We start from the raw sequence: 71,552 nt of genomic DNA, 5'->3' as shown, positions 1-71,552 counted from the left end.
TTGGATATTCCTATTCGATTATGACCCAGGATGGTTGATGTAGAGAGCTCTATCCTCAAAGTGTGTGACCTCAAAGTGTGATGATGTTCGAGTCCGACGTATGTTTGGGGACCAGTTAGCGAAGAGGATCCTAGCCATTCTCGTGCCTCGGAGAGGAGGACCTGATAGTAGGATCCGGAGTTTGACTTGCAGATCTAGGGTGAGCAAATGGGGTTCGTGTCTCCAGCCCACTTGTGATTGGTGCAGGGAGGAGGAGGAGACCATCGAGCACGTATTGTTCAGCTATCTAAGAGCGACCTAGGTGTGGCAGGTGGCAACTAGAGGTTCTCACAGACTTTAACCTTGGTGGTATCCTTTCTTGATTATCTAGAGGGATCCATCAGCAGATCGGTCACGATTTTTTGGGGGCGTTATTGCCGCCTATGCTACATATCACACATGGCTTGACAGAAACGCTAGAACCTTTAAGGGACAGAGGCAGAGCTTGAGGACCATGGCAGCTAGGGCGGTTATGTTGGCATAGGAGTTCATTCAGACACAGGCTATCAGAGGTTCTGGAACAGTTAGGGACATCAGGGCCCCCACTCAGCTCTTGGAGCTACTTGGACGATTCTCCGCTTTTGGGAGCCCTCATCCTCGAGCTTCCACATGGTGAACTTCGACGGAAGTATATATGAAGAGGAGGGTCGAGGAGATGCTAGTTTTGTGATCAGTGACACTGACTGTAGACTGATCGTAGCTGGGGTGAGCCGACTCTATGATAATTCTATTTTAGGAGCCAAGCTTAGAGCTGCTTGGAAAGAAAACGCCTATGTGTGGGTTAGGTTGGAGGCCGAGCACATCTATTTGGAAGGTGATTCAGCTACTGTGATCAAGTGGATTCAGAGCTGTGTAAGAGTAGGGGATGAGTACTCACTACTACAGGACATCAGAGACCTCCTAAGGGACTATGTGGCCTTCCAGGTTTTTTATGCTTATCGTGAGGCAAACAGTGCAGCTAATTGGGTTACCTCGTTCATTGCACAGCACTTCGACGGCTGGATTTGTGAGAGCTACGAGAGTGCTCCACCTTCTTTTCATTATCTTTTTTTTCTGACTTTCTTCGATGTATTCATGTTAGAAGGGTATGATATATCCGACTTACCAAAAAAAAACACCATTTATACTTACATCCAATAATATGAAAAACTAGACTTATCTTCTCTTGATTTATTTTTATCAAATATTTTGACTCATAATTTAACAAAATATTAATCAAATCATTAATTTTTAAAAAAATCCAAATGCAACATTAAAAAAAATCTTTTAAAATGACTAAAATAATTTTATTTAATATAACAGCCATCAAAGGACATCAAAAAAAAAAAAAGTATGTATCCTTTTTATTTAAAGGTACTTTTGATTTTTTAAATAAAATAAATAGATTCACTAATGCTTTTAATTTAGGCAAAGTAAGTGTGTAGGTTTTATAAATTACTGCATATAAGTATAATAACCATAAATTTGGTAGGATTTCATAATTTACTCTAAATAATAATAGCCAATCATAATCTAAAGCATCTCAGGAAAGCACGAATAATATTTTCAATCATACTAGTCGTTAGCATATTACGTGAGTCTACACCATACCGAGATGCTACCCTCCATAGTCTCCATGAGGGTCTCTCTCTCTCTCTCTCTCCGTGGTGCAGTCAGCAGCACCTTCATTCTTTCCATTGACCAATAGTACTTATTTTACCCGGGAGAGCAATTCCGCCAAGGAGACCAGTGTACATTTCGGTGGTTCACCCACAGTGGCACATCATTTACCTACTATGGATGTAATGCTCTTCCTCGCAGCAGTTTCAAATAAAAAGCCATTCCGGTTCAGTGCTTTGTTTGCGGACACTGTGCTTCCCAAGGCCGTCCTGCCTCCCGGTACTAATGGCTCCGAATCATGGTTCTTTGTCAAAGCAAAAAAAAAAAAATCATGGTTCTTTTCTACGATACTTAACGGAAATTACTAAACTTTTATTTTTACAAAGGATTTGTATCACTAAGAAAGTTCTCTGACGAGGTTACGAGCAACAAAAACAAAAGAAAAGTATAGATGCTAATACTAGTACTAGTATTAGCAGTAGTAGGTTGGTAGGGACTGCAAAAGATATAATGGAGGCTCTCTGCGGCCAGCCGTACCCTGGGCCTGGGTCTAGAGATAGAGAGAGCGGCTGTGGTGACCCCCCCACGCGAAATGAACAGTCACGTCGCTGTCGCCACCGCCATTTTGGTGCTTACGGCCTTCGCCTCCCTGCGCCTTTCCCGTTTCGGCAATTCCCCATCCCTCTTCCTTATCCCCCCGCTCTCCTCCTCGTTGAGTTGAGAATGTAGAACACTCCAATGCTACTTCTCTCTCTGTGATCTCTGGTGTTGTCTTGAGCTTGGAATGGCAATGGAAGAGAGGAGGAAGGAGATGCTACGTTTGTTGGTTTCAATGGCGTTTCTGTTGGCCTTCTTCCCGGCCGTTTCCTCGTTCTCAGATGAAGGTCTTCGTTAGTTCTCTCTTTCGCTTTTTTTTTTTGTTGGAAAAAAAAATCTTAACGGCTAGTTTTGGTGGTGGCTTCAGGGAGGGCTTTGATGGCGCTGAAGGCGTCGTTCAGCAACGTGGTCAACGTGCTGCTGGACTGGAACCCCGTCGCAGCCGGCGGCGACGCCAACCGCAGCAGCGACGACCACTGCGCCTGGAGAGGCGTCGTCTGCGACAGCCTCACCTCCGCCGTCGTTTCCCTGTATCCCCCCCCGTCCTTCTCTTCCTCATATTCTTCGCGTTGCGTTAATTCCCTTCTATTGTCCTTTTTTATTAATACTTTTTTGTTGGGTGTGTGTGTGTGTGTGTGTTCTGGGGTGAAGGAACTTATCGAATCTAAACCTGGGAGGGGAGATCTCGCCCGCGGTCGGGGAGCTGAAGAGCTTGCAATCCATGTATGTCTTCTTTTATTCACTTTAAACGCCCTGCCTACTATTTTAATATTACCGGACCCCTTCGCTTCCCCACTTCTTGAACCGAGTTTCTTCATTAATATGTACCTAAATCTTACTTTATTTGTTGGTGGGGTGCAGAGATTTGAAGGGGAACAAGCTTACAGGTCAAATCCCGGACGAGATTGGGGATTGCGTGTCTCTAAAACACCTGTACTACTAGAAACTAGTCCTTTCATTTGGTGTTCTTAGCTTACCCATCGTTTGTAAATATTGTGTGGCAAATTTGTAGGGATTTATCTGGGAATGCACTCTATGGGGATATTCCCTTTTCGATATCCAAGCTGAAGCAGCTCGAGGAATTGTAAGCTGACCGCTGCGAATAATTTTATCTATATTTGCTGTTTTTTTTGAAGAAAATAAGAGTCCTTTGTTTAGCTAATGGATATTTCAATGCAGGAACCTGAAGAACAACCAGCTGACAGGCCCCATTCCTTCAACATTATCCCAAATTCCAAACCTCAAAACTCTGTGAGTATTTTTGTTTTGTTTTGTTTTGCTGTTTTTCTTTTGTTCTTTTGCTGCTCTTTAGACTGTCTTGGTGATTCCATTTTCTTCTCTTTTTTATTTTTTTTGGGTGTATGGTTTATATCTTCTGTTTCTTTGACATAATCTTTAGACATTAAGTGAAGTTTTTGGACTTGGTGTTGCCAATCTGGACAGGGACTTAGCCCAGAACCAGCTTACTGGAGACATACCTCGGCTTATTTACTGGAATGAAGTGCTGCAGTACCTGTGAGCACTTAACAGTCCTTTGTAGCTAAACGGTTTTCATCAGAAACCATTTTCTGCTGCTAATTGAGATGCTGGTGTTTCTTTTCAGAGGCTTACGGGGTAATTCGCTCTCTGGAACTTTGTCGCCGGACATGTGCCAATTGACCGGCCTGTGGTATTTGTATGTGATTGCTGCCTTTGATGCATTTGTTCGTGTTGCTGATTTTGATTCCTCAATTTGTTGACCTTCTGGTCATATTAATTCATGTTTGTATCCTTAATGCAGTGATGTAAGGGGCAATAACCTCACAGGAACCATTCCAGATAGCATAGGCAACTGTACCAGTTTTGAGATCTTGTATGCTAATTCTGCTGTAAGTTTGCTTCTTCTTATAGAAGAATGGAATTGGTTATTTAATCTTGTTCCTGAATAACAGGGATATATCATACAATCAAATCACGGGAGAGATTCCTTACAATATTGGTTTCCTGCAAGTAGCTACACTGTAAGTATATTCCTACCTTTTTGGATGTACTTTTATGAGTTGGATAAAAAAGAGAACTGGTTGTTCCTTGGTGGCATTTTCATTTTAAAGAATAAGCTTTAAATGCTCATTTAGTGCACTGGTTCTGTTCACGTGAAAGGTGTTATAGGATTAATATATGACTTCTTGCATAGAAATTCGTGTCAATAGCTGCTAAAGCTGTGGATGTTCACTTCTCCCATCTATTGAGTGCACAATTGTGTATAATAAATTGTGTTATTTATCTGCACCTCGTGCCTTTTCTTTGCACAATTTCTTAGATTGCAATGGATGGGAAAGTTTGCTGAAAACAGATCTCTGATTAATTTGTTCTCTTATCTGCAGTCACAAGTGCAGTTTTTGGGAGCAATTTGGCTGAAAACAAAGATCCAAAATTCTTAAATATCCTGAGAAGTCTGGATAGAAATTGGATATATAATACATTAATACTAGAAGTATTAACAGAACTAAAGAATGTCATACTGTTTAGGTATCTGTATTTTTATTCATCTGAAAACAAGGATGGAAGTGATATGGATGGTGAGCTGTAAACATAGTAAATACACCACGATCATTGGCAGCACAGAACACCATTGGCTTGCAATTTTTGAGTGATTCTTGAAATATTTGTGAATGAATAATTAATAAATAAAAATAAAAAAGTTGAAAAAATTTGAGAATTTTCAATGATTCAGAGTCTATCATTACTGTACTCATTTTTTCATGTATTGTGATAATTTTGGGACTAATCACTCGTCCATTCATTGTCTATATTCTGATTGTAGGTCCCTTCAAGGAAATAGACTCACAGGGAAGATTCCGGAGGTGATTGGCCTCATGCAAGCTCTTGCAGTATTGTAAGCAGACATTACTTTTTCTTTCCTAATTCATTTTCCATATTATATTTCTTTTGCTGCCTTAACGAGTCTTTTTGGACCATATTGCTTGGGACATTACTGACTAACATATCTCCAAATCCTCCTGCACATTGCCAAAATGTTAACAATGAATCACTATAACATTTTTCTTTCTAATTAACTGGAGCTTAAATTTAATGTACCCACAAAATTATATATAATGTAGGTATGACTTGGGCACTACTAACTATTGAATATTCATATAAACAGTAAGTTGGCATTCACACATGCGAGAAAGCCTAACCTGTAAGAAAAGAATCTCAACTAGTTGTCTGTTAAAGTGTATCAGCAGATACATGTTAGCTGGAAGCTGTTATATTTGTTGCTCTTGTAGAATAGAATCAGTTACATTCTAATCAATGAACAACAGTTTGGTTCTGCTTGGTATGTTACCAAGTGCTTGTCATGCTACAAGTTCCAGACTTGCTCTGTTCCCCTGTTCTTTACAAGATTTCAAGTACTTAATCTTTTTTGAACTTGCAAGTTATGAGCTATATTAAGGTCATTCATCATATTTAGCAACCTAATGGTTGCTGATATGCTTCATATGTAAAGTCAGTGTTGCAGATTGGTTTTTGAGTGTAGTCACCATGACATGTGCGATCTGCTTTTATTTTCAGGGATTTAAGTGAAAATGAACTGGTTGGAACCATTCCACCAATACTTGGCAATCTGTCCTACACGGGCAAGCTGTGAGTTTTGATCAGTTACTCTTGCTTTATGTATGCAAAGCTTACTGTGCTGTTTTATAAACTCCTTTTCATGACGTCTGTCTCCCAGGTACTTACATGGAAACAAGCTTACCGGACCAATCCCTCCTGAGTTGGGAAACATGACAAAACTTAGCTATCTGTGAGGGCCTTTTCCTGTGTTACAGTCAGTTCTTCATTAACTTTGTGTATACTTGCTAATCTTATCAATTGTACAGGCAACTAAATGACAACAAGCTAGTAGGTACTATTCCAGCTGAGCTTGGAAAACTTGAAGAGCTGTTTGAATTGTGAGAATTTGTGGCATTATAGCTCATTTAAAATCCTTGAAATGCTTTTGGAAACAATATCTGTACATGGTCAGGTATTTACCAATTTCAGTATCTCTGTAACAGGAATCTTGCCAATAACAACCTTGAGGGTCCAATTCCTCAGAATATCAGCTCCTGTACTGCGTTGAATAAATTGTGAGGTTTCTTTGTGGCATGAATTATTGTTTTTGTAATGTTGGAGTATTGGATATTTGTGGCTTGAATTATTTTTTTGGATATCTGTAATGCTGGATATTTGTGGTGTTTTTCAGTAATGTGCATGGTAATAGGTTGAATGGTTCGATCCCATTGCAGTTTCAGAAGTTAGAGAGCCTGACCTATTTGTAAGTTCCATCTATGAAACTTCCCCATTAAATAAAAATACTATTTACACTTAATCAGAATGAACACTAATAGAGATACTGTTTCTACAATAAGCTCAAACACAAGCATTTGGTATTAGCAAGGTCCACCGTCTCGGTATCGGACCCCGTATCAGTGCCACACTAGTACTGTGTCGATATGATATGGTACGAAATCTTTTCGGCGTACCAAGTGTCAGTACGTCTCCCATATCAAGTATGATACAGTATGGCCCATACCGTCTGGTTCGGATCGGTACGACCAATCATGGGTATTAGTATATTTGAGCTAATATCTTGAGCTGATTTGTGAGCCACTCTGTACAGCCCACCACCCCCTTTACGAAGCTTCAAATGCTTATGATCTTCATTCTGTCAAAATTGCAGGAACTTCTCATCAAACAACTTTAAGGGCAAAGTTCCCTGGGAATTAGGCCGAATTATCAATCTTGATACCCTGTAAGAGATTACTGCTTTTCTGATGTCTGAAGTGTTTGTTAAAATTAGCCATCTTAAGTGTGTTCTGTCACGCCCCGGGTCCATTATTCTCACATGTTCATCCCCCCCCCCTCTTTCCTCATCTTCTTACTATAGGGATCTATCCAACAATCATTTTTCCGGTCCCATTCCTGATTCTATTGGTGATCTGGAGCACCTTCTTGAGCTGTAAGTCAGAGACTAGACTGTTTCTTTAAGTTGTAAGATGTTTTGTATGTGGTTTCAGATTTTAGCTTAATAGTGTTCTTGACAGAGTCCATGCTGCACTCAGTCTCATTCTTATTATTGCTACCTCAAAATTGCAGGAACCTAAGTAGAAATAATCTCGGTGGGCCCCTCCCAGCTGAATTTGGAAATCTGCGTAGTGTTCAAACCATGTAAGTATGAAGTCATGTCTTCGCACAGTTATTATTGATTATCTTCTAATCATGCTTTAACAGCAGTAGGTACGAAATGTTGTTTTTTAGTTGCTTAAATGAATTCAAACTTCTGTAGTGATATATCTTGCAACAAGCTGTCTGGTCCAATTCCTGAAGAACTGGGACAGTTGCAGAACATCGATACTTTGTAAGTCCAAATCCATTTTTGTCTTTTTTATTTTTGTATTCATGTGAAGAACTTGTTCTCCTCCAGTCAAATGTTTATACCCTGTCGAGTTGCCTTCAGGATTCTAAACAACAACGATCTATATGGAGAGATACCGGTTCAGTTGACCAATTGCTTCAGCCTATCTTCCTTGTAAGTTTATCATTCTTGTTCTCTTTGCTTCAAAGACTATGAAAAGTATTTACTTGCATGATTGGGCATTTGATCTGTATTCAGGAACCTTTCATTTAATAACTTCTCGGGAGATGTTCCTCTCTCCAAGAACTTTTCAAGGTTTCCTCGAGAAAGGTATCTAAATAATTTAGTGCTCTCTCTCTCTATAACAAAGAAAAAGAGAAAAAGAAAATCCGACTTCTTTCTTCTCATCACAGTTATGATTTTCCAGAATATTAATATTATCTGCCTTCAGTTTCCTAGGAAATCCAATGTTGTGCGGAAACTGGTTGGGATCCTCTTGTGGACAAGATCTTCATGGATCCAAAGGTATTCTCGACTCCAAACTATGATTATCATATTTTGCATCATCTCCCATTGATTATTTAACTCGATGGTTTTCTGCAGTCACCATTTCTCGAGCTGCTGTTGTCTGCATTACGCTAGGCTGTGTTACACTGCTATCAATGATGTTAGTGGCAATATACAAGTCTAGTCAACCAAAGCAGTTCATTAAAGGATCAAACCGAACTGTGCAAGGCATGTATCTTCCATCTCTCTTTAGTTTGTCAGCATACACTGTTATCCTTTGTGCAATGTTCGTAATTTACCATAGCATTCTCTGTTCAGGTGCTCCAAAACTTGTAGTTCTCAGAATGGACATGGCAATTCATACATATGAAGATATCATGAGGATCACAGAAAACTTGAGTGAGAAATATATTATTGGCTATGGTGCTTCAAGCACGGTCTATAAATGTGTACTCAAGAATTCTAAGCCTATTGCTATTAAGCGGCTTTACAGTCAGTATCCTCATAATCTTCGTGAATTTGAGACTGAACTGGAAACCATTGGAAGCATCAGACATAGAAATCTCGTCAGCTTACATGGCTACTCACTTTCCCCACATGGAAACCTTCTGTTCTATGATTACATGGAAAATGGCTCACTATGGGATCTTCTCCATGGTTTGGACATCTAGTTTCCTTATTATTCTCATCTGCTTTCATGATTTATACATCATTAATTACTTCTATTTATTTCAGGCCCATCAAAAAAAGTGAAGCTTGACTGGGACACGCGCCTTAAAATAGCAGTCGGTGCTGCCCAGGGCCTAACCTATCTTCACCATGATTGTAACCCCAGAATCATTCATCGGGATGTGAAGTCCTCCAACATCCTTCTTGATGAGAACTTTGAGGCACATCTCTCAGATTTTGGCATAGCCAAATGCATCCCATCTGCCAAAACTCATGCATCAACATATGTGCTGGGCACAATTGGCTACATTGATCCGGAGTATGCTCGCACCTCCAGGCTGAATGAGAAATCTGATGTTTATAGCTTTGGCATTGTTCTTTTGGAGCTACTCACTGGGAAGAAGGCTGTCGACAATGATTCTAACTTGCACCAACTGGTCAGTTATCCAGATTTGCACCTTCTGAACCATCTATCTTCATGTTGTTTTAATTCGATAACGGTGCCATCGTTCTAATTAGCTACTCGTTTATTTGCTGTTCTTAACATTCAGATACTCTCAAAGGCAGATGACAACACGGTAATGGAGGCGGTGGACTCGGAAGTGTCGGTCACCTGCATGGATATGAGGCTTGTCAGAAAGGCATTCCAGCTCGCATTGCTGTGCACAAAGAGGCATCCATCCGATAGGCCTACCATGCATGAGGTCGCTCGAGTGCTGGTTTCTTTGCTGCCTGCACCGAGCCTGAAGCCCGGCCTGGTGCCACCAAAGGCAGTGGACTACAAACACTATCTGGATGCTGGTCCAGATGTAAAGATTAAAGGGAGCCACGGCGACAGCTCATCAGATGGGCAGTGGTTTGTGAGATTTGGCGAAGTCATTTCAATGAATACTCTGTGACAGTGGATGAAAGTTTTTGTCCTGCTGAAAGTAAAAAGATGGTCTCAGTGTATTTTTGATGTTTTGATGGTAACTGTGGGAACACACATGCATCCTTCATGAGGATGGGGGTTTTGAACTTTAAGCTTGTTAAGATCTCAGATGGATAGCCTTGGAAACTTAAAGCACTTATTTGGCATCTGTTTGTGTTATGTTAGGTGTACACTGTTTGAATGTGCATGTACAATCTCGTGAATCCCTTCAATACCCCATGAATCCCCCATTTAAAGCAGTTGAGCAGTGAAGACTCTCCCCATGCCTCCAGTGAAATGGCTTCCTGTGGGTCCACTTGGCTCTGCAGGGTGGTCCTGAGGGCAACATTTATGCGAGTGTTGTGGAATGGATGGGATGGGGATGGCAAATTGCTTGGATAAATGGAGAACTGCTATATGTGAAGTTGGGTACAGTGCAGAAGACAAGGAAGAGTTGGAGTAGCAGCTGGAGTTAATGTGGTGGTTCTTAGCAGGATCTAGTATTAATCGGAGACTGAGTTACGAATTCACCATATTTGCTTTTGTATAAAATAAACTCGCCGAAACTCTTCTGCAGACTGCAACTGGATTATGCAGTGAGTTTGAAGTCAAAGGAGACCCTTGCTTAAATATCAATGAGCATTTCTCTGCGATTGGCTATATAATAATTGCCAACAAGAAGCCTCTCATCGCTCAAGCTAAGCTCTATGCCAATGAAGACAAACTACTAGTTTTCAGGATACTTCTAGTGCAATTTTACTGGAGTCTACATATTTAGCATTGATTGAATGCAGTCTGGTTGTCATACAAGGTAATACAAATAACTTCGAACACAACATATATTTGCATCATTTCACACCATGTTACCACATATTTCTTAAGTGAGTGCTGCCTCCTCAACCTCTTCAGCTAGGGGTTGTCATTCTGCATTCATTGACTCCATGACTTTGGTTTTTTCACCCACTTCTGACCTTTGTCAAGGAGCATACTGTAGACAATGTAGCAATGCAAAATAATCTCCCTACTTGGTTGCATCTAGCCTCTTGACTATCACCTAATCTTATGCGATCTAACCTAAACCTTGCTACACAATCTTACTCAATCATGCCTGATCATATCTGATCTGCCTTGATCCTACCTAATCCAACCATTGCTAATCCTACTCAATCCAACCAAAGCCTAGATACCCTATCCTACCCAATATTACCTGATCATACCTGATTCAATTTGATCTTACCTGATCCTATTCCTATCTTCCAGACCCTAGCCTAATCCAAGTCCAAATAGCCTAACCCCAAGGCCAAATACAATACATGTGGTGCGGACACGAGCACTGGACCGCCTGTTACGTGGAGCCATGGTCATCACAGGAAGATAGTCCAGCCAATTTCGTTGTGGCTGAATTAATTTTATGTTATTTTATTTTATTTATTTTATGTTGACCGGGCTTGTTTGTATATTGTCATTTTATGGTCTTTTTGGATTGTTTTCTTTGTAGGGGTCTTTTTATTATTTCTTGATCCTATATATATGGGTTCATGCACTTGTCTAGGGTTAACGAATGATTGAATGAAATTAGCCTCTTTTTCTCTGAAACTCTGGTGCGAAGCTATGGCCAGAGCCAGGTGAGAAGCCTAGTTCTTCTTCCTTCGCTTCTCTTCTCTTCTTCTTCCTTTTTCCTTCACCCCCTGCAGTTGTCCCGCATCAACATGAACATAAAAGACCTAAAAACCTACATTTGCATCTAAATTGGATTCAACATAATATAGCCTTAGGCTAAAACTAATTTTCATAGCTACACCAAAATCACCCTTGATATCCTCACCCCCCTTTTTACCATAGGTGCACAACATAAAGATATTCCAGCACATGGGGTATTCATCTTGCCATAACCACCCTTTTAGCCTTCATCAACACCTCTCTTAGGATCACTTGTCTTTAAATGTGTCAAGTGACACCCTAGTTCCCTCCACCCCATTTTTTGTCACATTATTCGATGACTAACTTGATCCCTCACTGTCTTTCTATAAGCCACATGTCCAATGAAGGAACACTCCCCTGTACAACTATTCTTGCACTAGATCCCAACTTCAAATAAGGCTAATGGAGATATCTTCTCTGTTACAAACCCTTCCTTCCTATATACCAAATCCATGGCATGCATTAATTTGATGTTTATGTCTTTGTTTTACCCTCACACCTTTCCTGAATAACCAATTTAACCTTTAAGGCTCTCCTTAGATCTAGTCTAAATCATATTTATGCCACTTCATCCTCATCCACTAGATCTCTTTTTTCTCCTCATAAAATCCTATTTCTCCATGCCTCCTCCATGTTATGACTCCAAGAGGAAGGAATTAACCTAACCCCTTCTTACATTTAACACTCCTTTTCATCCTTCAACTCAACTCTTTATCCTTTCGATCCCTTCGTCCCAACCATCCAAAGAAACATAATCTAGGAAATATATCCTCTTTAAATCCTAGCCTACACTTTCTCAATCCCCTTTTATCCTGTTAGTTGATGAAAACCCCGCACCTCATACGGATCTTAACTACTAGATTTAAATAGCTTTAATCTGAGATTTTAAACCAAGATCTTCTTATCATAGCCTTTGAACTGTTGGCAGTAGAGCTTTTAAAAGTAAAATTGTTGGAAGTAGAGCTTTCTAAAGTAGAGTTTTTATAAAAAGTTGTTTGCTATTTGGTAACTATATATATTTCTAAAGTGCTGTGACACTTTAACAGTATTTGGTAAACAAATTGAGAAAGTACTTCTGTATAACAAAATTACCATAAAAGACATTGTATTGTATTATATAACAGAGCATAAAAAAAATATAACATATATTAATACATAAATATATGATATACTATAATATTACTGTAATGTAATATAATATTATTATAATATAGTAATATAATATTATATACTATAGCATAATAATTTAATATAATACTAAATTATTTAGCATAACATATCAATGTATTATGATATAACATAATATAATATTATATTTATTGTATAATACAATAATAAAGGTATAAAATATTATAATTATTAGCGTACATTAATTTTTCATAATATAACATAATATTAAATTATTTAACATAACATATTAATGTATTATGATATAATGTAATATAATATTATATTTATAGTATAATACAATAACAGAAAACAAGAATACCTTTTCTTGCACGGAAGGGAGTCTGATCCACGGCTAGGATTCTTTATTAGGGCTCCACAGAATTTTTAGGTTTATAAAGGGACAAAGTATGTAATTATTATATTTTATTATGGGTATTTTGGTCAAAAAAATAGCTTCCGACAAAGTTCAAAACAGGTTTTTCGGAAAGTTCCAAAATGGAGCTTCTTCCAAAAAGCTATTTTTAGCTTTTTGGAAAAGCTAAAATAGCTTTCCAAAATTTTTACCAAATACTCTTTTTCATCTAAAAGTACTTTTGGAGGGTCAGAATGAAAAATCCCACATCAACTATACTCGTTTCAGAGCTTGGGCATATCAGGCAGGTGTCTCCAAATTCTGTAAATACGTTTTGGGTGGAAAACAAAATCGGGAAGGAGTCTGAGCGGCACGTGTGCGGGCCCCGGAACCAAATAATATTTGGCAGGGGAGCCTCGTGTTCTCCTATCATGTGCCTCCCACGTGGGCACTGGGTGTCTCACGTGCCCTGCGCAAGCAGAGGCGTGACATTTGGTATCAGAGCTGAGGACGGTTCTAGTCCGAGGATGGGTGAATGAAAGATCCCACATCGACTAGACTCATTTAAAAGCCTAGGCATATGAGGCGGGTGTCTCCAAATCCTATAGATACGTTTTGGGTGGAAAACAAAATTGGAAAGGGGTCTGAGCGGTACGTGTGCGCACGTGCGGGCCCTGGAACCGGACAATATCTGATAGGGGAGTCCCGTGTTCCCCCTCATGTGGCCCCTATATGGGCACTGGGTGCCTCACGTGCCCGGTACAGACAAGGGCGTGACACAAAAAGTGTTTTTTAGCTCTCCAAAAGCTCTTCCAAATAGGGCATAAACCATACAAATAAGAATATGAGCAAGTTATTACTCCACTTAAATATAAAAACAATAGTTCCTTTAAGAATAACAATAGATTCACAAGGCCATTATAAGCCATTTTCAGTAAGAGAGAAAGAGAGACAGTTAAGATTACGGAGAAGAAAGGAGATCGTAGGTGGAGGCCACGGGTTGAAGGCACCGTGGAGATCTCGACGGAGAAAGGGGCTCCTCGCAGCAGCAGCGCGGGAGAATAGCGGGAGAGATGACGGCTAGGGAAGGGGGCTAGGGTTTTCAACCACGGTCCAAAATAACGGCCGTTGCAACGATATTTTCTAACCGCTTTTTTCTTTTCTTTTTTCAATATTTGGATTGTTGACTCAATAAAATATACTTTCCCACTACGAATTTTATGGCAAGTATAAATAATAATATTTTATTTGGTCAATAGTGAAAAATACTTTATGTTATTAATAATGATTTAGGTAAATGATGATATTATTATTATTATTATTATTATTATTATTATTATTATTATTATTATTTTGATACTGCCATTATTTTTAGTATAATAGTAATAGCAATAAGCTTTTTAAATAATTATTATTTTAAATTGAAAAAAATTCAATCTTTATATCTTTAAAAGAATAATGGTGTTATTGAAAATCTCTGTTTTGATTCAAGAGTTGATCCTCTTTGGTTTTGTGAGTAATTCAGTATGATCTAGGTATGGCTTTGCTTGGTCTGATCAGTTTGCTCCGCTTGTTCTCCTGAGTTCATGAGTTCATGTTAAATATTTAATCTGTTCAACAAAAAATAGAGATTCTAGCAGGAACATAAGAGCTATTTAGGAAAAAAGGAGAGACTACTCGTGTTAATATCTATATCAATCAATAGAAGAGATGCATAAGCTTAAATCCTTATTTTCTAAACTTGACTGATTTCTTTCTTAATTTTTTAGTTTTAGCTCTTATTATTTCCTAGATTCTTTCATTGTAGAAGCCAGGATATCTTCCCAAGCCTTATGTTGTTTGAAATTTACCAACATTTCTTTCTTGCATCCTTGGACTAACTAAATATATCTTTAACACAATAGAAAAATCCCTATGGACATTTAATAACCACTAGATCATTAGACTAAATTCGGTAAGACAACATGGCTCCATTTAGCATTACTTTGAGCAGGTCAAAAAGCATTTCTTGGAGGGACACAAGCTTTTTTGGGTGATTGAGATGTTTGATAAAAATTTAGAAATAATTTTCTACTACCTCCAAAAATTGGAAAAATCTCCTAGAGAAAAGCTCAAATTTGGAACTTTTAAGACAAAACCTTTACTTGAGATACTGGATTTTGAGTCCTCGCAATTGAAGTTTTCTTTAAAATTAATTTAAAATACTTTTTATTACTATAATCGATTAAGTTGATATCTTTCTATTGCTATAATTATATAATTAAGGATCTTGAATTTCAACTTTAGGATGATGGTGAGGAGTTACTCTCTGCTCATCGTTCTATGATTGATGAAGCACAGAAGAAAAGAGTGCGGAACAAAGTCAAACATTGAATAACCTTGTGATCGTATTAGGACTATTCTTGTGTATCAATAATTTATTTATTTAAGGTATTATGCTGATAACATAGATATTGAGAAATGTTAGTAAATATTTATGTTGCTATTATGATTGTAAATCTATAAACAATTTTATCGTCATTTTGTATTTGGATGAGCAAAATGAAATATTTTTGTTGCTATTAGATTCAAGAACTACTCAATTTGCTATCGTAATATTCCAGGTAACTTGATAATTGTCCAAAAAATAATCATGTTATTTATTATATTATTTAGATTAAAATATAGAACTAATTTATATATTAGTAATGCTTTACAATAACAATTTTTGATAGTATAATAATAATAATAACAACATAATATGGTAGTAAAATATAATTATATTATACTATATTTCAGTAAAATTATATTATTATATCTCAATAATATGTTATAATAATATTATTATAACATAATAATATTATAAAACTGTTATTATACTTTATAATAATTATAAAAAATTATTAATTATTATGTTATGTAGACTAAAATATCACAATAAATAATTTATAAATTAAGAATATTTTATAATAACAATGTTTGATATTAAAGGTAATTAAATAATTAAAAGCACTATGTGATATTTTTTTATTATTTTTTGATACTAAAAAGATTATTTTTAGTTAGATTACCAAACATATGTTAAGTTCCATATCATCTCAAAAATACAGTAACCAAACAACAAAAAGAAAATTATAAAAAATCAACTAGCAAAAGCTCTACTATCCAAAGTTGTGCCAACAAAAACTATACTACCTCCAACATTACCAAACAAGGCCTGTATTGGATATCAATAATAGGCCAAGCTCCAATTGTAACCTGTCATGCTCATTATGAGTTGGGGGTCACTTGATAAGCAACCAAACATTCTAGATTCAAGCCTTGTAAGCTACATCCCCAAGTATTGGGATATAGGTATCTTCCTCTCTCTTGGGCAAAAGAAAGAAAAAAAAAGAAGTCATGATTATAGATATAGTGTAGACATGCTAGAATTCATGGAATTGCTCCAGGACTGGATTAGGTCATACATTAAGCCAGAACTTCAAGCCATCAAAAGAGTTAAGATCAGGCTGGCATTAGCTGCTTTTGCTAGCCGGTTCACAACCCTTACAAACAGCAGATCAATGATACATTATAAGCTAGAGCGCCAACCAGATCCCACGCGCCAAACATCAAATGGCCCCATCACATAGATCAAACTCACCAACTGCTAAAAGAAACCAACTTATGTTACTGTGATGAAACTAATGCCAGAATGCAGAGTAAATTTTTTTTTTTGGGCATTAGATGCTTTAAATATTCCAAAAAGAACTCAATAATACAGATCCTTTTTATTTGAATTAGGATTGGAATCACCTTGAATATTGTGGATGCCTCATATTAAAAAAAAGAAAACATTTCTGAGCCACATGCTTTCCTACAATTCAGGAAACATCATCTGTTTCCACAGTTTTCAACCACCCTTTCTTCACAATAGAATTTGCAAGCTTTGAACATTTCCGAGCCAACTCTAGTTCACGACTCTTCAAATAATGATCTATAAACAGCACAAAAGTGTGCACATCAGACCATTCACCCTTCTGGTCAGCCTTTTCCTGGAGCAGTTTGGCTTCATCCACCATACCCTTTCTTAAGTATGCTTCTATGACTGTGTTCACCAGCCTTATATCATAGTTCACACAGCCAGATTCCCACTCCTCAAAGCATCGCTTCAGTCCATCCATATCATCTAGTTTTCTAAGAGCCTGAAGCATGATGAGATAGTTCGTGTTAGTAGGCCTTGGAACCCTAGCTTTAAACGAATTCCAGACCCTGCTGACCTCTGATAGATTACCAGCGGCAGCATATGAGCTTATAAGCAAACGGAATGGTGACAACTCGTGGCTGCCCAAGACTAATTCAGCCTTCTTGAGGGCAGTCTCAGCTTTCTCAAAAAGGCCAACTGAATTATAGAGTGAAGCCAGATGACAATATGTAAGACAATCTGAGGCACCTCGACTTTCCTCCATTTCCTGTGTAACTCTCTCAACAGAGACCATGTCACTCACTGAGGCATAGCTTTTCATTATGATCCTATATGTGCAACTATCTGGCAGGACATTACTCGCCTTCATTTCTTGGAATAAGATTGGGACCATTTCCAGCTGGCCTAACTTCATATAAAGACTCATTAGGTTGTTATAGATGAGAACATTAGAAGCAAACTTCAGTTCCTTCATTTTCTCCAAGAGGGCAACGGCCCTGTCCGTCATTTTTCCTGAACAGTAACAGTTGAAAAGAGCTCCATAGGTTCGCTGGTTCTTGGCAGGTTCTGGGAGATTTGAAAAATACTCCTCTGCAGATCTTACTCCCTTGACTTTTGATATAAGATCTAAGCGTACTGCATGGTAGCCATTTGGCATTTCCATACTTCTCTTTTCCATCCAATGCATCATCTATCAAGAAGTCGGTCAGAAATAAAAATGTGACCTTAAGAATCATGAAAAATTAAAATAAAAGATGAAAAACTAAAGAAAAAAGGATGGATAGCAATGACAAATCGATACAGGATAGCAATGACAAATCGGAACTAGTTAGCAATGACAAATCGGTACTAGTTTCAATGATAAATATATAGATATATAGATATATAGATATAAGAAATATACTATTTTCAAACAATTTAATATACATGTAGTAGTGGTGGTTCAAAAATTGTTTTGACATTAGAAAAAGGAGCACCTATAAATAAATACGACAACAACATTCTTAAAAAAACAGATAATCAATGATAAAAGAATACTTCCTTGTCAACTTCCCTGAAATCCAAGATTCCTAAAATGGAACAGCAACAGAAGTTGCATAGAACGGGAATCTGTTGATCTTCCCATAAATTTCTTTTTTTTTGTAATATTTGTTTCTAGAAGAAATTATACAAAGCTTGCCCTGCCCAATATGGATTGCATTGCACTCAAAAGATCCTAAAACAATATGGTGATCTTGCATGTCCCAAATATGTGATTTGGCAACTGCAAGTTGTCTATAATTACATTCATATTTCCTTTCACAGCCTAACAAACAAATAGGCAACAAGAAAAGGTTAGATGACAGGCATATGTTAAAAATGTCTCAAAACATAAAAATCACATAAAGATGGGACAACACATAGAACGATAAAAGGCATGTCTCAAGAAACACATATAATGTACTGTCCCAAATGGATTTTACTAATTAAGTGAACAAATCAAGTGAAGAGTAAACTAAGGCAAATTTAAATTCATTCAAAGCGCAGACACCTAAAGCCAACAGGAGTTGGAACAAAGATACATGCAATGGAATGTGAAGTAACATCTAAATTAATTGGAAAATATGTTGTGAGGGGAAAAAAATATATGATGTGCTTAGAAAGCCAACGGATTAAAAATGAAATGCCCTAAGATACTTGGTCCTGGAAGCTAGAGGCCTAAGAGGCAGTCAACAAAATGAAGGCTGAATACAAGAAATTGAAAATCTATAAAAGAGTAAGAAGTAAAAGATTTTCAAAGAGTGAACGAATATAAAGGATGAAGAATGTGGTGTTTGGTGCAGATGATAATACATATGCGAGCCAACAGACATAGCAATGGGGAAAATAAATCACATCAATGCCATGCATGAGGAATGCTTTTTTTGAGAATAATAATAAAACCATGGACAGATGGAGCATATGATAAGGCTCATGCAATGGGGCTAGAAAGGAGGCATACAAAAGGGATGACGGAGGTAGAGACCGTATAAGAGGTTTATTAACCATACAATCACATAGAAGAGTCCTAGCAAGAAAGGAATGCGGCTGCGGAACCAGATGGTATACAAATTGAAGTATGAGGGCTGGTGGAGTCAACCAGGTTGGCTTTACTGATGCTTTTAGAGAGAGAACGAGAGAGAGGTAAAAGTTTGTCTGGAGAATCAGAAAAATCAGAAATGTACCAACTAATAGAACAGAGATATATGAAACATCCATACTTGTAATTATCAGCTGCTGTATAGAGCTACATGAGGGTATCAATCATAGTCTAATTTATTTATTTGTTTACTACTTCACACTATCTACAAAAGGGTAGATTAGTAAAGAGAACATTTTTTGTTTCCATGGCAACTAATGCTTAGCAAGGAAAATATCTTGAGCTTCAACTTCTTGTATATCTGTTCTTCAGATATAAGTAGTTTAGCTTTTGCTTTACTCCCAGAAGTATAGAGTGCTAAGTGAATCATGTTTTACTCTCAGGGAGAGAAGCCACGGTTACCACTTCATATATGATAGCAAAAGTAGCATCCATGAAGCAATCAGGGAATTTTATTCAATACAAAATGACATCTAAAGGGACATGGTTATATTACCATCCTTCTAGTAATTATTAAGTATGTAATCATAATTACAAGTAACAAAATAAACTATTTTACAATTGTTTTAATTTGATAAGCAAGCTAACTTTGACTCACTTCATCCACATTTAAGCAGTAACTTCTTAAACATACAATCCACTTATAAACTACCCACAAATACAGGTTACAAACTCTAAATATGGGATCATCACACTGAAAACTAAATAAGCATGATACAAAAGCACAAACACTTGACTCGGTTCATTATATTGAAGTGATAATGGCCACAGAAATATATGATCTCAGACCTCAAAAAGAACCTTCTTTTAGCCGCCCCAATTCTGAGAGTTATCGAAACAAACTCCAACCAAATGAAAGATAGCTAGAAATTAAAATACTGATGTAGATCATATCGCACTTGTAATCTAACCAAAAATTATCAATACAATTTCGAGCATGCAACACCTATCAAGGTTAAGTTCAAGAATACAAGACGATCTGAGACCAAAAAAGAAGCTTTTTAATCGGATTAAACGATGAAATAATATGGCTGGGAGATGGGGAAGGAGAGAGAGAAGATTTGGCCTCACCTCGAGGGCGTGCTCGTGGCGGCGGTACTTGCGGAGTTCGCGGATGTGCTTCATAAGCTGGAGTGCCGTCATCCTCCACCCTTCCATCTCCCACTGATCCAGCGTCGCCGTCACTCTCCCCTCTGGGGCGCCGCCTAGTGCCGACAGCCGGCGGTACAGCGGCTTCCATTCCGCCTCCTCCCTAGCCGCCTGCGCCTTCATCTCCGACGCCGATGCGGTGGTGAGTCTTCTGAGCACCGCCGGCCACCATGGCGGCGCACGGATCGGGTTCTTCGCCATGGTCCTTGGAGCGAGGTAGGGTTTCTGGGTCGGTCCGGGAGGAGGACGAGGTCGAGAAACCGTACCTCTGGGTCGTTTCGGGAAGGTTGGAAAGGGGGGAGAGAGAGAGGAGCAGGATTTTATTGGAGAGCACTCGCCGGCGTTTGGATTGGCGCTTCGCCGCCCGACTACGGCGAGGATGATAGAAGGGGACCGAGCGGGATTGCTCCAAGATAAATGGACCGGTGGTATCGTGTCAGCCGGAGCTGTCGGACCGGGCCGAGGGTGGGTCGGATCACAGCTTGATCTTATCGTGCGTTGGTTCGGGTCGAGCCAGTTTAGACCAGAGACGTTACCAGATGATCTACCACACTAATGCTTTGCCTTTTTTTTTTTTAAAAAAAAAATCAGATTTATTATACCAATCTATTATACATACATCCACAAAAATTAAAAAATAAAATATTCAAAAAATTAGAGAAAATATCTATCATAGTATTCCATGATGTAGCCCCATGAGATTGGTCATATATGATATCACCTAATCTGCAACACTATTAACTTCATTATAAACATATGTCACCTTGTCAAATATAGATTTGCTTTCGTTCTCCAACAATTCTGTATTAAGGAATGAGAAATGAGATCTATCATGGTGCTTTGCCTTTTCGGATCACCGTCCAAGCCTTTTTTGCTGCAAAGAAAACCAAAGGCAGCTTCTCCTTCTTCTATAGCTTGAAAAGGTTAACCAGATTTGATTCAAACTAGTAAAATGCCCATGCCATGCACATGGACAAACTATCTAAATTATGCTTACTTAGCAAATGCCACATGCAATGCACATGAAAACCCTTTTTCTATAATGATTATAATAAAATTTATATGTTCAAAATTGGTACACAACAATTCTTGATGCTCATCTTATTATGATACAATGTGAAGAATGATTTTGCAAAACACAAAATATTACTTACCAAGGGATCCTTAATATGGGGTATACTAAACAAATCACATCGCTTAAAATTGCTAATCATGAGTTGGTAATATGCAGTGTTTACTTGTGTGGTAAGATACTAAAGAGGTCCCAAAATCATAAAATTGAAGATTTCTATCCTGAGAAAAAAAAATTAAATTCATTTTTTCCTCTCTTTGATACTTTCAGATTTTGCATTTTGAACTTTCAATTGTTAATAGTCAAAGACTTGCTCAAAAATCTCAGATTTTAAAATATAATTTTTTTTAACTTCATGAAGAAAATGAAATAATAACTTTTAAATCTGAAAATCTCCAAATGCAACCTTGGCATTTTCCAGAAGAAAAAGAATTTAACCGTTTGCAACCTTGGCATTTTCCAGAAGAAAAGAATTTAACCGTTTTCTTCTCAAAACAGGCTGCAAAAAGCTGTTTGCCGATACAGGGGATGCTTTTCTTGCAAAAAGCAAAACAGACATGCTAGGGATATTTGTAAAGTTATTGCATTACTAAATGGTGGCTTTTTCAATAGAAAGTTATTTCTTCTGCCAGTGATGTTAGCCTTTTTTTGAATTCTTCTTTCTGAATATAAGGCTGAAAATGGGTAGAATACAGATATATCAATATTCATATCAATATATCAATATTTATATCAATATATCCATATTCATATCAATATAAATGCATATATGAATATTAAACAGATACCCAAATTATTATCCATGTTTGTTCTAAAAGGATAGCGATACAAATCAGATGTTAAACATATTCATATGGATGCAAGTTGAATATAAATTGATCCATATTTTCTCTATCCAAATGCAAATATAAATTCGTTATTGTTCAAATATAAAATGAACTTTAAGCATAATTAATATAAAAGATGTAAACAGAATCTACCATCGAGATCATATGTGATGCACAACAAACAAGTAACAACCTAAAGTGTAGTTATTAAACTTGCACGGAAATCGATTTGGCCAAGGATCTCGATCATTAATTTGGCATAAATTTTGTATTTAAAATATATTAAAACTATAAATTATTTAAACAAAATATACTATAGAAGTATTAAAAATTTATACATATGATACCACTACTACTCTTTAACTACAACAAAAATAAAAAATCTTGAATTATCTATTTTTTAAAAAACATGTAAGGAAAATATTATACGCAAATATAAGAATATATTGATATTTTTATATATTTTAAACAAAAAGGTTTCAATTCCTCTACATGTGGTATATAAATGGTTTTTAGGTGTTTTTTACTGGATATCTAGATATGGATGTGGAAAAATTTAAAATCTAGCCCTGTATCCAGCAAAATTTTTAAGCATGTAACCAACAAAATTTTTAAGCATGTAATTGGATCAGATACCTAGTACAATTGATAGATAGCTAATTATTAAGATTGTGTAATTATAATTACAATACTATAGATATAGCTAGTATTACTCTTTGTGTACAATTCTTATTTATGCGAGCTGCTTGGGTATAATTCTTATTCATATGAGCTAATTAATTCAATAAGAGTATAAGATTTTGATCAAATTAGGGAGGATAGTTTAGACATTTCCACAAGTACGATCAAAATCAGAACTTGTTTTTTTAAGTACTAAAGATTTAAATCCTAATTATAGTGAATCTCTCTAGAAAAATGGGACACTTGACAATGAATCTCTCTAAGAAAAAATGGACACTTATCAAATGCCTGCTCATAGTTTCTCATGCCATCTAGTACTAACTCAATAATCAACCATCTTACATTAATATATATAGCACATAGTTGCGAGAGCCTCGTATACTAGGATAGATATATATATATATATATATATATATATATATATATATATATATATATATATATATATATATATATATATGTATGTATGTATGTATGCGCTATTTTTGTATTTCAAATCTTTGACGCTCAGTATCACAATGAAGCAATTGCACCAAGGCCCGCCCTCTATGAGTCATCTAACATGTATCACACTAATTTTTAGGTTAGACCAATAATCATGCAACATATAGAATATCTTGTATGTGCAAAGTAGGCGTCCCCTAGCATTTATCCAGGTACTGAAGCTCTTCGTCGTACTGAGTACCTTCATCCAACTTGCATGCGATGACATGAGGAACAAATTGCGCACAGGGGAATGGGGATGCTTCAATGTAATCTTTTGCACAACAAGGTAATTTGGCATGCTCCAAATCCAAGCATCTAAATTTTTAACTCCATAAGTCATGGACAGGACTGCAATTTAGCGTCAACTTAGTGCAGTTCGGATGTTATTAGCACTGTACACAACAGCTTACGTAAGATTCAATGAAGTACAAAGCCAAAGATCTTTGAAATTTTAATTATTTTTAGTTAATCTTATTTGAACATTACTCTCCCATAACATCTGTAAAATGCTGTCACCCTGTCATAACAAGGTATGACTGCTTATCACAGCAATAACTTTTAAAGAACACTACACAACATTTTTTTCATCTAAGCATTATTATCTAGAAATTGTAATAAAAAAATAGAGGTGGTGGAAAAACTTGAAATATTGCAAACGTCAGATAGTTATTGTTCCATCACTATTAAGTGCCACTCTGACAGTGATTGCTAAGATATATTTTATGCAACATTCCAAACGCTTGGAGTATAATAGACCAAAACCTACCATTATATCCAATGTGCACAAAGAATTGGATGATTTCAGTGATCCCATTTTTTCTACAGATGACATGCTGTGCGACTAAACAATAGCACAGAACGATGCGAATCGACCAATGCGTCTGTCAACTGATTGGTCACAGATGAGTCGGATTTTCCTCTTCACCCAAACCAAATGACCAAATTATCCAACTTCTGAGAATGATGTTCACCTTAACCAGAGATGCAAGCAAGTGCAGATTGATCTTACAAAATAACAAATAATCTAATAAGGTTAAGGTTTCAACCGTCTGGAAGAATGGTATCCAAAATTAGCCATCCCTTTCCCATTCAGCTCAAGATGATGAACCTATATGAGATCTTGGTGTTAGTTAGAAACGTGACAGGTTCTGGTACTCGATCAGAAAGCAATGCAACATATTGGTGCAAGTCAAGGTGAAAGTCAACAACATCTACCTCAAAACAGGCCAAAAAAGATGTTCAAAGCTCAGCAGAGGCAGTGCATTTAAAGATTAAAAGATCTTTTAAAAACAAATCCATAAAATAAGTAGAAGCAAATCATACAAATTTCATTGATCTTCTCACTGCTCTTTCTTCAGAGTCTTAGAAGTATAGTTCTGCACTGAAAGGATCTTCAACACATTGACCAATGCCCGCAGCCTGTCCCATATATTCAAGTCATAAAGAGCTTCAACAAGTGATTCCTGAAACTCGAAGCTGTTCTCCGCAACAGGGTACTGTCAAACAAGTTAGAAGTGCATTAGTAAAATGCACACCATGCCTAGTTTGCGGCAAGTTTTCTAATTGCATACCTGGATGGGCTTTGGGATCTTTGTTTTAATGTATGGCCACCATCTATCCTCAACTACTGACTTGACAAGACAGCAAGCTCGCAAACCTTCCACACCTGCAAATCTTCCAAATCCACTGTGCTTTACACCACCGAAGGGCAGAGACTGCATTGAAGAGGGGAAAAAAAAGTAATCAGCCAGTGGTGTTGACTGCTAGATCGTATGAGGGTAATGGAGGGAAATTAAACTCGATTTTACAGCCATGTAAGATCATTAACTGGCCTAGACCTATGGGTAAAGGACAATATCTCACTTCCACACAAACTATGGACCAAACACTCATTCAGGGGAAACCAAATATGATACTCTTAACACTGTTACTAAGGCCAAATCATTTTGCTGATTCATCAACCACTTGCCACTGACATATTTATAGGGGAAATTTTAGTATGCAATGTATCTATAGAGCTTTCATGGAAACCCATATAAAGAGACTCATGGTTAAATCGGATGTCCTACAAATGCATTTTCTGAGGCCAACAGCGCACATCTACATGAACAACCCAGGATTGCCACAGCCATAGGCCACCAACCTACTGATTATGCATGAACAGTTCATGCAACTTGATAAAATATATACAATGTAGACAGCAGAAATAATATAATACTTATTTGCTCCAGGTTGGTTCAAAAAATCTGATGGAAGTTGAAATTCCCTGTATCCAAGCAATGGCATATACAGAATAACAAACATTAAACCAAACATGATCAATACTACTACCTTCTGATAACACAAGATATTTAAAGTAAGAGCGGAAAAACAACATTTATAATGGGTTCTTACCTTGCAAAATTACTGATTCTTAAAAGAAATATTTGAATTGAGCAATATTCTGCAGAATAATATAAGCTAAACTACAATACCATGTACATAACATTAATTTGTTCTGTTTTGCACAATTTTTTAACTTTTTGATAAACCACAACTTATATTACTAAAAATTTAATAGCAGAAAGACAAGGACAGCCACATTAAATGGAGCAAAAGCATGCAAAGAAGCTCATTCCACAAAAAAATAAAAAAAGAAAAAGCAACACATCAGAGGTGATACTTAATAGAAATAATTGGTGAATAAGAGGACCGCATTGCTGACCCCAGACAGTGATGACAAGCCTTAATTTATTAGAAGAAAATTTTACCATGCTTACTTATAGGTGAATATAGCTGTGAATGGATCACTAGATTTCAGGTTTGAATCTAGCTCAGGAAACAAGAGCAAACATAACAGACTGCATCTTTCAATTACCTGACACATATATGTTGATGCAAAATCATTGATTGCTGCAACTCCACAATGCAGCTGGGAAGCTATTTCAATGGCACGTTTCTGGTTGCCAGAAAACACAGCACAACCAAGTCCATATTTCGAGTCGTTTGCAAGTCTAATAGCCTCTTCATCAGAACTGAATTTCATAACTGGGATGATTGGTCCAAAAGCCTACAGATCAATCAAATATGATTATACAAAGAACATCACATGGAAAAAGTAATTTTTAAAAGCTTGAAAATTTTCCAGCTACCTCCTCTTGCATCAATTGCATGGAGTGATCAACATTCACCAGAACAGTTGGAGGAAAGAACTGATAAACTGCATCTTCTCCCAAATTGCCAAATCTTCCCCTACCGACAATTTCAGCTCCTTTCTCCAGCGCATCATTCACGAGATTTTGAAGTTTTTCAGCATGTTCTTGCATACATATTGCACCCATATCATATTTGCCAGCTAGTGGTGGACCCTACACACACAAGATGGTCATTTAAAAATGAGATTCAATTTTATTTTAGATTCAGCATTTCATTTGACAAACAAGCACAGCTTAATTCAACCAGCCACAGATATAACACGGTCTAGAAATGTGTAGAGACACAGAAGACATTACACGGAAAAGCATTGGCTCATTTAAGTATTTATCCCAGGAACCTTATGTGCTTATCGTAAATGAAGGCAGGTAAATCCAACAAATCCCATTTTGAAGCCACAAAAAAATGGTTACAATCTTGTTGTCACATGAATATGACATAAAGTTACTTGGTGACAATTTATGCATTTGCAACTCATTATCTACCAGTATGAAGATCTGCAAAAAGAGGAAAATAAAAGAACATAAAGCTAATTCAAATTGAAATTCACTGAAATCAATTAAAATCAGTCAAGTAGCTGGAAACAAGCTTTCAATCCCCTCATATCATTAACTTCTTCAACAACCACTCCACAACCAAACCAATGTACAATATTTTTGTGGTAAAGTACTGTTGTATGAAGGTGGGTGTTATTAGAACGCATGAACAAGCACATAGACTGCCTAACAGTCATCTGTCTCAAGAATATTGTGAATAAATATATTGATGTCTTCAATTATTGACTTACATTTCATATTAGTATAAGTGCTTTGACTTGCAGTACTACAGGACATATTTAGAACTTATGATGTAGTACATTTTAACATCAGCTAAGCTAAATGGATCTACTTACAACAGAAATCGATTTTACAAGTTTGACTATTTGAGCAACAAAAGTAGAATAGATGTCTGTGTGGACATAGAATCTTTCAGCACCAGCACAGTTCTGTCCACTGGATTGAAGAGCACCTCTAATTGCAACTTGCACCACCTGCAAATGGAGAAAAAATATTCAAGCAACAGATCAGTGGCACTCGTCAAAGGATGCTTCACATAACAAAATGTAATACAGTTTTTATTTTAAAAGAGAAGAAATCCAATAGAATACACCCGATATAAAACAGTACAATTAATACAAGAAAGAAACATCAATACATGAGGCACATCTACATCCTCGCACACAATGAATGCATCTTTTCCTCCAAGCTCCAAGGTAACAGGTATCAAGGTCTCTGCAGCCTTTTGCATGATCTGTAATATATGAAAAAACAAATATGAAAATCCAGCAAATAAAGACATAATAGGAAAAGTACAGTAAACAAATCGACAGTACATAATCATGACCACTCATGCTGTTCCACAGCCCTTAACCTATTGAGCCCAAACCACTATATATAGGTTACATAATGAGATTTACACCTTTTTTTAAAAAAAAAAAAAATCCTACATTTTTTGTTGTTAAAATATCTTATAACCCTTCTACAAGGGATCCTTAAACAAGAGATACTACCAAAACAAGGTTTTGTACCCTTGAAATTCTTCTCCTCTTTTATCCAGCCCAGAACTGGATAAGTTCGCTGGTTCTGAAACTAAGGGGAAAAGAAAGGGAATCAAATACTTGTAAAGATGTAGTCTGATACCCTCAACTTAAAACTCCACTGTTTGTCAATTAGCATAACTTGTAAATGTTTGGCTACAGAAAATAGAACTCTGAAGTCAGTTATTATTGAGAACTGCAACAGAATGTGAGAATGGCATTTCCTTATTATCAGAAAATACTGATCACAACTGAACATATAAAAACTGTGGGCGCCCCAAAATAAACTTTAAGGAAGCTTTGGCTAACTCAATAACTCAGAAAACATCAGATAATTTAAAAACATTAACAACCAGGCAACTAGCTAGGATATCATGTAGGCAATACCATCTTGCCCACTCCAGGTGACCCAACAAAAATGATCTTGTCAACTGAAGATACAAGAGCCTGTCCTGTTTCTGCAAATCTGCCAAGGAAAAACTAAATTATCAAAAACAATTTCCTAAAAAATCGATTGCAGCACAAACATGAATTCTGAAAGTCCATGTATACCCTGTTAATATGTGAACCAAATTATCTGGTGCTCCTACAGCAGCAAGAGCTGCTTGGATAATTCGAAAATAAAAGCATCCAGACCAACTTGCATGCTCTGAAACCTATTAAAAGAATGCCATTCAGTCAGATAAGAGGTCATGAACAAAAATTACTAAGGAATGATACTTAGGGGTGATAGAACTCCAACTAGGTATATCATTATATTTCTGCAACAGAGACCATCAATGATGGTGGTATTAGCGTTCCAGATTCGAATGCCTACTTTTTGGGATATGCATCAAACAAATGAAATTTATGATAAACATATTTTAGATCTCCGCTTCAATATGGTCATTGAAATAGAGACAATAAAACTAACAATGAATATGCCATCTGCATTTAAATTTCTGCATGAGCAGGGACTGGACTTGATTTGGAACATTCGCAATTCTGAAATATGCTATCAGGTTTCTGACTCAAAGATAAAACAGCAGTAACAAACCTAGGCATGCAGAAACTGAAATTAAACACAAATTTGTCTATATCCAATACAAAGATCAACCAGAGCACTGAAGGTAGGGTCTTTTTCCTAACTCAAGGTCATCAAAGGAAGAAGCATGTTGCAAAAGCCTGGCCAAACTAATCTTTTAATCTGAGAAAAAAGCCCCAAGCCAAGCCAATTTTCTCTGCTTTGTGTATATTATTAGCTGTCCAAGGTGCAGCATGATGACACCTACTCTCAATTATCTCAGATGCTCCAGCACTGTATTTAAATATGGTATATTTCCCATTAAAAAAATGGTACTGTACAATGTACACCTTTGGTGCTTGCTTCTTAAATTTAGAATTCATAGATAGGTTATTTTTAACACATATTCCTGTGACATGGTCCAGGATTTCAGATAAACTGGTTTCTGAACTTCCATATGCCACATGCTCCTTCAAGAACAAATCAATCAGAGATCTTGCATAGCACATTTCATTTCATGAGTCCAGCAGCAGAATAATAGTTAAAAACAGATAAAGTAGGCTAATTTCCCAAGGTAAAGCATGCTTCCAGCATAAGTGCAAAATGAGAAACAAAAGATAATACCTAGAAATTTCCTTTATTATGCAGAAGTTCCATGAGTAACTAACTTAAATCAGGGGGAAAACCAAATCCTAATTGAAGTAAGATACCTTTATAACTGCAGCATTTCCTGAAAAGACTGCAGCTAGCATTGGGTTGAAAACATTGTGGAAGGGATAATTCCAGGAAACAATTGCCCCGATCACTCCTAGAGGGTAAAATTCCACCTTTGCTCTCTTGTGTAACATCGATCTTCCAGAAGATCTGCACGGCACAGAAGTTTGAAATAAAACTTAAAAATTTCCTAAATTCAAATACATTTACTTATTCTGCTAATTCAAGAACCCATTTTGCTTCTTAGAATGGAGAAAACAACTATCGTTATCTTGGCATCTAGAATCTTATCTTCATGATGCCACCCTCGATGAACTGTTGTGACACTCCATACAAGCAACAAAGAAAAGGTGGATATGCATGTGCATGTGCAGATGTGGATACAAAACATAAGCAAATGTACTTTTTCCTTTCTTTCATTTGCCTGTGTATATTCGCCCATGTCATTGCACAGATCTAGCATTTCCCAAGAAGCCAAGCAGAAACTAGGCGAAAATAGAAGCACAAACTCAAAGATGACGAATTACACGTATATTTTTAGCACATTATGCAATGTATAATCTTTCCTGTAGGTGGTACTGCAAGAAAATGCACACTTACTTTGAGTACAGGGGTTGAAGATTAACATCCAAAATCAAAGCTGCGAAATTATTTTCTTATTCAGACATTAACTGCCATCAGGAGTAGTACATGGCTGTAACACTAAAAGTTTAGAAAAGGGCTTTGCTACTTGTATTGGAGATGGCATCTATATTATATAAATCTAGTATCAGCCCCAATATGTATCAGCAACAGATGCAGTCCTAGTGGTGGATAGGAAGAACCACTGTTAGCACTAGTGTATCTATATCAAATATATCGTAGAAATCCACAATAGTTAGCTGGACATGCCATTATCACACATACTGCCATCTTTTTTCTTTTCATTTTCCCAGAAAACATATATATGGTAGTAAAGAATGTGCAATCTCTACTCCACCTGAAGGTTTACACAATTGTAAAGAAATGCACTAGTGCCATGTTAATTTTTGAGGCAACACAAATATTTCTCCATTTGAATGAAACTTCAAGGAAAAGTGAGTGTTTATCTGGTATATGTCTATGTCTGTACATGCATAGATTTAGTTAATGTAAGCACTAAACTTAGGTTTCCTTCTAGTGCAACAATAGCTTGTTATATGTAGGGACAAGGCTAGGTCACCCCATCAATTCTTGAATACCTAAATCCTTCCTTTCCTTTTTTATTCGACCTTTGTCTTTTACCAGCAAAGTCATCTCATCTACTGTGAAGCATGGTGGACTGTTTGGGGAGAGAGAAACAGCAGAATCTTAGAGATGTAGAAAATAAGGGAAGCCATCTTAGAAGATTCAAGCAGAATCGTGGTTTTATAGTCTTCTCATCAGGAGATTGGGCATTTCTCAAGTAAGTTCACAACAGATAGATAAGTATGCTTTCAGTCCCCTCCATTCAATCTTGTTAAAAGATCAATCTGCAGTCCATTCTTTAGTATTCTCTGAGCAAATCTTCATGATGCCAAACAGAAAGATTATACGGATTAGGCCGTATTCATTTGGTTTTTATTCTCCAAGAATTTTAAAGTGTTGTGTTGGCTTTAGCCTATAGCCACTTTGAAAAATTACTCAACATGGTGACATATGGATCATAATTTAATTTCAAGCCAGTAATTTTGTGGAAAAGAAGAAAAAGCGCAACTATGAAGTCACAAGACAGGTTTTTAGAACTTAAAGAATAAAGAGAAATTACTTAATGCAAAATTGAATTTGATGATGTTAATTGTCACATGAACTGATGCAGATAATGCATCAAGTTAGTAAGGATTGAAGCAGATAACTACCAACAAAAATTCTAAATAAGCACTTTGAATTGTAACCATATTTTACACTGAACCTGTATTCAGGCTTTAGCCACTTCTCGCCCTCTGCTAAAAGCCAAGTAATCTTCTCACATGTTGTCATAATCTCTCCCAATGAAGCATCAACCATTGTTTTTCCTGTATCCCGAGAAGATATCCTATATAACATAAAGAATCAGATTTCTGCATCTTTGATATAAGATTCCTTGGCATGGGCATAAAACACACACGAGAGAGAGAGAGAGAGAGAGAGAGAGAGAGAAATAAAGGTTTAATGTATTAATTTGCAAGCTAAAGATGGCATTCATAATCCAGATTGAATATCCAAGAAGGCTATGGTATTGAGAAGAGAACAGTTGGCATAGAGATCCAATAGAATTGTTGGAGCGCATGCAGAAAAAAAGGAAAAATCTTCCTGCAGTCTCAATTATTTTGGAAACAATCAAGTGTTGAAATCCTTGAAAACATCTATACTTCTCTTTAAAGAAGACTACTGCTACCTTAAGGCTGGATATACCATCTGTCACAGCCCATGCATTTGATCTACACATTCAAAATCAAACCACAACAAAAAGAGTTCTGCAGGTAGCTATAGTCCTTACTCGCATATAAGCTCCTGGTGCTCAATGATGTATTTCAGAAGGATTCGCAGAAACTGACGTCTTTGCTTGAAGCTACTCTTTGCCCATATCTTTTGTGCTGCTCTAGCTTGTGCCACATGCTCCTTAACCTAATCAAACAGATTTCAACCACACTTGGCACTTTTGAACAATAAAAGTTGAGCAAAATATTCAAGAATCAAGGAAAAGGGTGACTGCAAATCCAAAAGAAATAATATTTTAAGGAAACAGCAAGAGAACTGGGTACGATATTCAGTAGATACATAGCAGATATTAGCTACGTATATTTCAATGACTATTCCAGTTGCAATCATTAGGCTCATCCATTTTCACATCAGAATAACGCACTACATATTGGATGATTGATCGCATATCCATGATATATATGTTATTGGTATCATCATATCAGGCCAATGGACATTTCCTTAACACCTTCAATGAAAAACATATAGTTGTTCAAAACATAAGATTTACTAAAAGAAGCATCCCAAAAAATTGTCAGCAAAAGAAAGTGCTAATACTGAAAGTTTGAGCTAATGTGGCTGGAGAAATAGAGTGATAACCATCACAATGCAACTCCAGTTTGGTGGGTTGTACCTATGCCGAAGATAGTACTGCTTGAATAATGGTTAGCTCTTAACCAATTTACTAATGTGTCTACACTATATACAACCTTGATTATCGTCAATCCAAAATGCTTTCTCTGATGGAGAATAAACAGAAATGATAAGCCTCTAATCCCATCTTATATGATGGGCATATTAAAGTAAAAGGTCTCAATAACATAGCTGCAGAACTGCAAAAGAATTCCAGTAATCATTAGTTCCCTTATTCGATATAACCCCCACCCAGGGAAACATGTTCCAAGTCATCCTTATGTAATTAGATGACCTTAACAAGGTCAAATTCTAATAGACATAAAAAATCTTCTCATCCTATGTATCCTGCTGCAACACTAATATAATTTCTCTTCCCCCTTTATCAGTTACAGTACCATGGCAATCAAACATTTGATAAGAATAGTTACACAAAATCTGTGCCATAGTGTGCTTTTTGATTCATGAAAAACCATGAAATTGATAAACGACAATCTGATTTGCCACCTAAAAGAGAATATAAAAATAGCGAAAACCCAATACACGACCCAAGATAGTGGAATGCTTATAGGTGAAGAAGGTAACAGTGCATTTTATTCTCAATTGAGAATTTTTACAAGATAAAACAGAACACAATTCCAAATGAGAAATGAAGAAAAAAAAAGAATTGGTTTTGGAAAAAAAGGTTGGGTTCAATCCAAGCAACATACAGGCAACTTTTCCCTTCCATGGATTAATTATGTCCTACAGTGGATTGAAATGAAGAAATCAAATCTATCTATGAGCTTAAATGAGGATTAATTCCATGATATAGTTGATTTTCTTGTGATGGAGATTTTGCAAAGTCTTTCTGATTCTCTTTCCAAATGTCCATTCAAATTACAAGTATGGCGTAGAAAGTAAAGCTCATTAAATCAAGTTATGAATATCAATTAATGAAAAAATCACCATCACGAACCTCATCAAGTGTCAGTGCCGGAAAATACCCCAGGTACTTCATTGTTGCCGGCTCATAGCATTGAACCTTGTCAGTCTGTGCCATTTTCCCCTTCCGTGGTATCTACAACAAATCAAATAAAAAATATAAAAAAAAAATTGACACTCAGTTAACCCACCGACAGGCAGGGAGAATAATGAAACAAGAAGAAAGAGAAAACAACAAGAGCACACAATATTTATGTGGTTCAATCTATTGACCTATGTCCACAAGCAGAGACGATACAAAAATTTCACTATAGATAACTAAAGATTACAAAGTACAAGATTTCCTCACAAATTCTAGCCCCCAATACACCTGATTTCTAGAACACTCAATTGCTCTCTTCTTTTAGGGTTACAAAATAGATATATAATATGTGGAGTCGAATGGGTGTCCTGCAATAATCAAGTTAGTCCGGCCTGCAGAGCCATAATCAACACGATGCATCACCACTTTCCAAATAGAGAACACAACAATACAACCAAGGAACATTAGGAGACCAAACACATGAAATTTACAAGAAACAATAGATTCACATACTTAGAAACTGTTAAATTCCAGTAATATCAAAGCGATCAAAATCCTAAACATGCAAAGGGAATCAACCCCAGTCAACAACAATCTTATACTCCCGATCATAATTTTCTGGCAAAGAACCAGCTAATAGCCACATTGTCACCTTTTCTAGTTTAATCTCGTTTCCTCCTTCGGTGAGAGCCCAAATCAGTTCAGATCCTCATCTATTTACAATCCGATGTTTCCATTTTTAGTCAAAGAGCACAGAAACTTCGAAACTACAAGAATGCTATAAGAACAGCCAAATCAACCAAACAGAGATGCGATCAAAGCAAGAAACCCTGGAAACAAAACAATCAAGCAGCACCAGGGGCTACTCACATAAATGTAGCTGTTATCCTTGGTCTGGCTCCTATCTTCCAACACTGCCACGAATTCGAGCTCGTTAACCCTCAAAAATTCCCCAAAAAGGACCAAGAAATCAACAAAAAGACACAAAAAGAGCAGAGCAGCGACAAGATCAGTTTCGGAGTACCATCGGAGGCGTCGACTTCGATGGAGGGGACGCTGGGGGGGATGAGCATGAGCAAGAACCTGCAGACTGCGAAGACAAACCCGAGGACGAGTAATGGCCACCAGAACCCCATCGCCGGAGCTCGGAGGAGAGCAGCGGAGCTCGGGAATCTGGATAGAAGTTTTTTTTATAAAAAAAGGCTTGGCTTTGAGGGGTTGCCGGGAAATCGAGGAAAGAATATTAAAAAGAGGAGCATTGGAAAAGCGATCCACGCGTCGTTGTCCTCGTTTGTTCTTGTCTTATTCTAGTCTCCTGCTTCGAAGGCTACTCGAATAGATTTTATTAAAAAGATTGAAGACACCCGACAGTCCAATAGGTGGGGGCATCTAGAAGATTTCCATCTTAACACATTAGCAACCCGTTAAATCCACGTTACCAATTTTCTTTTTTTTAATTTTTTGAAAAAAAAACATTCTGTTATTTTAGCTATGATCCTATTTTTTATTTCTTTTTAGAAAGAAAATTATTTTATTATTTTTTTCTATTTTATCGTCAATGCCCAGTTATTATGAGTGGCAATTCGATTGGGGCAGGTCAGATACGAATAGGGTTGGATGTAGATCAAAACAAAAATTCGTAAACTCGAACTCGACTTATTTTTTAAACAGGTCCAAATTTTAGATCTAAATTTATCTTGTTTATTAAACAAATAATCCGACATAACCTACATAACTCATTTATTAAACAGGTCAAGTATAGTTAAATAGGTTAAATAGATTTTTAATGGATTAAATAGTTTTAAATAGGTTAAATAGGTTAAGTGAATCAGGTTAAATATGTTAGAAATAGATTAAGCAGGTTTCAAACAGGTTAAATATATTTTAAGCAGGTTAAATGAATCGAGTTATAACTAGACTCAATTATTAAATAGGTCAAAATAGATTAAATAGATCAAAGGTCTAAACCTAAACCAAACTTGTTTAATAAAGAGGTTTAAATGTATTGACCGTTTATGACCAAACCTGTTTATGCCAAATCCAATCCTACTTAAAGCAAATCGTTCACGTGTTGGATTGAAGGGTCTGGTTATAAATTGCCACCCTTACATGCTGTGCTCCCAAAGGTATAAATAATGGGTGGCAGTAGTGGTAGTGCTAGAGAGGGAGGCAAGGAAGAAGAAAAGATGGTAGTACTAGAGAGGGAGGATAGGAGAAAGTGGAAGTGGCCGAGGAGGACACAGGTGTGGAGGACCCACTTGTGCATTAAGAGGCTGAGGACTGAGAGGTCTTTGAAACACGAGTCCATTGTATCGAATCCCGCTCTTCTATTGAATCTTGGTTAGGGCATGAAAGAGGAGGGTGAGCTTGGTGATGGCAGGTTGGGGCGACATCTCCTCCTCTCCAGCAAACAGATCTAATAGCAAATCTTGGTGAGGGCTTCCTCCTCGCCCGCCTCCTCCTCCGTCACCTCTACTCCCTCCTGCCCTCTCTCTCGAGCACCCTCGTCTCTTCCTCCTCCTCACTTGCCTCCTCCTTGCCCTTTCTCTTCGACACCACTATCGTTGTCACGGCCCACTGCCTACACCTTGGGAGATATGCTCCTCCTTGCATGGCCCTCCTCTTTCTCCTCCTGCTTGTGCGGCCCTCAACCAAGATTGTGGGGGAGCATGGGCATTTGAAAAAAGGCCCTAAAATTTGAGATAATTACTGGACCTGCCATCTAGTTCAATAGGAAAACAACCCTGACATTTGATATATTTACCATACCAACCATGTGTATAATCAGCTAGAACCAGCTACTAGTGGACAAATCCAAGTCGTTCATATTGAATTGGATGGCCAAAGATAGGGCATCGATAAAAGAACTAAAATGCCTTTTAGAGTACCATAGAAAAACCCTAATTTTAGACAACTTGAGAAAGGACTAAGAAAGAACTAGAAGCAGTGGCATAAATGGTAAATTGGAAAAGAATATGGGCAATTTCAATTACCTACTAAGGTTTTTGTTTTTTTCCTATTTATTCCAGTAGCGGAGGACTATAAGCAAGAGAAATCCAGAGAAAGGAGGGAATCATATTTACTTCTCTTTTCTTTACTTTTTTTTTTTGGGTAGAAACAGGCAAATAAGTAGACCATATTTTTTGTTGAATTACTGAAGTACCCTTCGGGCTTGCGGTTTTGTTAGTACAAGACTTGCTAGTTAGAGTGCAGGAATAGACTTGCTCAACGGGTGGGCTGGGTCGGGTTCAGGCTGAGCTCGGCCCAATGTACCACATCATTCGGGCAGCCTCGGGCTTGACCCGGCCTTTAGGCCTATTCCCAGTCCTGAGCCCATTAATTATCAGGCTTCGGGTTTCCGAACTGGACAGTCGGGCCCTGGTTTTTCTGGATCATTGGCTTGGCCTCAACCAGCAAGGGGGAGTCGATGGAAAAGGAGACGCGGATGATGCGGTCGGCCTTGCCGTCGGTGGCGGTGGCGGTGGCGGTGGCGAGCAAGAACTAGGGGAGGAGGGCATTAGCGTGGAGAGGCGGGGGAACATTGCGTGGGGAGTGGCGGCGAAAGCCCAGGCTTGAGCCATGGGGTGTTTTTTTTTGGGTAATTGCCTGGGGGGAGGGCTTGGAGGGGATGGCGTTGGGATCGAATGGGAGGTGGTCAGCGAGGGATTGGGACTCGAGGTTGGAGGAGGAGGATGAGGGGTTCGGCGGGGGATTGAGATAAGAGGGGTCGAAGGGGAGGAGGGGCGGGGGGGGGGGGGGCGTGATGGGACTCGGGGGAGGAGGAGGAAGAGGAGAGGGAGGTGGGTGGAGGAGGGGAGGAAGAGGGGAGGGGGTCGGGATTGTCGTCGGCATCAAAGCTCTCGAAGTCGATGTTAGTATGGGTTGAGTGGTGCGGGAGCTCGTGGGAGGGAGAGGATGGAGAGAGGGGCGAGGAGAGAATGGAATAATTTTATACATATATCATATATATATATATATATATATATAATATAAAATTGCTGCGCTGATGAGAATCTGAGCCTGGTTCATTTAATAGATGGGCTCAAATTTCAAGCCCGATCTAGCTCTCTACGTTTAAAAACTAGGTTCAGGCTCGCCTAAAACAGTTTGGGCTCGAGCAGACCATCCGGTATTTGAGCGAAAGACAGCCTGATGCAAGAGCACGCGAAACAAGATCCCAACCGCACGGCTCTCCCGGTTTGCCGGTCGGTTCACCAGGCATGAGAATCAACCGGTCTGGGCCGGATGCCGGCAGGACCGCATCTGAATGCAAATCCCAAATCCGATCCAAGAAAGAAAAAGCCAGGCTCTCGGAGCTTTCAGGCCCCGATGATTGAACAGTTCCACAGGCCTCCAGAAGCATCCACCGCTCGACGGCAGCGGAGGCGGCGGCGGCTGGCTCGCGCTCCTTTTAGAACTCTATTCCAGTTTCTCACTTCTTGCTTTGGTTTCCTTCCCAAATCCTAAAGTTCTAAAACCCCTCTCTCTTTCTGCTAAACAAGCACTCTTTTCCATCCGAGAAGAAGAAAAAACGATGGTAGATAACTCGCTCTCGCCCGTCCAACTCTTTGCAGCTAAAATCTTTTACTTTTTGTTTCCATTTCGAACGTCGTCATTATCGAAAACCCTAAGTCTTTCTAATCCGTTTTCTTGCGCGCATATGTGCAGTCAGTCACTCTGCACACGAATCTGGGCGACATCAAGTGCGAGATCGCTTGCGACGAGGCCCCCAAAACAGCTGAGGTTCGCTTATTTCTTTTTGCTCATATCTAACCGTTCTTTTTCTATAATTTTTATAATAAGGTAAAATTTCTCGTCAAATTTCGAATGTGGTGATCGGCAAGCGGAAGTATAGCGAAAGAGGGGTTGATACATCCTTAGGGCACTGTGGTTGTTATAATAGGTGGTTTTTTCGGATGATAACAACGACATCCACAACCTCCTTCATCTTAGAATCACAAACTTTGCAACTAACTATGAATCATTAAAATGTCTCTTTCTTTGTCCTCAAAGGTATCGAGGAAGTATTGTGAGTGTATCCAGGGGATTATCCGAAACTTTTTCTTGTTTATACTTAAAAAACACACATATTCTAGAAGTATATAACATGTATCGATATGCAATACATATTAGATGCAAATATAGGACGCATTTTGAAGTGTCTTTGCTTCCTAGTCTTTGATTGCCCATCTCGTTGGGGCACTGAGTTATTTCATTTGGTGTGCTCTTGCCTTTTATCTCGAAAAAACTCAATGTTCTTGGGTTGAGCCGCAAGAAGTCTCAAATCATGATGTATGATTGATGTTCTTAAGCTGTATTTTATATTTATAAGTGGTTAATCTAGGTCCAGTGTTCATCTTTTACTGTTTACTAGGGGATTTCAACTAGCAGAGGTTGCAGGTGGGAGGTGTGGCCGTGTGGATATGGTTGCAACTGGGGAAAAGGTGGGGATAGGGTCAGTTTCTCAAAGGTGGAGGGGGGGCGGGGTTGGTTGCATTAGTGAGGAAATATATATATAGAGAGAGTACTTTGTCAAAGTGGGAAGGATGGATGAGTTATGATATGGAGTCATTGTTGAGGTGAGGATTAGATGGAGAGAGCTATAGAAGCGAGGTTTCAACATCAATGTTAGTGCTGACTACTAGTTTGGGTACTAGAATTCTCTTCGAGCTAAGGGCCATGCAGCGCCGGGGGGGGGGGGGGGGGGGGTAATGGGGATGGGAAGTAAAGATATGGAAGAGATGTTTACCAATTCTTCTCTCTAGGTCTAAACTAAGGAGTTCTTGGGAGGGTTTTGGAGTCTTTTTTAGGATTTAGGGTTTTTATTTTTTTTTAATATTTATGCCAACTTATTAAGATGCATGCACTTGGTAAATTTGCAACTTACTCAGAGGGATAGATTTAAAACATTTGCAACCTCTTGGTTGATAGGAAATTTAAAACAGAAAATTTAGCATGAGTCTTCGAGTTTTTTATGGAAAATAGTGAAGATTTTAGACATGCCCCAGATCTTTCATGCAAACTAGGCATTTAAGCAGCATGCAATTGGGGAGAGAGAGTTTGTGATAATATGGGGAACCATTGGTTAGTTCTTCAATATAGGAAAGCTTTATTTCTAGGATGAAAACCAATTAGTTTGACTATAATGGGAACCATTGGTAACTTTCATTCATCTTGCAATGTTTGTCACTTCTTTGTCTTCTATATTTTCAATTTAATTACCTTTCTTTTAGCTTGCACTAGCATTAGGCATGCGCAATGCACATGAGAGACAATCCCTTGGGCTGGGGAGTGGGTGGAGAGAGAGATGTTGGTCTGGACTTAGTGCATCTGAGAGAGTCCATTCATTATTTTATTTATGATTAAATTTCTGAAGGACATCCAATGAGTGTTTAGTATAGATCAGTTTTATGAGATCCTTGTTGCTGGTACAACTCCCACAACTCTACTTTGGACCAATTAAGAAATCATTATGTTGCACAAACAACTAACCTTATCCCATTATTTGTGGTTGTTGTTGAGTATCCCACTTGTCATTGTTTCTACTAAAAACCAACTCTTTTAAAATGACATCTGGACCACTTAAGCATTTGGTTATCTTTTATTTTCCATGTGCCATCAAGCAAACTTGGTCTTTTTTTTATTAATACCTTGATTATTATCAAAATCTTCCAAATTCCTTCGAGAAGTCAAATCTTTCCCTTTCCATCTATTTAACTTATTTCTGAGCATTATTAATATCAAAATGTTCAACCAAATGGTAATGGAACTTTTAGAATTGCTAATAGGAAACATCTCTTTAGCAAGATAAATTGATCCAACAATGTGACTGTGATAAAATTGAGTTTGATAGGACTAACACTTATTAATTGATTTGTGGCTTTCACTTTTAAGGGATGTTGTGATACTATTGGCATATCTCATATCTTGCTTGTTTTTTTTAACCATGGACCATCTTTACTTTTGTTCTTCCAAAAGCTATCACTTCCTTGACACATCTCTCATGAAAGTCGGCATGGGTACCCAAAGCACTTCCGATTCTCAAACGGAGCTTGTAGTTATCTAAAAGTTCATTTAACCTTCTCAGAAAGGTCTATTGGTTTTAGGGATTTTGTGGGCCTTTGGCACATATAAAGCCCAATTATAAGCATCAATTATAATTGTGAAATTTAATTTAGCATGAATGCTATCTTACTATTGATGATTACTTTTTTTTCCCTCCCCAATTCGTGTATATTTGCTGCACTGATTGAAGATGTCAGAATAATGTCAAGATATAGCTTTCTCAATTTGTTTTGTCTTTTATGTTATGTATTATTGCTATATTTTGTTGTGAGGGTAATCCTTGGCATAACGGTAAGTTTGCTTCATTAAGACATGGGTATTTTGGTTTTGAATCATGGAAATAAACTCTCCCCATGTGGAATAAGATTGCATACATTTGACCCTCCCCCGATGTTAGAGTGGCGGGGGCCTAGTGCACTCAACCACCTTTTTTATGTTGAATTTTGTTGTGGCTAGTATGACCATTCCCTAACATGAAAAGATGCATCACCCTGGATTCATCTCAGGGCACACTTGGGTTTGGATCCATCCAAGAATTGAATGGTCTGGTTTGGATTTAAAATAGGAGCTAATTAGTATTAGTTCCAGTTCTTAGAAACCTAATTGGATCATGTAGGGTATGGGATAAAGAGGTTGGGATAACCCAGACCTAGACCATCCCGACCATTTATATACATATATACTTACAACTGCATATAAAGTTAATTTATTGTAATATATTAATAATATATTATACATGGTTAATTTTCATAGATTCTTCACTCATGATTTTCGCTAACTATTGCTTTTTTTGAATAAAGTATTGGTTTATCGTGGCTGTGATTTGTAACATGTTATATTTATGATTATAGATATTTTGGGTTTTATTACTGTAAGATGCCTTTGAATGTATCATATATTGTTTTTTTGTGAATATCTTCTATTATAGATTTATTTTCTTGAATAAGATCAATAGTTTATTTGCTAATCCTTTGTTTAACTTTTTGGTAATCCGAGACCCGATTTGCACCAACCCAATGTTGATTGGGTTGGGTTGGGTTGATTCTAACATTGATTAGTTCAGTTCCAATTCTAAAAATTGGAATCGATTGAAATTGGGACGAATCTAAATTAGCCTCTGACCCCAACCCAACCCAACCCAATTGGTGCTAGATTCCATACTTGGTCTATTCCAAATTAGGCTGGTCAGATTCCAGGTCTTGGGACAGCAAAGGGACTCCGGGACGTACGAATTAGGGTGTCTTGTTTCGTTGGTACCGGCTGAGACTGGCCAAGTTGGTGAGTAGGTTAGCTGGTACCAAGACAGAGCAAGGACTCGATAAAAAATAGTGCTTGATGCTTTATATGTTGTTTGTACATTCGAAGGAGAGGAAAAGTGAGAAGAGAGAAAGGAGAGGAAGAAGGGGAAAGAAGAGCTTAGGTTTTCAAATAATTGGTGCTGATGCTAGTTTTGGTGGCATTAACACAATCACATGCTTAAAACTTTACCATAATATAACAAACTCTAAAAACCTTCTAAACATTTACGAAAACAATGAATAACAAAGAAAAAAGAAAAATATGCATCCTAGTGATCCATCAAGATGCGGAACTATCCCAGGTGTCGAGATGGCATTGTTTTGACCTGGCCTTGGGCCATAGTGGAACCTGATTGGAAACCTTGTATCAACCTATGAGAGATTCCTGGAGGATATACATCGGTCATATAGGGTCTTCTCAATTTTATCTAGTTATTATATCTTCTAATCAAGAAATATCATATGCTGAGGTTAAAGCATCAACAATGAACTCCCAGAAATGAACTGTACAGTTTGAATTCTTAAATTAAGTGCATTTTGTTGATAACAAAAGAAAACTTGAAAGCATAAGAAAAATTAAAATCTGGAAACTACAAATTAACATTGTAGTTGCACTATCAAGGAGATCAAATTTTGCTAAAAGTTTCTTGAATGTGGAGGTCATATGCATATTGATCGGCTAAGGGAAAGGTGATATTGATGCAGGCTAGCTTGATACATCTTGATATATTGCATTGAATATGGTTTGAGGTTTTTACAGTTTAGTTTATTTTGCATTTTACAAGTATCCAGAGCAAGTTTGGTGCAGCCAAGTTCTCTTTGCATTAACTTGTTGAAATATTAGAGGGACATGCTCATAAAGGTGAGTATTGAGTAGGTTTCGATGATTTAGTTTATCTTGCATTTTACAAGTCTCCAAAACAAGTTTGGAGCAGCCAAGTTTTCTTTGTATTAATTGTTGGCAGATTAAAGGGACACAACCTGGGAAAGTAAGTGGCCACTTTACAGAAATCTTAGTGTAAAGGATTTCTTTAAAAGGTTAAACAAGTCTATATAGCAGCTGGTCTTTTGTGGTAAGATACTTCCAGCACTTGGGAGTCCAGCAGGGCCATGTAAGACTAGTTTAGTTAAAAAAGGTTGTTTCTCTTATATTATTTTGTATTCTGATTGTTTTCAAAAAGATTTGGAAGTCTAGGATTTCTCTATGACATCGGAAATTATTGTTTCAAGTGTAGTTTTAAAAATTTAGGATTGGAGCCATGAACTATAAATAGTAGTTTATTTGCAATAAAGGACTTATTTTTGAGGGATTTTCTAGAAGAGATAAAATGGTGAGAAACAGTATTTTCAAGTTTCAACTTGGTAAGAGCAGTTGTAGTTTCAGATTTGCAGCAAATTCAGACCATCAATTGACATGAGAGGATGACATATACTGCCTATACTCTGTAGGCACAGTATTGGATGTAGTTCTTGTAGCAAGGGCATGAAGCTTCACCTCAATGTCAAATTGCTTAGATAAGGTAGTGTCAAATTGAGGAATAGGGTCTGTGAATTCAGCAACTTCTTGTGCAAAGGATTAACCTTTTGGGCTGGCAACCCGGCCCACATCTCATGTTTGAAAGAATGTATAAGAAGAAGAGCAAGCTCAAGGAAGGTGATGATATAAAACTTAATCCTATGGGCAAGTCATAGCCACCTTAAAATGTATGAGAGGAAGCAAATTCAAGCTTTAAACAATGTGGACCTGATGAATCGTATTTCGGTTGGTTGAAATGGAAATTAGACCAGTGGCTTTGTTGTCAAAGGGGGGCTATGACAATATTTAATGGCGATTGCAGTTGATGATGGTTATTGAGTTTTGGCTCTTCTACGGTGTTGGTTGAAGGACAAGGATAAAATGCAAACGTTAAACATTCTGTTTGGGCACTGGTCCGCATATGTACAATGGACTATTTGTTGTTATTTGTCCTATGGTAGTAAACATTCTCCATTTGGATATATATATATATATATATATATATATATATATATATATATATATATATATATATATATATATATATATATATATATTGGCAATAATATGCAGAGGACCTTAACAAACTAACTTGACAAATGTTGCTATATTTATAGTAACTCATTGGCAATATGTGTCGAAATCACTACCTAAGATTTGGCATGAATGTGAACCTATATTCTGGCTACTCTTTGAAGTAGTACTCACTTGGACAGTCCATGTTGGTTGGCATGATATTAAAATTTTACTGTTGTACTTGTATACTTAAGCTATGATACCAAATTTCATGTTGTTCTGACTTAGGCTGTGTATGATCAGTTAGAAAATACAGGCATGTCTTATCACTAGTTCAGCCACTTCATTCCTGCTGAGCCATGGAAAAAAATATTTTTATAAACATCAGAAGTACTGGTAGAGTTTGTAATCAATTTTGCTTGCCTTGTGATTCTATTTTCTTTCTTTATCGACATAAAAATCACCAAATACAGGAATATAGCTTGTGCATATTGTATTGCTGAACTACATGCTTGCTGGAACTTAATTGGGCTCAATTTTGATGCAGAACTTTTTGGCGCTTTGTGCTAGTGGCTATTATGATGGAACTGTGTTTCATCGAAATATTAAGGGTTTCATGATCCAAGGTGGAGATCCTACGGGCACCGGCAAGGGAGGGACCAGCATATGGGGGAAGAAATTCAACGATGAAATCCGGGAGTCACTTAAGGTATCATATGCCAATATCCTTAAACCTCTTGTGTTGGTGTGGGAGTTCTAGGTTGATACAGTAGCCAGCACTTAATTTCTTCATTAGTGACAGAGGATTGTTAAGCCAGATCATTAGTGACAGAGGATTGTGAAGCCAGAATACATTAACCAACAGAAGTGACTTTTCACCATATGCTGTATTTTTCTCTTTTCTATCCTACATTTTTTTTTTCTCTTGTTGATTGTAATTGTCATGGAGGTTTGCTTGACAAAGATGATGTTGACCAACTTTTACGACGCCTAGCCATTTTCCTTAAGTGTACTTGCCACCTACTAAATGAGTTACTTTTGATACTGCCATAGTTTTTATTATCAAACTGTGTTGTAAATTATCATTTTTCCTATAGGAATACTGATACAGTATCTCGTTGTTTTCTAGCACAGTGCAAGGGGAATACTTTCAATGGCAAATAGTGGACCCAACACAAATGGAAGCCAATTCTTTATCACTTATGCGAAGCAACCACATCTAAATGGACTCTACACAGTTTTTGGACGAGTAATCCATGGGTTTGAAGTTCTAGACCTTATGGAAAAGGTAGGTGTATTTTGGTGCCCAAATGTGTTTAACTTTTAGCACAAGCCGCAAGATTACTGTAATTGTGCTTTTGGGATACACTTGCATTGTGTATCTATTTCTATATTATATAAAGATCAAGAAATTTTGAGATCTTATAATTTTTCCAATTGTTTCTGTTTGTCACTTTCTCGCCCAGAGTAGCTTTGACCTTTTATTTTTGTTGCAATTATAGGTTCTTTTTTGGCACATTTTCTTTATCCATTTTCATCTAATGTCTTTCTCCCTAACTTCTCTTCCCCTTTGAGCGCATAATTATCTCTCTCTCTCTCTCTCATGTAGCATCCAATACCATCGCACCCCCTATCTTTCTAGGGGCAGAAGCTGCAGAACCAAGAGAAGCCATGTCCCCCCAAAGATTCTATCATATCATATATGAATACGATACCATAATGGATGATGAGTCATGGCCCTTTCCCATGTCTTTTTCATGGCCCTGGTTATGTTGGTGCTGGTTTGGGAATCCCTTGCTCTCGCTCCTATAATACAGCTGCAGATTAGCATAGATCCACTATATTAAATTCAGCAAATAGACTTTCAGACCAGCTGTTGGGGAAAATGTCCTATCATATTATCATTCTCTATCAAGGCATGATTCCAGCAGTTCCCGTTAATCTTAAGTCCCACTCCCAATTCCATCCAAGGAAGCACAATTACCCCCCAACCCACACCCCAACCAAATCATTATAAGCCTCTTTAGATCTCTGCTGCCTCCTGAACCATGGAGGTACACTTCTCTCTTTTGCTTTAAGCCTTTCATCAGATTTCATTGTTTTTGAGTTGTGTATGAACTTTTAGCTATATTTAGCTTTTACCATAAGATTTTATTTCCACCAGTTAGCTTGCAATGGCATAATGTCTAAGAGACTGCTTTTGAATGCCACTATTCCAGTACATGCTCTTTTACACCAGTATTTGTCGGGGGTTGCCAATTACATGCTGCCAAATTGGCATGTAAAGGCACATGCATGCATGGGCAAAGGTTTTCCTTTTTCTAATTTAAAAGTTCAGTTATATTTGTACTTTAATAAAATTTCTGTAAATTGATGCTTTTATAAATGTATTTCTGCTAATTACTAAGGCCCAGTTTGGGGGAGCTTTTGGAGGGCCAGAAAGCACTTTCTGGCCCTCCAAAAGTACTTTTAGATGAAAAACTGTGTTTGGTAAATTTTTAAAAAAGCTGTTTCAGCTTTTGCGGGAAGCTGAAAACAGCTTTTGAGAGGAAGCTCCAACTTGGAGCTTTTGGAAGGAAGCTGTTTCAGCTTTTTCGGAAAGCTGTATTTTTGACAAAAATGCCCATATTAAAATATAATAATTACATAGTTTGTTCCTTTATAAACCTAAAAATCTGCTGGAGCCAAAAACCCTAGCCGTCAGACTCCCTTCCGTAAGAAAAGGTATTTTTCTTTTCATTTTTTGTATGCATCTCTTGAACCACATTTAGAAAAAGTATTTGTTGTGATTTTGACATGCGTTTCACTTTTGTTTGTGCTGGATGGAAAGGTACTGCTCATTTATACTAATAATTATAATATTTTATATCTTTATTATTGTATTATACTATAAATATTATATTATATTACATTACATTATAATACATTAATATGTTATTTTAAATAATTTAATATTATGTTATATTATGAGAAATTAATTTATACTAATAATTATAATATTTTATACTTTTATTATTGTATTATACTATAAATATAATATATATTACATTATATCATAATACATTAATATGTTATGTTAAATAATTTAATATTATGTTATATTACCAAATATTAATTTACTCTAATAATTATATTACTATTATGCTATATTAACATAATATTATTTTATATTACAATAATATTATACTATATCGTATATTTATGTATTAATTTATATTATGTTTTATTATGTTCTGTTGTATAATACTATGCAATGTTCTTTATGGTAATTTTGTCATACAAAAGTACTTTCTCAGTTTGTTTTCCAAACACAAAACAAAGTACCACAGCACTTTACGAATGTAGTTACCAAACAGCAAACAGCTTTTTATAACAGCTCTACTTCAGACAGCTCTACTTCCAACAGCTCTACTTCCAACAGCTCTACTGCCAACAGCTCTCCCAAACAGAGCTTAAGTAAATTTTCTTCTCCTATATAATAGAATTCAATACATCTCAAACAATAAGATATGAAATACTTTCCATTTTATTTTTATTGGAGGATTTTATATATATATATATAATTTGACATGGGCAAACAGAGACATATCTTATTGTTGAATTATAAGAATATCGATAGTTATGTTTATGTTTTATTTGTTATTATTACTATTTTTTTCAAATGATCGTTAAACATATGTTTGTTTGCTATTCCCTAATTAGAAACATGACTAACTACTTGAGCTTGTTGGCTTGCCCAGGCACAGACAGGACCTGGGGATAGACCACTAGCTGAGATCAGGCTTAATCGTGTGACCATCCATGCAAATCCTCTTGCTGGATAAACTTTCCTGGGTAAGAAGTCACCTCCTTTAGCTCTTGAAGACCCAAATGCGACTGATTGAAAATGTGGTCTAATAGAATTGATCTTGTTGATTACAATCTAATAATCTGATCTCATCTTTTTGTTTGTAGTGATTATATTTTACTGCTTGCAGATAATATCTGGAGATACATCTAGCAGCAGATGTTTATTGGTGGGCCACTCAACCTTTGCAGGTTCCTCATGCTTTACGGTAGTGTTAATGGTGTTTCACTTTTTACAGGATTTGTGAACTTTAGAAAGTAAAAAGCATAACAATCTGTTGTGAAGATGATATACACATCCGTCTCGGAAAATGTTTACTAGCTGAACTATTAACATGTCTTGCTACATCGGCATACTTGATGCAAGTGCCTAATCTGCTACAAAACCTGGGTTTTTGGGTACAGAGACTGTTATGGTTTCATCTTGTCAGCCAAGCCACTGTGTGGTGTTTTCTTTCTGCCTTTGTATTTTCTATAAAATCATTTAGGGCATTCTTATGTTGTAAAATGTGATCTGGATAATTTTCCCCCACAGAATGAAGCCTGAAGAGAGTTTTTATAATGTTTGGTTCAAGGTTTGTCCTCTTGTTGATTTATGTAGAGTTGCAGGAAAGTAACCCCCTCAACAGCATAGGATTTGTCCTCTTGTCTTCCAATCTGTGTTGTCCGCGCTAAAGAGTATTTTGTGTTCATTCCCCTGTAATCTGTGAGTGAATCCTCAATTATCCATTTATAATCATTTGTTATCTACAGCCTAAGCACTATGTAAAGGTAATTGATACATTTAGGTTAGCACTAATCAGCACTTAGCACTCTGACTAATTGATTCAGTTTCATGCTTTGCGCACATACACATGTATGTATTTTGTGCGAGATAGATTAGGTTGTTACATATAGTCTCTCTTTTATCCTTTTTTCAGTGGCTTGTTGGCATTTTTGGTCTAATATGCATGGTCATATGAGAACATTGTGTTGTCTGGAGATACTGGTGGTTCTTCAAGCTGCACATATTCTTTAACTGCTTTGAATAGAAAATAATTATGTGGGAGGTATGCTCTTTTTTGTGTTTTTTAGCTTAGGTTATCACCATTAATAGTTTCTTTACATGTAAAAGTTTGTAGGTTCTCAAATATTTTTTAGTTTTCAGCAACAGAGAAATGGCTCGATTAAAGAACCTACCAATAATTACAGAGCCTAACTGGACAAGCTGAGATCGGCCAAAATGGTTTGACTGAGGTGGGGAATAGGACATCAACTAATCGTGGTTTTGCCTGAAACATGGGTTTAACTTGCTATACTTGAAGTAAACTCACCTAATTCATTGCATGTGTACATAGCTAACGTCACCCTAATTTAGCATTTGTATATGAAAGTGTATGTTAGGAAATGTTTTTATACGACAGAGGGAGAAGATGGAAATGAGTGTTTTCTCCTTTTGTTTTCCAAAGGCACCAATTTCTCAGTATAATCATGTTTGATTTTTTTTTCTTTCATTCAATTATTTTTGGAGGTTTAAGCTTCAGATTTTTTAGATGCTTGATTGCTTAACGAGTAACAAGAAAAGAGAGAGAATTTTAGTTAGTTACTTTTTTTGCAAGGTGTCCAATTACTCGGCCTTAACCATTCAGAGTACCTTATCATGGTTTTCTGTCCAATTAAGTACTTTCTGATTATGAATTCCACTTTAGAAATGGCCAAGGTCTTGCATTGCAAATGTGTTACAAGTTGTTTTTAATTTTCCCAGTGGGGGAGGGGATTTGGAGGGCCTAATTTCCAGCTTTTATGCCTTATACTTCCCCATCCAGGGGAGGTTGAATCTAATTAAAATTGAACCCCCGGTTCCTTGCTCAAGGGGTGAGGGATGATATCATTTGGGCAAGCGCTCGGTGGTCGGTTTGGTTGTTCAACTTGAGGTAAGCATTTAGCATACTATGCTGTTGAGTATTCTTAAAGCATACTTGGATTATAGGATGAGATAACACAGCTAAAGTTTGTGCCTACAAGGTTGGGTGTTGTGTTTGTGTTTCAACCAACTACTTGAGCGTGCCGGTGCAAGATGATGGAGATCAAATTGTGAGCACAGGGGAAGGAAAAAGTCAACCTTGGAATGCTTCGCATGGCCAGTGTCATGCCTCAAATTTATCACTTGGGTTGGTTATGTGATTTGGCTGCACATTGTCTAAAGCAGAGCTTTGGAGAATATGCTGTGGCTGCATATTTTTTAAGGCAGAGCTTCGGAAAATATGCAGGGTCTAAAAGTTCATCATAACTTTAGCATAATTTCAAAATAATCATCTTAATTCATAACAAAATATTCTATACTAATAAATAACAAAATTTGTACAATTTATAGAATGCAACCATCCAACTGGTATAAGTTATGTTGTATTAATTTATCTTTTCACCTATGGTTTCAATCATAGCTAATCACTAAGCATCCTGCAACTTTGGAAAGTGAAGGAGTGGTGTAACTTCATAGCCAGAGAGAATCTCCGTATATTAACACTAGTATTATAATATAACATTAGAAAATTTTAAAAATTAAATATTAGAATAAATAAATGTTATGAAATTACTTACCAACAATTAAACATTGCTCAAATAAATTAGTATGTACATACATACATCATATACCATCAATTTATTATCTACATAAAAGTGATAAAATATATATTATCAAATAATTTTTTCTATTCATTGCTCCCCTTATGATCTGGGCCCGCCAAAATTCAACTTTAGAGTTTTGGACTCTCCACGATTACGCTCTGTCCATAACCGGTAAACCATAATTCCAATAGAAAACCATAATTCCATTTTGTGGCCTATGGTAGCAAACCAAAGTATTGTGATTTGGCTCGTGACTAGCAAACCATAATGTGGTTAGTCCAAACTTTTTTACCCAATTATTAAATCATTTAATTTTATCCTTGTCAAATGAAATATAATTTCATACTATATTTCTTGCTCAATTTTAAAACAACCAACATCATATTCCAAGCAACCAAAATAATCAATATGTGATACATTGATCATGATAGGGATTCTTACCTCTACCGACAACAGATACAATAGGTACTAGCTCACATCTCAATCTACGACCTACAAGGTAGATTATTTTGCTCAACATCTTCTTGCCCAGATGGTTGCTCTCCTATAGGATCAAACCCAAACATTACAATAAAAACTACAAAGTGAAAATTGACAATTCAGAACACCCTATTAGGGTCATACCAGGATTCATAGGGCAGAATCATGAGACCATCCATTGAGTCCCTTAGATTGAGTAGAGAGAAAAAGAGAAAAAAAGAATGAGGAAGAGAGAGAAATAGAGAACCACGGAGGTCTCACTCTCACTCTCTCTCTCTCTCTTCTCAAGATAGAAGAGGCGAAATGGGAAGCCCAAATCTAGGGCGGTGGGGCAGCTAGAAGATGGTGATCCATAGTAATGATAGGCTACAATGAGCTCGATGATGGTGGTTAGCCGGTGGAAAAAGAAAAGAAAAAAAAGTAAACAAAAGGATTGATCTTTCCGCCACCCACAATGGAGGAACCAACCGTGATCACGATGTCACCGGCCAAACAGTTGGATTTTGACAACACTTACAGTAGTAGCATCACCAATTGTGGCCGACGATGGAAGAAATAAGAGAAAAAGAAAGATGACAAGGCCGAAACAGTGGAGCTTCTCGTGTAAAGATGGCAATTTACTCAGCCTCTTGAATACTCGACTTGAGTTGACTCAAATGGGGTGGGTTTTACATGACTTGCAATGGATCCAAGTAGATATGGGTAATGGTAAATCCATCTCGAACTCGACTCAGATGTATATATTTGTATGTGTTGGAGAAAATACAATAAGAGGACGAAATCAATCGGACTGAGGCACATAAATCTCGCTTTCTTTAAGGAGATTCAAGCCCTCTGCGGTTGGCAAAGCCTAGAACCCGGTGCAGCAGAAAATACTATGGCTTGTCTCCTCTAGGATACAACAGCCCGACGATTGTCTTATGGCAAGGACAACTCTGCACAAGTAGTTTAGCCCAAAGCTCCACCCAAGAAACACCCTTCTTTGCCAAGAACTTTCTCCAAATATTTTTTATGAGTAAAATAAGATGATATTGTATATATTTGAAATGAAGGGGGAGAAGGATTTACATAGAGAGTTTGTAATTTTAAATTTATGAGAATAATGATAGCATAAATGTACTTAAAAATTCTAAGAGTAACTCCCCCACTAAATAGACATTGAATTCCAATTTCAAAAACGGTTCATGAATTATTCCCATTTATTTCCCATGAATCTTTCATCTCTCCAAATACATGAACCTTTCATCTCCCCAAATGGTAATCCTTTCATTTCCCCCAAATACATGAACCATGCATGAGTCATTAAATACGTGAACCTCATAAATGAAATAAATATTAAACTTTAATATTGAAATGCACCAATATTCTCCCACTCATTTTAATATTAAAACCAAAGTTTAGAGAAATTACTAGGCAAAGAGAGATCATTATGCATCATATAGGTGTGCTCTGCATTGAACCTTCACTTAGTAAAACAGCAATCTCTACTCCAGAGCTAGTAGTGGTCTCAGACTTGAACTATGATTGCTTAGAGGGTATAAAGAATTACTGCTCACACATAATAATCCAGGTGTCGACATGAGCTTTATTAGCTAGCACGTTACGGCCATGTGCTATCCCAGTTTCATGAGCATTTTTGAGAATAAGCCCAATTCTCATAGGAAGCGGCCCCACTTCCATGCTCACATAGGTGAAATCTGTCAAGGGTGCTCCTGTAATACTAACACCCCACTCATACGAGCTACAGATTTTTATTAAGAGTTTTTGAAAAACTCAACCTTCACAACATTACAAGATAAATGCATCTACACCATAGGGATGGAAAAAATAAATTGTGCATTTCTTTCGATCACCATATGATTCGTTTTTCCCATTGAACCTAGTTCTCAGGATTTCTGATCTTCAAGTTGGGTATCCTCACATGTGGTTCTTGATTGTATAGGCTTCAGTCCCATCCCCCTCGATGTATTCCAGACCTTTTCTCTTGACAAAGCCTTAGTCAGTGGATCTGCAAGATTATCATAAGATTTAATATAATCCATATTAATTATGCAGCTGCTCAAATAAGATCTTACAATGCTGTGTTTTCTCTTGATAGGCCTGGATTTACCGTTATAATAACGGTTTTTCACTCTACCAATTGCAGTAGTGCTATCACAATGAATTATCACAGGTGGAACTGGTTTCTCCCAAAGAGGGATTTCATGCAACAAATCTCTCAACCAGTTTGCTTCTCACTAGCTGAAGCTAAAGCTATAAGTTCTGCTTCCATAGTAGAGTTAGCAATAATAGTTTGTTTTTTAGATTTCCAATATATAGCACCACCACCCAATGTAAAAATATAACTAGTGGTAGAGAGAGAATCACCTGATAATGTGTTCCAATCTGCATCACTAAAACCTTCAAGTATAGCAGGATATTTTTTATTGAACAACCCATAATTTTTGGTACCAGATAAGTATTTCATAACTCGCTCAATGGATGCCAATGTTCTTTACTTGGTTTGCTAGTAAACCTGCTAAGTACTTCCACTGCATATGCAATGTCAGGTCTAGTACAATCAGTTGCATAATGCAAGCTCCCAATAATACTAGCATACTCCTTTTGGTTAATCACATCAATCTCATTTTTCACAGGAAATAAATGAATATTAGCATCAAAAGGAGTAGCAACATGCTTGCAATCAAAATAGTTATTTTTTTTTCAAAATTCTTTCAATATAATGCGACTGATCAAGAAAAATTCCATCCCAAGTTTTTGAGATTTTCATTCCCAAAATAAAATTACCCTCACCAAGATCTTTCATTTGAAAATGGCTACAAAACATATTTTTTATTTCATTTATAACATGCAAACTTAAGCCAAAAATCAATAAATCATCCACATAGAGGCTAACAATAACATGTGCATTTTCCCAAGATTTATAATATATGCACTTATCACATTCATTTGGTTTATAGCCATTCTTAATCATGCAGGAATCAAATTTCTCATGCCACTGCTTAGGAGCTTGTTTTAAGCTATATAGAGATTTGTTAAGTTTACACACTTTACTTTCTTGACCATGCTCTACAAAGCCTTCAGGTTGATCCATGTAAATTTCCTTATCTAGGTTTCCATTTAAAAATGCTGTTTTTACATCCATTTGATGAATGATCAGATTATGAATTGCAGCCACTGCGACTAATAATCTAATGGATGTAACCCTAGTGACCGGAGAAAATGTATCGAAAAAATCAAGGTCAGCTTTTTGTTTCAAACTTTTTGCTACAAGCCTGGCCTTGAATTTATCAATAGAACCATCAGGTTTTAGTTTTTTCCGGAGGACCTATTTACAACCAATAGTTTTACAACCTTGTGGTAATTCTACTAATTTCCAAGTTTCATTAGAAATTAGAGAATCCATCTCATCAGTAACAGCATCTTTCCAAAAAATAGCATCAGGTGAATTTAAAGCTTCTTGTAAAGTTAAAGAAATTTCCTCCGTATTACAAACATAATAGTCAGGACCAAAATCTTTTTCAACTCTAACTCGTTTACTCCTTCTCAGCTGAACTTTAAGATTTTCATGGTTTTGTGAAGAATTAGAAGAACTAGGTTCATATAAAATATTTTCTTTAAAATGTTGACCCCCACTATTTTTAGTTTTGAAAGAAAATTTATCTTCATGAAAAATAGCATCACCTGACTCAAAAAGTACATTATTTTCAATATCTAAAAATCTATAGGCTGTACTGTTTGCTGCATATCCAAGAAAATCACAAGTGGTAGCTATAATACCAAGTTTTGGTCTTTTAGGATCTGTTAGCCTTACAAAAGCCAAATAGCCCCAAAACCTCAAATATCCCAAATTTGGCTTATACCCTTTCCACAACTCAAAAGGAGTGAGTTTGGTTTTTTTATGAGGCACCCTATTCATCACATGACATGCAGTCAAAATTGCTTCACCCCAAAGATTTAAGGGAGCACTTGAGTCAATTAACATGGCATTTATCAAATCAATCAAAGTTCTATTTTTTCTCTCAGCTACACCGTTAGACGCAGGAGAGTATGGAGGAGTAGTTTCATGGATAATTTCCAAAGATTGCACAAAAGTATTAAAACTCATAAATTCATACTCACGGCCTCTATCACTTCAAAATCTTTTAATTTTTCGACCAAATAAATTTTCGATTTCTCAGAGGAAATCTTTGAATTTTTCAAAAGCATCACTTTTATTTTTCAATAAGTAAACATAAGTATATTTTGAAAAATCATCTATAAAAGTGATAAAATATCTATTTCCTTCACAAGTTAAAATTTCTTCAAATTCACAAAGATCAGTATGAACGAGTTCTAATAATTTAGTTTTTCTTTCAACACTTTTATGAGGCCTATTTGTGATTTTTGCTTGACTGCAAATTTCACATTTTTTAAAATCTTTTATCAATCTCGGAATTAATCCCAAACTACTCATGATTCCCACGTATCTACTATTTATATGACATAAACGAGAATGCCAAAAATTCACAGAAGAAAGCATATAAATAGAACTAGATGATGCTTTATTATTTTCAATATTCAACTTAAACATCCCATCACATGCATATCCTTTGCCCACAAATATCCCATTCTTGGTAATTACATATTGATCAGATTCCATAGTTTGTTTAAAGCCAGCCTTGTTGAGTAGAAAACTCGACATCAAATTTTTCCTCGTAGATGGAGCGTGAAGCACATCTTTCAAGAGTAGCACACGTCCATAGGTGAATTTCAGCTCAACCTCACCACTCCCAAGGACCTTTGTTTGGATAGAATCACCAAGCATAATAGTCTTATCATCCTTGAAGGGAGTGTAGTTCTTGAACCAATTTCTGTCATAGCAAACATGTCTATTGGCACTAGAGTCTGCCCACCACCCTTCAACACACTGAACCATGTAGATGTCTGTAATCATTGCTACAAGAGGTTCCTCAATTACATTAGCCTGAGGAACAAGCCGACGTTTTCGGAATATGCAAGTTCGAGCAATATGCCCACTTTTGCCACAGACAAAACATGCATCAAAAGAATAGTTTTGTGAAGGGGGTATTTGGTTCTTATTTTTCTGACTCGGGTTTCCCCTACTGTGGGGTTTGCCATAAAATTTTATATTTTTTCTTTTTGGCTTCAAATGACTATTTTTAGGGAAATGATCACTAGGCAAAGCATTATTTGAAGCAATTAAATTTACCTTGGTGGTGGAATGTTCATTACCCTCTTGTGTAATCAATGCATCTTGGCCTCGAGCTTCCTCCTCCACTCGGATGCGAGTGATCAAGGTCTCTAGGGACGTCTTCTTCTGCTTATGGCGCATAGATTTCTGAAATTCTCTCCATGATGGTGGTAGCTTGTCAATAATACCAGCCACAGTCAGGTTATCCCCAATCTTGATGCCTTCAGATCTAACCTCTGCAACGATCATTTGAAAATCTTGTGCTTGCTCAGTAATAGATTTTCCATCCACCATTTGAAAACAAAAAAAATGGCTTGCTGCATATTTCTTTGCACCAGCTTCTTCTATATCATATTTGCTCTGTAAAGCTTTCCGAATGCTTTTTGCGGAAGAGTAAGTAGTATTGTAACAATCATAGAAATTGTCGGCAAGGCAATTTAAGAGATAACATCGACAATTATACTCATCTCTAGTATATTTGTCCACTTTCTCTTGATGAGCTTGATAATCTTCATCCGTCATCTCATTGGTTGAGATCTTGGTTGGATTTTTCTCGGTGAGAATGTAGGAAACATTGAGAAGACTCAAATAGAACTTACCTTGCTTTTCCATCTCTTGAAGTGGGCTCCCTTGAATTGAAAGGGCTTGTTAAGATCTCCAACATTACCATCATGCTTCTTAGGGATTGGCTCCATTTCCATTGAATCTCCATAAAATTGTTGGGGAAAATACAATAAGAGGACGAAACCAATCAGACTGAGGCACGAAAATCTCGCTTTCTTAAGGAGATTCAAGCCCTCTGCGGTTGGCAAAGCCTAGAACCCGGTGCAGCAGAAAATACTATGGCTTGTCTCCTCCAGGATACAACAGCCCGACGATCGTCTTATGGCAAGGACAACTCTGCACAAGTAGTCTAGCCCAAAGCTCCACCCAAGAAACACCCTTCTTTGCCAAGAACTTTCTCCAAATATTTTTTATGAGTAAAATAAGATGATATTGTATATATTTGAAATGAAGGGGGAGAAGGATTTATATAGAGAGTTTGTAATATTAAATTTATGAGAATAATGATAGCATAAATGTACTTAAAAATTCTAAGAGTAACTCCCCCACCAAATACACATTGAATTCCAATTTCAAAAATGGTTCATGAATTATTCCCATTTATTTCCCATGAATCTTTCATCTCTCCAAATACATGAACCTTTCATCTCTCCAAATAGTAATCCTTTCATTTCCCCCAAATACATGAACCATTCATTAGTCATTAAATACGTGAACCTCATAAATGAAATAAATATTAAACTTTAATATTGAAATGCACCAACAGTTTGTATAAAAAATTAATTTTTGTAACTTTACCTGACCCCGATCCATCCAACCTGCTTCGTTTATTAACTCTATCCGCTCTGCCTCACCCCAAGGCAAGTATGGAGAGGGTCCGAGTAATAGCTTATCCGAGCCATACCCGATCCATTACCATCCCTACTCTCATGGCTAAATCTAGGGGCTAGCCAGCACTAAATCAGGCTATCAATTGTGGCCTTGAAACCGGAATAACAAGGGGGAGAAAGATTGAGCATCTTACCTTGATTGCAACTAAGAGAAGAATCGGGGGTGATTTTGATGATCGATTTCCTAGAAGGGAGGAGGAATCGGTTATATAGAAAGACCCTAGGGCTTTGGACAAAGTCCAGCGTAACCTAAGACTCTCCGTTCCACCGGATTCGGAAGAGGAGGCGAACTCCCATCATGGGTCCTCCTCTTCCGCCTCACGTGTTAGTCGCACGAAGTTTCATTCCCCCACCCCCAACCCACCCACCTCACGAGCTGAAATTCGCACGTGTCCAGCAACTTCGGGCCGGGCCGTTACATCCAGTCTATAAATATAATTGGCATAACCGTTCGGACATCCTTTCGAGGCTGTTGATCCTTGGCGCCACGTTTTTCTGACCAAATTATAACTCTAATTGGCACAACCGTAACCTCTTTTTGAGGCTGGTGCTCCTGGTGCCGCATTTTTTTTCCTGATGCTGTTTTCAGCATGACATGCTACTCCAAAAAAATCTTTTGAAACTAGTTGTTATTTTCTTTTCTTGATGGTGTTTTCTTTATGACATTGCTATATCAAAAAAAAAACTTGAATTTAAAGAATACAAAAGCATGTTAGTTGTATCTACTATTTATGAGTCATCATGACTGCAGGTGAACAATCTCTGGTCGTTTCATAGATAGGTAAGCAATTATCTAAAGCTGGCTTTGCTTTGATAGAGACTGGGGAATGCTTTATTATGATTATTATGAAAGCCAACAAGTTCTTACATATTGTTGCTTTCCCTATTGCAATGCACATGCTTGAAGCTGGGTTTTTAGTGGTCGGAACTTCTTTTATTTTCTGCAAATCTTCGTAATATGATACGATTGAAACTATCTTGCTCTGGACAGTCAGCCATTACACAACATATGGTGCAGGGTCCTATGTGACTGCGTGAGCCCTGTCATGAGATTAGGTCATATCTTTCGTGCGAAAGAATGATTGATCTTCTTTTACAACATCAACTATTGGATTGCACTTTATACCGTTCTCAAAACATTCCAATTTTTTTCTTCCATTCACTTGTACAGATCTTAAACCGTCTATTGCACGATCTAATGGTTGACATTGCTAAATAAGGTGAATCATTCTTTCGCACGAAAGACACAACCCCAACCCTATCGTGGCGGTATAGAAAATCAAAATATGGTATGCAAGTGGTGGTGAAAGTCACCCACATATTGGTGATGATAATGGCTGCGATAATTGAGCATTTCCTATTTTAGATTGCTTGAGATAATGCCTGCGGATGGACCAATGGTTGAGATTGGACCTTATGGGGTGTGGATTCTGACATTGCAGTAGGAGCAGTGGTTGCATATGGGCTACGTCAACGGTGTATTAAGACATTTAGAAAAGCCGCTTGAAGAACCCAGAGGTATTGGGAGGGATGTTTCATTTCCCTGTTGACTAACCTTCTTTGTCATGTGATGGAAACGGTCATAGTCATATCTGTGCTTCCAAACTCCATCCTTCAATATTCTTCAAATGCATGATGATTGTAATGTTGCGGACAATGTTGGCTTTGATCTTTTGAGTGCAATGGTGTGGTAGAAAGGCCTCTTTCAGTACAATTGGATTAAGAGAGTTAGTATCGGTCATCACTCACAATGGTCACCTTCTGATTGTGTTATAATCTACATCGCCACTGACTTGAAGGAGCAGTTTGAGGGGTTGGTAAGGTCGAGAGAGAGAGAGAGAGAGAGAGAGCAAAACGGTGATACCCGGCCTTTTAAGCCAATTAAGCTTGGTCCATTTGACTGGCCCAGTTGAATTTGGCCCCAAAAACAAAAAAGAGAGAGAAATCTGCACGTACTGTGCATGTGCGTGGGGAGAAGAGGACTTTGATAGGAGTTTTCTTCCTCTTGATCTTGCCGGATGCAATCTGACTCTGGGTCGGATTTCGGCTGTAGCCGAGCCTATTTAGAGGCTCCTCCCCATCCCCTCTTCGCCCCATAGGAGTTCCAGCCATGACCGGAGCTCACCGTCGGCGTTTTCTTCAGTTTTCTCCCCCGAAGCTTGGTCTCCATCGTACCGCAGCCGCGAACATTCCTCTCTGGAAAACTACGTAAGGACCCAACCACCTTGAACTATGCCTCTTCTCTTCCTTCTGGGGTCGTTAGGAGCTTCAACGCTGGCCAAGGATTGCTGGATTTTAGGCCGAGAAGGGGAAAGCTCTGTTTCCCCTGTTTTGATTGGTTGAACTCATATTTTTCTCGATTCTGGCTTTTTCTGCCGTCGATGCTTACTGCTGGGGTCTTTCTTCGATCCCTCATAGTGGCAGAAAACCGTGGCTGGAACTTCGGCTACCGAGATACTCTGTTCCTCGGTCTAAGGGGTCATAACCCCTATTTTTTTTGATAAAATTGGTGCTACTGGCCGCCAGCCACTTGTTAACCGGCCATGGGTCCCTTAACCCCAGGCACCACCATAGCCACCATTCTTGCTTTGAATATGGTCAGCAAATCATCAGATTACTGGTAACAAGGTCTTCCCTATTTTAATACATCCTTTCTTCTGTTTTGATTGTCCTCTCCGAGTGTGGCATGCCATTGGCACCGCCGTGGGTCGTCGGTTGCTGGGGTTGCCGACCACGAGCGCCGTCGAGGTCCTTTATCTGTTTCGAGAAGGAGAGGAAGGGAAGGAGAGAGGGCTTCATAACTCTCTCCTTCTCCTCTTATTTTCTCTCTCCTCTCTCTAGTTTCTCTCTCTTTTTGTTTTTCTCTTTTTATCACTCGTTGTCTCTCTACTCGTTCTCTCTGCATGTTTTAGTGGACAATGGTGTGTCTAGGTACTTTGTGAAGTCGGGCTGACCCTTAGGGGGTCCTAGCCTATGGCGTGTGACTTGGAGCTTCGAGCCAGTATTAAACTTGGGTCGGCATTATGAAACCGTAGGAAGGTGCTAGGTCGGCATTATGCGACCGTATGAAGTGTCCTGAGTTTTTAGGTTGATTTTCTCTCTCTATCTTGGTGCTTTGTCTCTCTAGTTGATCCGGAGAAATTTTGAAAAAATGGACTCAGAGGAAAGTCCTAGGTTACCACGTGATGGTGAACCTTTTAGTGGACCAATAGAGGGTTATGGGTTGTTGGATACCTCAGATAATTTTTGATATTGATTTGGTTCTATAGGAGAACAATCTTTTGGGCAAGAGGACGTTGAGTAGGGTTCTGCACACTCTGGTCCGTAGATCATGGTGCGGGCAGGTGATTAATCTATCTGGGTTGTCAGCAAAGCGGTAAGAATTCTTGTACACTCACCTGCATATTTATAGATATTTTGTACACATACATATGATATGCTAATGATCAAGATAAATAAGATGCAAGAATTTTTTTATGATGGTTTTTATATTAAACTATGTTTTGATCATGTATGCTTCTGATTGATAGTATGATGGATGTATATATGAGTATTACTTACATTTGCATAATCAGACTAATGGATGTGGTACTCTGGACTAACTATGTTATATTGATTGCCTCATCATGCATGGAAAATATGACACTTATCAATTATCCCATCACAAGTTAGAAATGTGACACTTATCGTTTGCCCTATTACGGGCAAAAAACATGACTGTAGTTAGCCTAAAGTTAAAAATAAAAAGAATTGATGTGTGGATGTGAACTTGATTGAATGAACATGGATTTTGGGTTGATCTCGTTATCATTAATTGTTCCATCACAAGCTGGAAATGTAATACTATCGATTACAGGTTGCAAATGCCTTGTCACAGGTTGAAAATGTGATACTATCGATTGCCCCATCACGGACGGAAAACGTGATCAAGATTTGGCCTAAAGTCGGAAAGATAATTGATCCTGCATCCGGGTTAAAAAGGAATGGAATGAAAATCTGCTTGAAAGCACTATCAAAAATTTATGAGATATCATATGATATAAGATTTATCACTCTTGGGTGGTTGGATTTCTATTGATATTTAATGTACACATATATTCTATTTATTCGAGCATTATTGATAGTCAGTTTCTGATTTTATGATGTGTATAACAATTTCTTGCTATTTTCAAACTTATATTATTATGTTGGTATGGATGTGTGAGAGATTCTTACTGGGCTGTGAGGGTTACACCTCCTCTTTTCTTTTTCTTTCAGAGTTGTAGGTCGCTTAATACCTGGCTATGGTTGGGATTATGGATAAAAGGATGAGTAGATAGACCATCATTGATACTGGTTGGATGATTAAATTTTGTAATTGTATTAGTTTTGTTATTTATTATGAATTGAGATCATTATTGTTCAATGATATTGAGGTTATAATAAATTTTTAAGCCTTGCATATTCTCTAGAGCTTTGCCTTATGGAGTATGCGATCGTGTTACATAGCCAACCTAGGTGCTGAGTTCGGGGCATGACAAAAACAAAAGGCTTTTATCTAATGCTGGTTACAGTTGACTCATTTTGCATTGGTATTATTTTGGTTGTGGGCATTTTGGGCCAGTGACTGGTATCCGATACTAGGCAACCTAATCTGCATTTTTTTGGATTGGTTCTTGGGGAAGCAGAGTGAAGTGGTGATTGATCTGTTGGTGGACAGTTGCAAGGAATCATTATTTGTGGTTGGGTGATTGCCTAGGTTGATAAGGTTAATAGTAATATTTCTGTTAAGTGTCCCAAACATGAAGATGTCTCATCATGATACTAAAAATTCAGGGTGGGATCATTTATTCTTTCTAATCAATTTTCCTATAAAATATCAAAAATTAAAAGGAGGAAGATGGTTTTCCCATTCGTAAACTTATTGAAAAATTCATTTTTAGATTTAATATGACCAGGGGCGGCCCGATACATTTGGGGGCCTAAGACGAATCCAATGAATGAGGCCTTTTTTTTTTAATAATAAATTTTTTTAATAAATATAAAATATTTAAAAAATAATATGAAAATAGATAGCTATCAAGTACACTATTTCAACAAAGATACATGAATCTAACAAAAGTAGACAAAAAGTTTTTTCAGTTTAATATAATTTTTGAATGGAAACACAGAAATGTAATTGCCGGGCCATAAAACTGATTAAATAATTGAGATAATGCTGGGCAATACTGTTTACCATGTCAAGCAAGAGCAGGATAAGAAAAGGTCATCCCGTGGCACTTCATGGTCAAGGTAAAAAAAGAATTTGTCCAGAAAGAAGCCTCTCTATAAGAGAAAGTAGGGGCATTATGGGAAATTCACTCCATCTAATTAATAAAAGTCCCGTCCCACCATCTCCCCTTCAAGCGAGTACCCAAGCAGCAACTGCAACATCACAGCACAGCAGCCATTCAACCCCCTCCCTCCTTTTCTCTCTCTACCACCCAAGAGGGGAGAAGAAACCCAGAGGAGAAATTAAAAGAATCTCCACCCTCCAAGAACTCAAGAAGTCCATCTCCAATCCCTCTATCTTTCTTCCCGATGGCCCAGCTGGATCAGGAGTAATGTGAGGGAAGGAAAACCAAGACTAAAACCAAAAAAAGAAGGGATGAAAGATAAGAGTGGCTTCAGGCGTGTATCAAGCCAACCAAATCCCTCCTCCTCCTCTCTCTCTCTCCACCCAAAACAAAACTACTGTCCCCAACTTCCCAAATTGCCTCTCTGCAGGCCAGGAAACTCTCCACCTCCCTTCCGTCAAGGGGGAAGACTCGTAGCCTTCCATCAAGGGGGAAGCTCCTGTTCCTGTTTTCACATGGGGCCTTTGCTTCCTTCTGGTCACGCCTCCCGGAGGCCCTCCATTGGCCTGAGGCCTTAGGCGACCGCCTCGGTCGCCTAACGCTCGGGCCGGCACTGAATATGACAAGAACATATAATACTGGTGTGACACCCTATTTTGATTCGACCAGCTCGACTCTAGCTGGTTGGGTTGGAATTTGGAAATCACCCCCTTCCAGCTGGCCTCTATCTTTGCTGCGAGGGAGGGCAAGGCCACGCGATTTTGCCGGAGCCCCACCCCTTGTTTCGTTTCTGGCTGACCCCCCTCGCTGGCGAGCCTCTAATTTTGGATGGATAGCGTGAAGAGATCGCAAAATCCTCCCTTTATTTTTTTCCTTCTCATCCCCCCTCTTACCCTCTTCCTCCCTCTCCATCATTTTCCTTTCTTTTCTTCTAGCTCACCGCACCACCCCATCTTCGCTGAATCATGCCTGGCTGGAGCAAGGTAACGACCCTGGTCTCTCTCTTATTCCTTCCCTTGCTTGATCCTTCTTCTCGTGGCCGAAATCTAGTGAAGATCATCAAAAAAATCCCCATGCCTCTCTCTTGTCAGCGGCCGTTCTCTCACCACCATGCTGTTGGATCTCCGACTGCACCTCTGGCTGCAACTACCATGTTGCCGGATCCTCGCCCCTCAAGAAAAGAGAAGAGAGCAATAGAGAAAAAGAAAAGAAGAAAAGGAAAGAGAATAGAAAAAAAAGCAAGAGAAAAAAAGGGAAAAAGAAAAGAAAAGAAAAGAGGAGAAAGAAAAATAGAAAAAAGAGAGCGAAGATTGAGAGAGATTCCATTCTTGGTGCAACCTTTATCTCTCTACCTGATTTATAGATCCTAGACCGATTTGCCTAGCCGTGACTTGAAGCCAGTTCAAGTCCATTTTGGATTTGTTAAAGCTTTTTAATTTGTATTTAGATTTTTAAATAGTTGAATGACAATTAATTTATTTTCTGAAACGGTTTTAGATAGGTGTATTCGATTTTTCCATCTGAACCTAGTGATCTTTGGGCGAACTGAGATAAGTGACCCTAGCACTAACCATGCTAATTTTTGAATTATTTAATTTATATGCATTAAAAAATATAAATTAGTGATGTGATTGGCTTTGCATTCTCTTAAAAATTTAGAATCCATGATTATGAATAATTCATATTTTAGCATTATACTTTATTGTGGATGATTTATGCATGAATTATGTCAAACTTTTATGATGCCATTAAATATGTTTTCAACCTAATTATATAGGTATAATTTATGAAAAAAATATGAAATATTTTATGATCTCTTAGATAGCTATGACCGCCCCTAGAAATGGGGGCCAATCAACATTTTAGAGCTAGCATCGATCCAACGAAAATGGCCACCTACCAATGGGTTAAAGCTGGTAATAAATAAGAACTATGATATCTTGTCGATTATAAAAATGGCCGTGTCACGAGTTATAGTGACTATAGCATGAAAAATCTGCGAATACTATTTTAATTGAAAGTATGGATAAATGGCAAATATTTGACGATTATAAATATTCTATATTGCACTTTTAGCTTTATGAATTTGCATAATTTGTGCATTCATGATTGAATTGCTACAACATAATTTGTTATTATAGTTATGAAATATTTTATTTTATAGTATAAATTTACTTTCAAATGATGCATTGAATTATGTAAAAGTTTATGCTTGGTCCGGTAAGATGGTGCATGGTTACTTACCTAGCCGCAAAGCTCATTCGTCTCTTTATATTTTTTTTTAGATAATTAAAGTTGCTAGGAGTAGCGATGAATAAATGAAATGAAGGATGATAGAATAAGCTCCAAAGATAGTTGCAAGCTATCAATAAATTAGTTTATGACTATAAAGTTTGGGTTGTGTAACTTTGAATTTTCAAATGTTGGATTTAGATACTATGTACACATTTCTCTTTGTTTAATAAATGAAAAATCTTTGGACTAATTTTATTATCTTGTAAATTTTATGAAAACTTTCTATTGTGGGCTTTGTGTTATTGTGGGTGATACCTACAGTAGGACAGGATAACCATGTCATACTCCAGATCTGGGGTGTGATAGCTAGAATCCTGCATGGATATCGAATGATGAGAGTAGAGGCATATGAATAATTAGTGTACTAAATGTTATAGTCATCTTACTAATATTTTGTTCATATCCTATCTTGTTCATTTCCAACAAAATATTTTTTTGTTCATCGGTAAAAAAAAAACATATTTTTTTGGAGGGGGAGACTATTTCATTAGACGAGTCATGGGTATATGACATCTTTATACCTAATTTTTAGAAATTTGTAAAACTCTTCCGTCAAGCTCTGGTTAATGAATCTAGAAAATCCCAAATTTTAGAATCATTCCTCAAAACAGACGCAAAGGTCACTATCAAATAATTTCTATTAATGAAACTATGTAAATCCATCAAAAAATCAAAAATACACAAGTTTCTGGTATTGCTATCTATTCATTTTCCTCTTTTTTCTCCTTGTTTTTTTTTCTTTTTCTTTTGCCTCTTCCTCCTCCAAATTAGAAATTTTCAATTTTGGTTCTCTCTCGATCAAATTCCTAAAAATGAGAACCAAATTATTGAAATAAACCTACATTTGGTGAAGGTGAGTTTGAAGATATAACAATTCCTTCTATCGTGTATCCTCGATTGATGCAGCCTCAAATGCTTCAATTGTCAATTCAAGTATTGATTCACATAAAAATAAAAAAAAATCAATTAATACATTACATGAAACAAAATTACTATACAGTGGCGGTGTATTCATTGACAAGTCAAAAAAAAAATAAAAAAAATAATTTTCTTTATATTTATTTTCTCTTTCATTAAATATATATCGTTAATGACGAGCTGCTGAATTTGATGATCACATTGTTGTTTTAGTTAGCACTTTCAAAAATCTCTAGAAATCAAAAAATTATATATTTTATAAATCTTAAACCTACACATCATGTATATATGAAAATGGATGGTATCAAATGTGTTACTATGCTACAATACATATAGGACATATGAAATTAAAAGGGTAATTGAGATCAGCCCTTGCATTGACTTCCATTTTATATTTATCCTTGCTGGATTTAAAATTTTATATTCAGTCCTTTATTTAGTCTCTGGCTTTGTTTATAAGTGTATATACCTTGTTTCTAAGTTGTACAAAAAGCATATATAACTGCACATATAAACATGTCCAAATGTGTGCAAAACATAGATGAGGTTGTGTCTGGAACTAAATAAAAATGCTAAATCTATAAAGATTAAATCTCAAAGGACAGTAAAACAAAGACCAGCGTTAAGATTTGCAACTGAAATGTATTTTATTAATTATGAATTGGGCTTTGAAAACTTGAAACAAGGATAAATCTAAATTCAATGCCAGATAGAGTACTTGAACATGAGTTGTATTACATCATGGACATGGTGGATGATAATGCAATATTTGAAACTGCACCATATGCTAATAATCAAACAACTAGATGTAACAAGATGTCCAAAGTAAGGACAACTATATGAACATGAACTCAAATGGCTCATTTGTCTGTCATTAGCATGAGTGGGACAACCAAGTGCCTGCTATCACATGTCACTTGCATTATAATAGCCATCTGTCTCTTCCTAACGTACAATTGGGAGTACAAAACATGAGTTGGATATTCTGTAAATTTTTGTTGGAGAATAGTTTCTTCAGGTTTAGAGGGCTTGAGAAATAATTTGAGGTTAGAAAAAGGAGCTAAAGTGGGACATCAATAATTTGTCTGTTAGGTGAAATGCTTTTATGTAGTTATAAGTAAGTAATAAGTGCCCAAAAAAAGAATTCGAAGGGATAATTAGCAGGATAAAACATAATAAACAAGAAAAAAAATTCATTCGTTCTACAACCAAATGCAACATTGATAGCCTCATCTATTAACAAATGAGGCACTGCAAAACGTTGATACGAACTTGATACATGCTCATAATCCCATTAATCAAAAATTATTTATACAGGATCTGATATATGCAGTCCCTTTTTAGTGAGTAGAGGAAGCTTGTAACCATTATGCTATTGTCGCATTTATTCATGATATTCATGGTCATCCATTACAAAGTGAATGTAAGGAACGTGTTTCGAGTATGCTTATCATGGGATGATGGTCGACTTAAAAGCGTTCAGTTCTGCTAACGAGAAAAAAATCTAGTATAGATATTCCATTAGATATATCTAATGTTTTACTAATTATATGGTGACGAAATGCTACTCGTTGCCACCTTCCCACACGATTGAAGGGTGTCGTGGTGGGGGTGCATGCCGCAGCTTAGCATTCCTCAACTACCCGTGAATTCCTGTTCCCCAGACTTGGCCTACTGTCACTGCTAAATCTCTCTCTCTCTCCCCCTCTCCCATATTTGATCATGACATCTCACGGTGTTCAGTTTGGCCGCTCTTGTTGAAGCGTCGTCCTTGATGTTTCTATTGTAGGACAATCATGGAGCTTGTATGACAACATATGCATGAGAGCGAGAGCGAGAGAGAGAGAAGTAGGACAATCATGGAGTATGAATGACAACACATGCATGAGAGAGAGAGAGAGAGGGGGAGAGAGAGAGAGAGAGAGAGAGAGAGAGAGAGAGAGAGAGAGAGAGAGAGAGAGAGAGAGAGGATTCTGGAAATCGTAGGGAGAGGGGGACAGCAATGATGAGGAAGAAGAACAAGAAAGGAACGAGCTAGTAAAGTAGTTGAAGCACCATTTGAATCTTGAACTAATGTTAACATAGCCCAAAGATTCCTCCCATGACAAGGCCATGACACGTTATCATGGAGGTGATGGTCCTCTCCTCCCTTTTGCAATCCTTCCCCCCGCCCCCCCGTCTCTTTGTCCGGCTTCAAACCGGACATGGAGTATGTGCTCCACCCAGTCCCACATCACCCTTCTTTCTTGAGTCTCTCAAATGCCCTTGGCTTGTGACCATTTCACTTATGCACCATATTTATATTTCAAATGACATAAGTTAGGCTACAGCATTCAAAAGAATGGAACTAATATTTTTGTGCTAGGGAACTTTTCAGTAGGTCCATACCCTTGACACTATTGGCGACATCAGCCTTGCCATTAGCCAACACTCATACGCTTGTGCTCCAAAATTTACCTAGATTCGACGAGAACTGAGGGTGTATTTGGTTGATTGGGTTGGGAATCCTATTAGATTTATGAATTGGGCCAATTCAACCAACCAAATAATTGAGTTACAGGCAAGGAGGCTAAGCCTATATTATAAATATCTAAGAATAGCTTTGGAATGGATAGACTCGTATCCTATATTCTGGCATAGTTTCCATTAATCATCGATAGTGTCCTTTATCATTTATCTAACCAAATCTTGTGCCCCAATTTACGGATAGAGACGCATTAAATCATTTTTCTTAGGCATCCCCGAGATCCTTCTCATAATGCACAAACCTGTATATCTTTGAGTATAACCTCAGTTTCTTTTTGCATTCTTAAGCCCATGGAGTTGACACGCTCTCTAATTTTTTTTAAGAGTTAATCCCTTGGCCATAAGATCAACCACCATCTCATTAGAGGTTACGTACATACGTAGTTTGACTTTTACTACACCTCTTTCTACTAAATCCAGAATACAGTGGTAGCTTATATCAATGTTATTATTTTCTTGAGAGTTATTCCTCCACTTCTTATTAAAGAGAGGCGGATTTGCTATCACAATACATATTGACTGGTCTATCAAGAATACCTATTTTCAAACTATTAATGAAAAGTTCTATCCAGACTGCATCACTGATTTCTGCGCTGCATGCAATATACTCTCCTCTTATTGCACTGTTTGCATCACATCCCTAGCTAGTTGTGCTTAATCAAGAAACAGCTATTCCACCAAATGAAAATATATGGCCCCTTGTGGATTTTCTGTCATCTACATCTCTTGTAAATTCCAAACCAGTGCAATCAATGAATTTTAGATCATTCAATTGGAAACTAAGTTTCAATGTTTCGGTGCCTTGCAAATGTCTAAAGATTCTTTCATTGCCTGCCATTGTACCAATCTAGCATTTGATTGGCATCTGCTTACCAGTCTTATTGCATGACGTATATCCGGCCGAGTACTTATCAATGCATATACGAGGCTGCCAATAGGCTGGGCATAAGGGACTTTTTTTCATTTCTTCTTTCTCTTCAATAACCCGAGGAGACATACCTTTACTTACAATGACCCCGCTTTCCAACAGGCATGCTCAATAGTTCGCAATTTGAGCACTTTTTAATATACTTTTCTTGATCCGAGTACAATAAGTTTGATTTTCTATCTCTGGTTATTTTGATTCTCAATACATAGAAGGCCTCTACCATGCCTTTACTTTCAAACTTGGATCTTGGATCCAAGATACAACTGTTTTTGCTATCATACCTTTGCAATTTCCTGCTAACATTATATCATCTAAAAGAAGTGATAATATTGTTAGTTTTTCTTCGCACCCTCCATATATTGACACAATGATCTAGGTGGCTTACTTCGTATCCTATACTTTGGATAGATTGGTGGAACTTCAAATTGTCTTGATAACTGTTTTAGTCCATATAGGGTTCTTCTCGACTTGTAAACTTTGTTCTCATACTAATATTTTTCTTATACTCTAGGAATTGGTGGTGCCCTGAGAGCAGCTACGTACACTTCTTATTTATCAATCTCTCACACTGGGGACACTTGACTACACCCATCCTGTCTTTTGAACCTTGTTCTCATATCTCTTGGTGCCCCTTGCATTCATGTTAGCATTAACATCAATGATGGATGGAGCCAAGATCGAGAAGCTAACCTTCTTCTCTTTATCTCTTGGTGCCCCTTGCATCAAGGTCATGATGTTAGCATTAACATCAATGATGGATTGAGACGAGATCAAGAAGCTACTGCTTTTGTGATTCATGATCATTCGGGTCAGGCTCTTTCCGCTGATAGCTTCTACCTCATCTTTGCATACTGTTGCTAAATCAGGAGCATGGGAGGGCTTCAAGTATGCTCTTAAATACTTGAATGCTCCAGAGGCTTGAATAAAAGATGATTCTGCAACAATTATATCTTGTTTGACATCAGAAAACGGGTCAAGGAGCCGCATTCCTTATAGTCCCATTCTACAAGATACATGGCTCGTCTTAGGTAATCGTTGAGAGTTTTTCACCTACTTAAATTTTCACTGAGGGAAATAGGAGTGTTGATTGATTGGCTAATAGAGCCATTGCTTCTCAAAGAAATAAAATTTTCTCTCGTCTATTAAATATAGTTTCTTATTCTTTTAATTTTAAACCAATGACCGGTGTTAGCAGTGTCAAGGCCCAATCCGTTTGACCGGCTTGGCTCGAAAAAAAAAGAGAGAGAATCAATCAGAATAGGAATTTGCGATTCCCTCTCCAAATGGCCGCCGTTGAGGTGTGGCCGACGCGAACTTCCCGGGGCAAGTGCAAATGGCCAGCAGCCGGTGGGGGTTGTTTCAACCGGCGAACGGCCGGCCAGTGCCGCTGTTCATCAGACCTTATCCCCCTCTCTTAAGTTAAACCCTTCTCCCCTTCGATTGATCCCTCAGCACTCACCTCTCCAACTTCTTCCTCCTTCCTCTTTCTCTGGTGACCGAATGCCACTGCTCCTCGCGGTATCTCGTTACCATGCCCATCAGAAATTCGGGTTGTGGCGCTCACCAAAGTAGGTAAGAGCCTTGATACCCCAT

At 37.4% G+C, this 71,552-nt stretch overlaps 4 protein-coding genes and 1 long non-coding RNA gene across 10 annotated transcripts; 3 read left to right on the top strand and 2 right to left on the bottom strand.

Annotated features, from left to right (window-relative positions):
- Positions 1 to 2,173: 2,173 nt before the first annotated feature.
- On the top strand, positions 2,174 to 9,868 carry LOC103721746 (uncharacterized). 3 transcript variants are annotated; one of them, XM_008812069.6, is made up of 27 exons: positions 2,174 to 2,522; positions 2,603 to 2,765; positions 2,887 to 2,958; positions 3,097 to 3,168; positions 3,248 to 3,319; positions 3,415 to 3,486; positions 3,679 to 3,750; positions 3,839 to 3,910; positions 4,016 to 4,087; positions 4,167 to 4,235; positions 5,039 to 5,110; positions 5,791 to 5,862; positions 5,951 to 6,022; positions 6,099 to 6,170; positions 6,276 to 6,347; positions 6,464 to 6,535; positions 6,941 to 7,012; positions 7,148 to 7,219; positions 7,357 to 7,428; positions 7,547 to 7,618; positions 7,718 to 7,789; positions 7,874 to 7,945; positions 8,067 to 8,140; positions 8,219 to 8,350; positions 8,441 to 8,779; positions 8,858 to 9,228; positions 9,343 to 9,868. In XM_008812069.6, the coding sequence occupies exons 1-27, from the start codon at positions 2,423 to 2,425 to the stop codon at positions 9,688 to 9,690; spliced, it is 2,964 nt and encodes a 987-aa protein (XP_008810291.4). In that variant the 5' UTR covers positions 2,174 to 2,422; the 3' UTR covers positions 9,691 to 9,868. The 3 variants fall into 3 exon arrangements, with proteins under 3 accessions (XP_008810291.4, XP_038971528.3, XP_088561701.2); XM_039115600.3 differs by having other exon boundaries at positions 2,223 to 2,522; positions 8,043 to 8,140; XM_088705575.2 differs by having other exon boundaries at positions 2,223 to 2,522; positions 8,219 to 8,779.
- Positions 9,869 to 16,553: 6,685 nt separating this feature from the next.
- On the bottom strand, positions 16,554 to 20,808 carry LOC103721748 (pentatricopeptide repeat-containing protein At4g01990, mitochondrial-like). The gene is made up of 2 exons (XM_008812071.5): positions 20,277 to 20,808; positions 16,554 to 17,777 (listed from the first exon to the last, which is right to left on the bottom strand). Exons 1-2 carry the CDS (start codon positions 20,553 to 20,555, stop codon positions 16,767 to 16,769), a joined length of 1,290 nt encoding a protein of 429 aa, XP_008810293.3. The 5' UTR covers positions 20,556 to 20,808; the 3' UTR covers positions 16,554 to 16,766.
- A 3,848-nt stretch (positions 20,809 to 24,656) lies between these two features.
- LOC103721749 (aldehyde dehydrogenase 22A1-like) lies at positions 24,657 to 35,323 on the bottom strand. Its single transcript, XM_008812074.5, has 14 exons — positions 35,026 to 35,323; positions 34,872 to 34,915; positions 33,954 to 34,055; positions 32,382 to 32,509; positions 31,815 to 31,937; positions 29,902 to 30,055; positions 28,741 to 28,844; positions 28,576 to 28,654; positions 27,807 to 27,902; positions 27,505 to 27,642; positions 26,552 to 26,767; positions 26,278 to 26,469; positions 24,992 to 25,135; positions 24,657 to 24,916 (listed from the first exon to the last, which is right to left on the bottom strand). Exons 1-14 carry the CDS (start codon positions 35,135 to 35,137, stop codon positions 24,761 to 24,763), a joined length of 1,788 nt encoding a protein of 595 aa, XP_008810296.1. The 5' UTR covers positions 35,138 to 35,323; the 3' UTR covers positions 24,657 to 24,760.
- A 2,971-nt stretch (positions 35,324 to 38,294) lies between these two features.
- LOC103721750 (Cyclophilin-like peptidyl-prolyl cis-trans isomerase family protein) lies at positions 38,295 to 48,804 on the top strand. 4 transcript variants are annotated; one of them, XR_003388460.4, is made up of 7 exons: positions 38,295 to 38,538; positions 38,670 to 38,744; positions 44,944 to 45,105; positions 45,526 to 45,684; positions 48,137 to 48,230; positions 48,351 to 48,412; positions 48,482 to 48,804. XR_003388460.4 is itself a non-coding variant. In XM_008812077.5 (7 exons), the coding sequence occupies exons 1-5, from the start codon at positions 38,536 to 38,538 to the stop codon at positions 48,218 to 48,220; spliced, it is 483 nt and encodes a 160-aa protein (XP_008810299.1). In that variant the 5' UTR covers positions 38,295 to 38,535; the 3' UTR covers positions 48,221 to 48,230; positions 48,374 to 48,412; positions 48,482 to 48,804. The 4 variants fall into 4 exon arrangements, 3 of the variants coding, with proteins under 3 accessions (XP_008810299.1, XP_026666081.1, XP_008810298.1); XM_008812077.5 differs by having other exon boundaries at positions 48,374 to 48,412; XM_026810280.4 differs by having other exon boundaries at positions 48,351 to 48,804.
- Positions 48,805 to 63,856: 15,052 nt separating this feature from the next.
- On the top strand, positions 63,857 to 65,782 carry LOC148702314 (uncharacterized). Its single transcript, XR_015969321.2, has 2 exons — positions 63,857 to 64,275; positions 64,384 to 65,782. It is a non-coding gene; the product is annotated as an uncharacterized LOC148702314 (long non-coding RNA).
- The last annotated feature ends 5,770 nt before the right edge of the window (positions 65,783 to 71,552 follow it).

Source organism: Phoenix dactylifera, chromosome 10 (assembly GCF_051530095.1).
Source record: "Phoenix dactylifera cultivar Ajwa chromosome 10, Ajwa_hap1_PhDact_Kaust_v1.1, whole genome shotgun sequence".
Classification (NCBI taxonomy): Eukaryota; Viridiplantae; Streptophyta; class Magnoliopsida; order Arecales; family Arecaceae; genus Phoenix; species Phoenix dactylifera.
The sequence above is the reverse complement of the archived record's forward strand: the minus strand, read 5'-3'. Positions and strand labels throughout refer to the sequence as shown.

Bases quoted from the DNA above. Each gene is read 5' to 3' on its own strand.
- LOC103721748 (XM_008812071.5), bottom strand. From the start codon at position 20,555: ATGGCGAAGAACCCGATCCGTGCGCCGCCATGGTGGCCGGCGGTGCTC. The intron at 17,778-20,276 runs GTGAGGCCAAAT...ACTTCTTGATAG, and splicing joins GCCACGAGCACGCCCTCGAG to ATGATGCATTGGATGGAAAA.
- LOC103721749 (XM_008812074.5), bottom strand. From the start codon at position 35,137: ATGGGGTTCTGGTGGCCATTACTCGTCCTCGGGTTTGTCTTCGCAGTC. The intron at 32,510-33,953 runs GTTCGTGATGGT...CTGTTTGATTAG, and splicing joins CGGCACTGACACTTGATGAG to GTTAAGGAGCATGTGGCACA. The intron at 24,917-24,991 runs GTATGCAATTAG...CTTGTTTGACAG, and splicing joins AGATCCCAAAGCCCATCCAG to TACCCTGTTGCGGAGAACAG.
- LOC103721746 (XM_088705575.2), top strand. From the start codon at position 2,423: ATGGCAATGGAAGAGAGGAGGAAGGAGATGCTACGTTTGTTGGTTTCA. The intron at 5,863-5,950 runs GTGAGTTTTGAT...TCTGTCTCCCAG, and splicing joins CTGTCCTACACGGGCAAGCT to GTACTTACATGGAAACAAGC. The intron at 9,229-9,342 runs GTCAGTTATCCA...CTTAACATTCAG, and splicing joins ATTCTAACTTGCACCAACTG to ATACTCTCAAAGGCAGATGA.
- LOC103721750 (XM_008812077.5), top strand. The intron at 38,745-44,943 runs GTTCGCTTATTT...ATTTTGATGCAG, and splicing joins AGGCCCCCAAAACAGCTGAG to AACTTTTTGGCGCTTTGTGC. The intron at 45,106-45,525 runs GTATCATATGCC...GTTGTTTTCTAG, and splicing joins AAATCCGGGAGTCACTTAAG to CACAGTGCAAGGGGAATACT.